Genomic DNA, 72,089 nt, shown 5'->3' on the forward strand with positions numbered 1-72,089 from the left:
TGTGTAACGAAGCCCATGAATGCATCTGCACTCATGAAAGCGGGATCTGGAATCTCGTCTGCCATACTAAAGTCCTGCACAAAGAAAGTAAAATAAAGCGTCACAACACAGTTGTTTAAATTAACTTTAAGCTTAATTTTAAATCAAAGTCTTCACACAAACACTTACAGGCCTAGGCCTCGACGAGTGAGGCATCATCGATAAGATCTTGCACCGTATCATCGTCTATCTCTAATTGCAAATATAACTCTATCCCAACTCGTTCTGGCAGATTGTCTTCATCCATTGCATCTTCATCTACAAGTGTCAATTCTGGCTTGTCTGCGTCATCCCTCGTATATTTGTCAGCTTCCTCTGCCATACCTTCGTCCATCTCATCTAATGTCACAGTAGTATGGACGTCGTCTGACTGACTTTCCTCCAGGAGATCTTGCCCTTCAAATACTTGTTTATTTCTTGGAGCAACCTGAACCACAAACCACCATTGTCGCTCTCGAGGGTCCGGTACAAAGACCACTTACTCGCAATGTTCGGGGAGAGCAAATGTGTCGCTTGCATCTGTCCAAGTCTTTGTAGAATCTATTTGCACAAGTTTGTTTCCATCTCTGCATACCGTTGCATTGCGACCAGAAGTAATCACCTTGAACCACTTCACATCCAACAAAAACATCTCAAACCGCCTGAAGCTTACTTTCAGGATATCTGACATCAGACCACAGTAATCCAGGTTGCTAGTGCTCTCATTCATGTCTCTAGCAGTGGCCCTGCTCTTTTGCATGAAACTAACCATTACCCCATTGTCAAACGTGTTTCTTCTACTGTCAATTTGTTGTGTTCTGAAATGCTTTCCATGTGACCACAATGCCATGTATGTATGATACTTCCAGTCACATCCAATAGCCAGCTCTTCCTCTTCTAGAGATATGGGTTCTCCGATCTGTCGAGCTACTCTCACTGTCTTGTCCAACCATGCCATTGTAGGGAATTCAGGTAGAGGAGCGAGATAGTCTGGCAAGGGTAAGCCTCTAGTCGTTCGACTTCGCTTGAAATCCTGTCGCTCTAGATTGCGTCTCTCTTTCTCTTCTTCGTACCTTTCAAGCCATTTTTGCATCGGCGCTGAATTTAGTATACAGAACTTCATGATCTTTTCTCGCATGGCCAGGTTCATTTTCTTCGGCACCCCTTGCCCTTGCGGCTCCTCTCCCACCATTCTTGCATCCTCCTCATCGCTCCACAGTCGAGGCATTTCTGGGTCAGAAACGGATAGAAATTCGGTCATCAATACAAGAGACTCTTGCACCAGCCATCCTTCTGCCATGCTCCCCTCTAGACGCGCTTTTTGGCGAACAAAACCCTTAAGTGTTTTCATGAACCGCTCTAGAAAGAACATCCAACGGCTGTGGACTGTACCTGCCACTGCAACCTCATCTACTACATGGACGAGCAAGTGCATTTGGATAGTTAGGCAGCTCGTGGGTAGATACTTCTCAATCATGCAAACTTCCTCAATGGAGTTAGCCCTTGCGACTGCAATAGATTCCTTCCGTATCTCCTTGGAAGAGATCCACCGCACTAGCTCTGAAATCTTGTATATGCACGTCCACACTTCCTCCGTTAAACACCCCTTGATCGCAATTGGAAGAATGAATTGCAAGAACTTATGCCAGTTGTGCGATTTCAACCCTGACAGTTGATCGTCATGGGTGAATGCTGTCTTGAGACATCGCATATATCCTGTTGGCGTCATGAACTCTGAAATCACCCTCTTCACTTGTCGCTCTTCGTTTTTTAGCAATACACATGGCGCTCTTGGAAGTTTTGTTTGACTAGTTGCATTGGTGAAAGGCCACAGCTCTGGCATCTTTCCAACCGACTGCAAATCATCTCGTGAAGCTCGATTGTCTTTCATTCCCATGATTGTCTTCCAGAGGAGCTCTCCCACATTCTTGAATATATGCATTGGATCCAGCAAATGGTTAATTAGTAGATCACCCCAGTACGGCAACGTATGGAGAATGGACAAACGTTTCATTCCTGGAACAGGTTGCCCCTCATGTTGCTCCCATCGGCGATGCCACTCTTGTACATGCATAGGACGACATTCGACGTGACCAAGCTGGCCTTCGCGCAAGTGATGGACATCTGGAAGATAACGGTGGTGGCCTTGATAAATTGTCTTTCGAAGAGAGGTAGAATAGCGCACATCCAAAGACTGCCCGCAAATTGGACATGCATTGTATCCCGAAGTTGTTAGTCCTGCATATATCAAAGCATGAATCAGGCCAAGGTAAAGGTCTTGCGAATAGCGAGAATTTTGTAAATCAATAACCATTACCAGAAGCTTCTCCGTATCCTGGCCAATCATGCATAGTCCACATAAGAAGTCCATGGATCCTTGTATGCTGTTGTCCTACTGGTTCAACCGCATCTGCTATGTCGATTCCATGCCATAACTCCTGGAGCTCGTCAACTAGTGGAGCTAGATAAACATCCATGTTTTTTGCCTTGAACTTACCAGGTACAATCAAGCTTAAAATCAAATGACCCTTCTTGATAGCAAGGCACGGCGGGAGGTTGTAATTGATAAGGCACACATGCCAAGTGCTCCATGACGAGCTTCTCAAGCCAAATGGATTGACTCCATCCATTGCCATGCCCAAACGCAAATTGCGTGGTTCACTCTTAAAATGTGGCCAGGTATCTTCAATGTGCCTCCAAGCCTTCGAATCAGTGGGCACCCTAAATGTTGCGTCAATGGATCTATTCGTAGAATGCCACCGCATCAACTTTGCAATGGAACCACAACAAAACATGCTTTTTACCCTAGGAATAATAGGGAAATGCCGCAACACTTTAGCTGGCACTGTCTCGCCAACTGCATCTTGTTTGTAGCGCACTCCGCACTTAGGACACGACAGACAATCTGCGAATTCATTACGAAAAAGAATGCAATCATTTGGACATGCATGAATCTTGTTGTAGTCCAAGCCAACTGAGGTCAGAAGTTGCTTTGCGTCTGGCCTGGAGGGGGGCATTTCATTGCCAGCCGGGAGAAGTTTCTCCCGCAATAACCTGTTTAAGCCACATTAAATTGAAAAGCTCTCCGAGCACATCACCGTTGCAATCGAAAAATCTCTTTTGTAAATTACGTACCTAAACAAAGCAGTGACGCTTGCATCTGACCACCCGTACACTGACTGAAGATTCAAAAACGCCAGACAAGTACGAAGCATAGATATTTTGGCGCCTTCATAGATTGGTTGACGTGCCAACTTCCTCAACACGTCTTCAAGAGATAGGCGCACAGCTTCTGGTGCTGCTTCGTTCGCGTTCTCCTCGCTTGTCTGGAAGAAGGCATCCAGCATCTCCTCCATGCCATCGTCTTCTGTCTGTAAGCCCTTTTCTGCTTCCATCTGTAGCTCTATATTGGTCGGACCTTCACGCATAATCTTTTTTCTCTCTCTCTCAGATGTAGGTGCTATGTCGCGGAAATCAATGCCCGTTCAGTAGGAGTCGTATCGCAGATTCTGTACGGTTTCTCTAGCAAACTCTCTGTACTTGTGCACATGCTCATTACATATCCTACACTTGTGCATGATTTGATACTTGCAGAGTGTGCACGAGCATGCAATCTTTTCCTCCATGTTAGTTGATGACGTTGCCATCTACAATGATTATGAATGTTGTTTTAATATATATATATATATATATATATATATACTCCTCACAATGTAAACTACCTCGCATTCTCTAGTCTTGCCCAATCTCCGTACACCTCGGTCCAGAGGTGTACAGAGATCAGGACCACCGGGTCAAAATCTCGTCTTTATTGGTCAAATCCTATATGGGTAGACACATACGTGCACTCCCAGGTGTACATGGCAATGCATGTAGCAGACAAAACCCCTTTGCCTCTTTTAGTTCAATAGTTTCTTCTCTGTCTACGAACCCACCTGCCTCCATTCTGAGGTAGCCTGTCAGAGAAAGCTTTCCAATGCCGCACTTGATGAATCATATATTAAAGCATGACCATTTTTGTCATTTTTGTAATGTTCCGTCTGTTTGCAATTTTTTGCACAGGTTTTTCCAAGGATATTATGCCCATCCTGGTGTTTTTTTCACCACATGCACAAGCCATGGAAGTTCTCAGCCCAATGAAAGTTTTCTACCTGATTGTAAACCGGACGGGGCCTCCATGTCCAAGCCAAAAGATAATGTGGAGATGGATGAGCAACTTGAGAAAGATTCAGAAGCCTTGCATGGTTCTTGCTCAAAAAAGCGATCTCGATCTCACTCTCGCTATCTCTCTCTCTCTCTCTCTCTCTCTCTCTCTCTCTCTCTCTCTCTCTCTCGCTCTCGTTATCTCTCTTTCTCTCTCTATTTCCTTATTTTCCTATCTCTCTCTCTGTCTCACTCTTCACTTCCCTACCTTTCTCTCTCTCTCTCTCTCTCTCTCTCTCTCTCTCTCTCTCTCTATATATATATATATATATATATATATATATATATATATATATATATATATATATAACTCTCTTTCTCTATCTCTCTATTTCCTCTCTCTCTCTCTCTCTATCTCTCTCTCTCTCTCTCTCTCTCTCTCTCTATATATATATATATATATATATATATATAACTCTCTTTCTCTATCTCTCTATTTCCTCTCTCTCTCTCTCTCTCTCTCTCTCTCTCTCTCTCTACTTACCTCTCTCTCTCTCTCTCACTCTCTACTTCCCTATCTCTCTACTGATCGAACGAGCGACTGAGCTAGGGAGATCTAGACGTCCACAACTGCGGAGGACTACACAACATCGACAGAGGCTGCATAAGAGGATCTAGCTAGGTCACTTTGGCTCGATATGCATAACGCCCGGTCAGACTACTGACCATGGAGGAGATTGATGAGATCCGCCAGCGAGAGCTGTTGGATCTCCTATGATCTACCTATCCCAGCTAGCTGGTTTAGCCGTTTAGTCCATACCCAGCAGTTTAGGATTCCATAATATTTTATTTTGTCATCTTCTTACTCTGACTTTGTATCAGATCCATCACATTGTAACTTTCTTGTCTCATGTCTCATAGGTCACTTTGGCCTTTCGAAGACGTTAATATAACATTTCATTTCATTTCTCTCTTTAATTATTTTTCTTTAATTTTAATTTCCTAAGCATACATTAATTCTCTCTCTCTCTCTCTCTCTCTCTCTCTCTCTCTCTCTCTCTCTCTTTGATTACTACACACACACACACATTTCTCTCTCTCTCTCTCTCTCTCTCTCTCTCTCTCTCTCTCTCTCTCTCTTTCTCCTACACACACACACACACACCTCTCTCTCTCTCTCTCTCTCTCTCTCTCTCTCTCTCTCTCTCTCTCTCTCTCTCTCTCTCTCTTTCCTACACACACACACCGCTCTCTCTCTCTCTCTCTCTCTCTCTCTCTCTCTCTCTCTCTCTCTCTCTCTCTCTCTCTCTCTCTCTCTCTCCCTCTCCTACACACACACACACGATGTAGAGAGAGAGAGAGAGGGGTTGGGGGGGGCATAATACCTGCGCAGCAGGTGGAGGCCAAGATTTGAGCAGAGCACAGGCGAAAATGGCCCCTGCTGCTCGCGGGTTTCGCTTTTCCCCCAAATTTTTTTGCGTCGCTATACGCGTCGATATAAGCGTGGGAAATAAAGCCTTTCCACGTGTATATCGATGCACAATGCGACGCATATATCGACGCGTATATCGACGCCCGCTAATTTCGTCGATATACGCGCGTCGATATCTCCATGTTGTGTTGTAGTGTCTTTCATGTTTGGATGCGACAAGAAGATATCGTCGACAACGGGCAAGGCAACGCACCTCCAACATAAGACAACAGCGCCATCAACATGACGGACACTTTTGCCCTCTCATAGATGCTCAAAATGAGGAACAAACAGGTCCCGTATGTTCATGACACATCACTTGGAGGAATTGCTTGCATTCTACATCCTATACATGTCTACGAGGTGTCCACCCTTCCATGCTACCATTGATACATGTCTCATTGCTTACAGATCATACAGGAACCATGTCCTCCTTTTGTGAGTTTTGTGATGCACGTCTTTGGCCGTGTGAAATGAAGAAGGAAAATACACCATCAATGGGAAAATATTGTTGCGAAGATGGGAAAGTATCCCTCTTTCCTCTTGCAAGACCGCCAGATGTATTGGAGAGGCTACTCACTAATAGTGATGCTTTGAGTAGGTCTTTCAGAAGAAACATCAGGAGTTACAATAGTGTTATAACTTATGGCATTTGCATCTCTTGGAGCTACCATTGATGAGACATTGATGGGTAGGTTTGCTGCATATTGCTTTCGTGTACATGGCGGTGTATACCATCGAATTGGTTCTTTGCTACAACATGAAGCAAAGGCTCCTAAATTTGCACAGATATATGTATATGATACTGAGCATGAGGTTCGAAATCGTATGAGTGCCTTGGATGGTTTGAATTTGTCCACTCTTGAAGCATTATCAATGATGATGCGATCATGTAGTTCGTATGCGAATGCCTTCTATAATGTTGGTAGAATGTCACGTGACAGTACTGGTGTGGAGATCAAAATGACAATTTGTGAGAATAGAAATACTTCCAGGCAGTACTTGATACCTGTTGGCAATGAGGTTGCTGCGATTATGCCAGGTCAAGGGGATGTACAAACAGTTGGCCATCAAGACATTGCCAGATACATTGTCAAAATGGAAGGCTGCAAAGGATTTCAAATCTACACAGGTCGTACATGCCACTATTGTATGTTCTTCTCTTTCCACGGAGAGAAGATGGATGGCATATCAAGCTTCCTTATGATAATGTGCATGACCCTTCGGATGCCTTGATTGGTCGACAATGTGTCACTCAAAGAGAGTACTATGCATATCGGCTACAGATTCGTGTTGATACAGAGTCATGCTTGCTTCATGGGGGTCGTTTACTTCAATAATTTATGGTTCATGCATTTTGTGCCATTGAGGAATGTCGTCTTGCATTGGTCCGTACAAATCAGCAGAGACGTTGAGGGCATAATTGTATGCAGGCTTGGTTGACATGGTGCATTTGCCTGGGAGTGATGTTGTACTTGGACGGTCTGTAGGTCGAAGAATTGTCTTACCCTCATCTTTTATAGGCAGCCCTCGGCACATGTACCAATTGTATCAAGATGCAATGGCAATTGTGCGTGCAAAGGGAAAGCCAGACCTATTTTCACATTCACGTGTAACCCCAAATGGCCAGAAATAAATGAGGCGTTACTTCCAGGACAGGTTTCTTCTGATTGAACAAACATAACCACCAGGGTTTTCTTCTTGAAACACTCTAGCATGATGAAGTATATCTTAAAGAAAGATATTTTTGGGAAAGTGGTGGCTTACATGTCTGTCATGGAGTTCCAAAAGAGAGGCTTGCCACATTCTCATACATTATTGATTCTAGATCCTCGATGTAAGCCTCAATCAACATTTGACTATGACAAAATGGTTTGTGCAGAGCTGCCAGATAAAAATCGATTTCCAGTGCTACATGATATCATTGTTAGTTGTAACATTCATGGTCCATGCGGTGAGATCAATAGTTCATCTCCTTGCATGGTTGATGGCCGATGTATTAGAAAATATCCACGTTCATTTTGTGAGCAAACAAGCATGGATAATAATGGCTACCCCATTTATGTGCGACGAAACAATGGCTTCACCGCCAAGGTTAGGGGTTCTACTATTGATAATCGATGGGTTGTGCCATATAATCCTGTTTTGTCAACACTATTTAATGCGCATATCAATGTTGATGTATGCTCGACACTTTCAGCCGTCAAGTATGTCTATAAGTACATCTACAAGGGGCATGATAGGGCAACTGTAAGATTCCATACATCGGTACGTGATGCAGAAAGGGAGAACATTGATGAGATAGACATGTACACGGATGGCTGCTATGTATCTGCATCTGAGTCTGCTGGAGAATTTTTGAATATCCTTTGCACAATGACGCACTAGTTGTTTAGAGATTGAGCGTGCATGTTCCGGCTGGTCAAATGGTGACTTTTCGAGGTAATGATAGACTTAATGATGTATTGCAAAGAAGACCACTTTGACAGAGTGGTTCACATGAAACTTGGAGAATCCTGAAGCAAACGATAGTTTGTACATTGATTTTCCTCAAAAGTGGTTGTGGAATTTGGGTTCCAAGAAATGGACAAAGAGACGTCGTGGGGACACTATTGGGCGGATGTATTTTGTGCAGCCCTTTGCAGGTGAACGATATTATGTCCTTTTGCTTTTGACTATTTGTAAAGGATGTAAATCATTTGAGGATCTACGCTCCACAAATGGTGTATTGTTTCCAACATTCAAGGCAGCATGCATTGCAAGGCGTATCTTGGAAGATGATGGGGAATGGTTCGGATGCATGGAGGAAGCTTGCATTACACATACAGGCTTGCAATTGAGACATTTGTTTGTGACCATTCTATTGTTTTGTGAACCCTCCTCCCCTCATCTCCTGTGGGAAAGATTTTGACTTTTTTGTATGAGGACTATCAACACATGTTGGAGATGAGATATGAGTCTTTAGATGGTTGTACACAAGTTGCTGAAGGGTATGCATTGAGAGATTTTCATAACATTCTTGGTACTTTTGGACGAAGTTTAACTGGATTTCCTGGAATTCCAATGCCTGATGAATGCTTTGTGACATGTGATGAAAATAGCTTGCTTTTCCAAGAGCAATGCCTTGACACAATGCAAGAGCTATCCGTGTCATGTGAAATGGAGCAGAGTCTAAATGAAGATCAAAGGATTGCTTTTGAGGCATTGTTGCATGGATTGACTATTGATGGTGGGGCTATTTTTTTCCTAGATGGTCCTGCAGGGACTAGGAAAACTTATCTGTATAATTGTTTGTTGTCACGTGTGCGTGGAGAAGGAGAAGTTGCATTGGCCACATCATCTTCTGGTATTTCAGCATTGCTATTGCGAAATGGACGCACTGCACATTCTAGATTTCCCACATGCATGTTATGTGTCAATCCAAGAATCTTAACACGGTTCCATAAGTGCGATCGACAAAGTGTAGCATCAACAATGTCATCACACGCTCCCTGGAACACCACTGGTAATCTCCCCCAAGAAGCAACACTTTTCCACCAAATGGATTTGTTGAGCACATGATATCTTGCAAAGACCTGTCCAAAGCTTCGAAGGCATATCGATGCATCGTAGGAGCCTCATCCCACACAATCAACTTGCACATTCTAAGCAATTCAACAAGTTGACCTTGAACAGGGATATTGCATGTGCTACAACTATCAAGGTCCAAGGGTATCTGAGGTGGTGATGTTGCAAATTCTGCCTTTAGAGAATGGCTTATGGATGTAGGAGATGGGACTTTGACAATCGGTGATGAACAAATGATAGAAATCCCCCGTCACATGGTGCTTTATTCATCCTCATTGGATGTATTGATAGGTTGCATCTATTTAGAAATTGATAAAGATGTGGTCCATGTAGAATACTTCAAAGAGCGGGCCATCCTTGCTCCAAAAAACTCTGAAGTTGATATTCTCAATGCTAAGGCCCTGTACACAATGAAAGGTGATGTTGTGCAATACTTTAGTGCTGACTCTGTGGCGGAAAACTCGATGCAAAATCCTTTCTTATACTCTGTGGAGTTTTTAAATAGTCTCACCTTGGGTGGTGGATTTCCAACACATTGCTTGGAGTTGAAAATGAATGCCCCAGTAATTCTACTACGGAACATTGATCCAAGTCAAGGTCTATGTAATGGGACACGCTTGGTGTGCAAGGCATTTCATGCAAGAGTTCTGGAGGCAGAAGTTACTACAGGCACACGGGTAGGCACTCGGGTTTTCATCCCTCGAATATGTTTTGTGCATTCTGGTACAAAGTTTCCATTCGTTCTTAGACGGAGGTAGTTCCCAGTTAGATTGGATTTTTGTATGACGATAAATAAGTCACAAGGACAAAGCATTGCCATTTTGGGCCTATACTTGGTGACACCGGTCTTCACTCATGGAAAACTGTATGTTGCATTGTCACGTGCACGTTCAGCCATTGGAGTGAAGATTCTCCTGCGTGACGTTCATGTACACGAAACAACTGCACTAACAACAAACATTGTGTACCATGAGATATTAAACAATGCCATATGAAGGTTCCAATCCTTCTTTCTGTATGACGATAAATAAGTCACATGGCCAAAGCATTACCATGTTGAGCCTATACCTGGTGACACCGGTCTTCACTCGTGGACAATTGTATGTTGCACTGTCACGCGCACGCTCAACTGTTGGAGTCAAAATTCTCCTCCATGACGTTGATGTAATTACAAAACAATTGCACTAACAATAAACATTATGTACCATAAGATATCAATCAATGCCATATGAAGGCTCCAATCCTTCTCATCGTTGTCTTCTTCTTTGTATATGTTTCAAATCATAAAATATTTTGTGAATTAATTTTCTACCTCTCTCCATAACATATACTAAACTATGTCATGTGAAGGTTTTGTTCCTTCCTCACATTGTCTATTTTGTGGTTTCCATTTGGGTATATAGATCATGGATCAAATGACTTACATCTCCGAGGTGTCCTTTCTATAAAATATAGAAGATCATCCACATCTTGGTATGTTTTTGTCCACCATTAAGACATGATGTGGAGACTTATTGTGTTATCTTTGGGACCTTGATTTTTTTTTTTCATTATTTTAAGCAGAGCCACTTTTTTGGTGTACACCTTTGCCGCACAAAAAAATTGTTAGGACCATCCGCAAGCACTACAACACCAGGTGTGTGTGCATGAAATCAGAAATTCACTTGGCATAAAGTAAGATTCATGGTTTTTTTGTTTCCTTATGTGTTACGGACATTAGGAAGTTGCCATCTATCGATATCTTTACATTGCATATTTTGGCATACTCCTCCGACGTTGAGTACGATGTCTGCTCGGTAAGGAAGGAGTGTGTGTCTTCCCAAGATGAAGATGATGCTCAATGGTTTGATAGATATGAAGGATACTCCGTTCCCGATGATTGGGAGTACCTCCAGAGTTCTAGGTTTGCTGAGTTGATCTACCAAATCTACTTGCCTAAACAACTTGCATGTTTGGCAGTACCATACATAGCTGCAATAACTGGTATGTGTAAATTGTTGTGCTTGGTGCTTCAATTGTATTATTTAAAAAAAAGTCTCCCTTTTTTACTACTATTGTTTGTTAATCCAAGAGATAATCAACCTTGGGATGGAAAAACGATCCTTAATTTAGGAATGGAGAAACTCCAAGCCGATTGCCAATTGCATGATGAATACGCTGATATTACCTCTTAGATCATTTGTGGCATGATAATGTCCTTGATTGTGTTTGCTTTTGTGACAAACATATCAATAGCTTTGCCATGCTTGTGATCCATTTTAGGCAATGTTCTTTGAAAATCTGGATACATTTCTAAATGTCTTGGTGTTTATTATGACTTTGTAATTCTATGCAATAGAGTTTTCCACTTGCTATTTGAGTTTGAGGGATCCAAGATATTAGGTTCATATCTTAGAGATCTTTGTTTAAGCACAACAATTCTATGCATTGATCTTCACGTTTGCGAGAGGATAGGTTGCTATGTTGAGAGAGAGAGAGAGATGTGCAATAAGGAAGAGAGAAAATCATGCATGTTGCTTGAGGAAAACATTAAAGTCTCTCTGTGTCTTTTCCTGAACTTGCACCTCTTATGCTTTGTGTAGATTATGTTTTTTTGTATGATAAGATGTTATGTTCGTAATATTGTGCAAGGGATTGCTTCCTTTGTGGTAGTTGACACATAGTTCAACTTTATATGCATTGTGATGTACTTTTTAATGGTACAACTATGGAAAACATGAATAACAATGCCATCATTGAGACCGAGTCAGATGGTATTGAGTCCACTCCTCCAAGGTTTGCCAATGTTCGAGCGGCAAAGAGAAGTGCTCGATGCGTGGGATCCTTTTCTATTAATCTTGTGGAAAATGGTGGGAATCATGAACTCATGGCTGCATTATGGGACTTCTTTGTCCGTAGTGAGTCTAGACAATTGGACTTTGAATGACACTTGGAAGCACTTTTGGACGTGGCTCAGCAAGTGAATGGCCAACAAATTGTAGACCTTCGCAATGAGGTGCGTTTATGTGCACAATGCTTCAATGGAGGAATGACCCAGGTTGAGGAGAACCAATTCAACATGCTGGTGCGCATGGAGAAACAATTTGAATCAATGCAAAGCTCACACATGCCCAATAGGGATCCAGGTCCAAATTGATGCGCTTAAGGACCAGGTCCTTGCTTTAGAAGGAGAGGTAACCCGGCTCAAGGTCCATCTGAATTGATTGAATGCATTGATGACAAAGATGGCTCGAGCTTCTGATGGTCGTGCTATATAGCAATGTTCAACCTTGGCTACTAGAAATAGTTGAAGCACGTACTTTTGTGTGTTAATTTGATTCACTATGTTGATGTACTAAAGCATACCTTGATTTGAACGTTGGTAGGATAAATTAGTGAACATGTTGTTTTTTTTTGTTTTATAATTGTGTTGTTTGATCTACATGGCATGAAGCCATAGAGTATACTTACATTAAGTTTTGAGACTTTGGTTGAGATGATATTTTTGGTCAAAACAATATGAGGAACTACCTTTGTGGCTTGGGGACATAAGGTAGCATGTTTTTAGAAAAGCGGCTTCCATCGTTACAACTATGCTTAGCTATGTGAGCTTCAAGGATGTTGCAATGAAATACTTGGAAGCTTGATAGATTCCATGATATTTTTCCACTATCTACATTTCATTCTAAAAGTTATCTTTAGGTTTACAAGTAGAAATTGTCTTACTCCTTTAGATTTGGTTCACTTTCTGCACTCTCAAATAATTGGGTAGCACTTTCCAGACCCCATTATTAATTCGTAATGACCATTGTAGACAACTTCAGATTGGGGCCATGCACATCAAAACACTTCAATGGGATATTTTATTGTATTGATGCATATGCACGTGCCTAAATTTTGTTTTCTCTTTGCAAACAACAAAATTCCTCCTATGAAACCCTTTGCTTTTGGAAATTAGGGACCATTGAGACCCTGTTATGATGTGTATCCACAAAGTATGTATAATATATCCTAATTGTGGAAGGTTCAAACAAGACCATAGAGTTTGTGGGATTATTTTTACAAAAGAATCATCGATGTATGATAGTGTAGGAAATTTGAATGTTATTATAGTTATTAAATATTACCAATTGAAACTCCACCAAAGCATCCTTTGCCAGTAACTATTTTGTTTGATTGTTTCCTAAGAGTTTTGACATTTTGCATGGAGTGGAAATGTAAATCGTAAATAAGAGCTGTTGGTGTTTGAAGGTTTATTGGTATTGCATTTGAAGTTATTTTCTTTTCTTAAAATCTCAAAACTATGTGTTGCCTCTGCTTTAAGTTGTTGCATATGCGGGATATTTTTCATGTTTTTCCATCTCATTATGTGAAAATGTTGAAATTTTAATACATAAACGTGTAGATTTGTGTAGCTCTTTATGCATGTCTATGAGTGATCAAGAACTAAGATTTTGTTACAAATTTCAAAAGTTTCAATGGTATCAATAGTGTGCTCTTTTGGATTACACCAACATGTGGATCGCATACTATAGTTTCTATGTTGATTCAATTCTCTATAACTTCGATTGTCATGAAAATATGATGTTATGATGTTTCTTAGATGGGGTTGAAATATTGTATTTATAGATGCCACGTCAAAGAAGGCATTGGACAGTGTCTATGTTTAGCTGGATGCTTCATTATCTGCCGTTTATTATCTATGGTAGGATCTAAGTATATCCTTTGAAAATTTTCCAGCTTGGTGTTCAAACTAACAATTTTCTCATTTAGATCCACCTGGTTGGAGAGGCCCACTTAGTACGCATGATGTAGTACACATTATTGAAAGCTTTGAAGTTGTTAGGTAAGGAACACCAATGGAGCACAATGCTTTTTTTAATATTTTTTGGTTATTGAACTTATTGTAATTAATCAATTGGCTTGTAGAATCACTATTATCGTGATAACATTTTAATGGAAGTGCATAAGTTTTTTGGAGGACTCCAAGGGTACTTTCATATCAGTGTGGCTTTGAATCATATCAGCTCGCATACGGGTTCGTGAGCTTGGAGATCGCTTGCCGGCCAATGCAAAATACTCTTATAGGGATAAATATGAGAATTGGAGGATTGTATTATACACCGTGTGTGAGGGACGTTGTCATTTTGGTAGGAGCGTTCATTGTGTGGGTTCATGGATTCTACGAGCACCAAATGCAACATCCCGAAGGTTGTCGTTTTAAAGTTGTAGCTGTTTTGTTAGTTAAGATTTAGTGGCTTGCAAAAAACTTTTTCTTTAGAGACGAATATTAGGGTTTACAAAAACTACTTATAGTAATGGAAGTGGATTGTTGTTTTTCTTTTAGTTTCCCTTTTCCTGTCTCTCTCTCTCTCTCTAAAGTTAAAAAAAACCATGTTCTTATTCTACTCTCTCTCTCTCTCTCTCTTCATCCCCCCCCAAACCTCATGTGTAGTCTTTTAAGTTTATGTTATGTAGTTGTTATGTTCATTCAATTCTCTATGCACTTTCTATTGTCTCACAAAGCTAGTGTGATTTAAGTTGATACCATAATGCATTATTGCACATAATAAAGCATTTAAGATATGGTTGTCACTACCTTCAATTGGATGCATAAAAAATACTTACACATGTTATCTATACTATATATTAAGGAGACTGGTCAAAGTTTGCTGCATCCGGTGAGTTCCGATTTATATGAGTGAGGGGGAGAGGAGGAGAGAGAGAGGCCGCCGAAGGCGGCCGACCGTACTAGTCCTTTTAAAGAAGGCGGGAGGGGGGGTTACACAAAATTTAATGATACTCCTTTTTGGCTGCAACAACACACGAGTCACATACTAGTTACCATAAGTCCAATCATCCATGCAACAGCCAATGCACGTTCTCTTCAAACTTTCTTTTCATTTCCTAAACTCACCCTTCATTTTCGCACTTAACATGTTTTGGAAGACTTTTTATTTTTTTTTGGAGATTGAATCATTGTAAAAATAAACCTTGATATTTCGCAGTTAATATGTTTGGAAGACTTTTTATTTTTTTTTGGAGATTGAATCATTGTAAAAGTAAACCTTTGTAGGTATTTAGAGTACATAAACTTCATATGTGGATTGGGCCATGGATGACGGCCACAAAAAAGCTTGAAATTCAAACCACAAGTCAAGTGCTAGCAAGCAAGCTCCAACAGGAGTGTAGTAGGCCTAGCAGAAGAAAGGAGGAAGCGAGGAGACAGGCTCGGGCCACGTCAAGCAGAGAGCAAGCTTCAATGGCGATGGGGTCGTCCTGTGTAAGCTCGCCGTGTGCGGCGGCAAGGCAAGCAAATGGCGCCGCGTCTGTTGTCTGGGGCTCCTCCAGCATTCATGGCATGACGAAGGCTGTCAGTCTTAGAGAGGCCTGCGCTCTTGTAAGCAAACGAGTGCCTGTCAATGGCGTCCGCGCTACCCTCACCATCGAACCCTCCAAGGCGAACACCAAAAGGAGCCAGTACGAAATACAGACCCTCACTGGTTGGCTTCTCAAGCAAGAACAGGCTGGCACCATCGATGCCGAGCTCACCATTGTTCTGTCTAGCATCTCTCTCGCTTGCAAGCAGATCGCTTCTCTTGTTCAACGCGCTGGCATTTCCAACCTCACTGGTGTGCAAGGCGCCACCAATGTCCAGGGCGAGGACCAGAAGAAGCTCGATGTCGTCTCCAATGAGGTTCGTGCAAGAAGTGCGTGTTTTTGTGTGAGCAAGAATGCTAGGCGTGCGTGCGTGCGTGAGAGAGAGAGAGAGAGAGAGAGAGAGAGAGAGAGAGAGTGAGTTTTAACGTCGTAGGAAACTATCCCAAGAGACCTTAAAGATCTAGCCGACAAGGAGAGTTGAACTCAAGACCTCTAGAATAAGAGGGAAATGGTATAACCAATCTACCACACTTGGGTGATAGAAAGGTTATACCATTTTCCTCTTTTTATTAGCGTGCGCACACACACATCCACACTCCCAAGAAGAAGAGAGTTTTAACGTCGTAGGAAACTATCCCAAGAGACCTTAAAGATCTAGCCGACGAGGAGAGAGAAGAAGAAGAAGAGAGTTTTAACGTCGTAGGAAACTATCCCAAGAGACCTTCAAGATCTAGCCGACGAGGAGAGTTGAACTCAAGACCTGTTATTCAAGAGGAAAATGGCATAACCAATCTACCACACTTGGGTGATAGAAAGGTTATACCATTTTCCTCTTTTTATTAGCACACACACTCACACTCACACCCACACACACACCGGAGAAGAAGGAAGAGAGAGAGAGAGAGAGAGAGAGAGAGAGAGAGATGGAGAGATGGGATGTGATACTATATGTGGCAATGCGATGCAGTTGAAATATGGGCTTGAGAGTGAGTGCAGGTGTTCTCAAGCTGCTTGAGGAGCAGCGGTCGAACGGGTATCATAGCATCAGAGGAGGAGGACACTCCAGTTGCGGTAGAAGAGAGCTACTCTGGAAACTATGTAGTTGTATTTGATCCTTTGGATGGCTCCTCCAATATCGATGCTGCTGTCTCAACTGGCTCCATTTTCGGCATCTATCGCCCAAATGATGAGGAATGCCTTACCAATCTCGACGAAGAGTCGACGGTGAGTTTTCTGCATTGTTTTGCTTTTGAATGTTCCAATGTCTAGATACAAGGCTATACTTCTGTTTTGCACTCCAGTCTCATCTTTCATGAAGGAGAAAAGTTAGATGTTTACTGACTTTCAGCTATGGCTGAAAAACAGCAAAATTTTGATATTTATTTGCCTTTCTTGCACCCTTCATTCAAACGTCTGTATCTTTTTTCTATGTTGCAGCTTGACCAGCAAGCGCAGAGATGCATCGTCAACGTCTGCCAGCCAGGTAGCAACCTTCTTTCAGCAGGCTACTGCATGTATTCAAGCTCCGTAATCATGGTGCTATCTGTCGGAAAAGGCGTCTACGGCTTTACTCTCGACCCCCTTTATGGCGAGTTCGTCCTTACGCATTCTGAAATCAAAATCCCAAGCAAAGGCAAGATCTACTCCTTCAATGAGGGCAACTATCAGCTGTGGGATGACAAGCTCAAGAAGTACATGGATGCATTGAAGGACCCAGGATCTTCAGGGAAACCTTATTCTGCCCGCTACATTGGAAGTTTAGTGGGTGACTTTCACAGAACAATGCTGTACGGGGGTATTTACGGTTATCCTCAGGACAAGAAGAGTAAGAACGGTAAGCTCCGCCTGCTCTATGAGTGTGCGCCAATGAGCTTTTTGGCAGAACAAGCTGGTGGGAAAGGCTCTGATGGGCACAAAAGGATTCTTGATATCCATCCTGAACAGGTTAGTGCTATCTCATGTACATTCCATTGTGCTTGTTTCTATGTATGGGTAGCTATGTGGGTGTTGTAGTTCTATGCTCTCATATGTGATGCGCACATCAAGGTTGCATTCCAAATGTGCATTCGCTAGTCTTCCCATAGTGTTACACATACACATACACATACATCTGTGTATGTATGCATGCATGTAAGGTTGTGTACATACGATGTATACATGCATTTACATTTATGCAAGCATGCATAAGTAGACATGTACGTCTATTTGTATTCAATACCTAACAAATTTTCATACTAGTAGTGATTACCCAAAACTTTTTCTTCATACTGTATTTATTGCACCTATCCACCTTGGCTCACATTGAAGAAGCATAGGATGACTCACATTTGCTGGGTATTTGCATCTTTCCACATAATCTAGAAACTTTTTTATGAGTATCAGTATTCGAACTTTCACGTCGTAACATGCATCAATTTGATTTTTCAATCAAGCTTTTATTGGCTCTATCAGGATGCCTGTGCCAGAATACTGTTCACATTTATTGAGATGTTGGCATCAAAATGCTATAATGAGGGCTTACTTGTTTGTGTGTGTGGATTGTTTTGATATAAGCAGGTTCATCAAAGGGTTCCCCTCTTCATCGGAAGCACCGAAGAAGTCGAGAAACTCGAAAAATACCTTGCCTGACTGGCAAATTGTAAAGTGAGTTGGAGTTGAATATAATTGTAATATCCATGTAAGCAGAGTTTTGTGCAGTTTTAGAGCATTCTGGCTGTGTCCGGTGTTTGGAGTTTGTCCTATTGTCAATCTGGAATTTGGAGTTTGTAGCTATTGTTCATTTTTTAACTCCATCCAATGCCAAAGGCCCACATCTGTGGACAGTCTTGAATAGCCTCACATTGTGATATGCACTTACAACTTTGGCCACCAACTTAAAGGAAAAGTACACCTCCGCATGATCGCCTGCTAAACCAATGGACATGTCGAGGTATGTATGTAGATTTAATTTCCACCAGTGCGAAGTCCTTGAAGGAGAAAAAAAGGCAGTTTCTATCATTGTCTGTATATAGGGCCTGAGCTGAAAGAAATTGAAGTTGCGACATCCAATAAAACTTAAGAAATCACACAAATATGCTCTCCTTATTTGCAGTGGATTACCATTAGACATGGATTTTTATCAGATGGAAGGAGCCTTAAAATCAACAACCAATGTATATTAAGGCTATTTGCAGATGACATTATTAAATAAACCTAAGTCTTTTTCCAATGCATCTATTGTTACTGACATTCTTGAAGTCACAAAGATGGAAAGAGATAGGCATGCAATACGTGATTGCTACAACTTATTCAAATGTTTTCTAACAATCCAATCAACCACAGAAAAGAAAATTACGCCAAAAATCGCACCACTCACAAGAAGTATCCCCTACCCCCAATCGTACATAGCTATGTATGCGGTGCCTCCCTCAGAGAAGCTCATGATGTTGAAGTAAGCCACAATGTGGGAGTTATTGTGAGAATTTGTCCAGAACTTCTTGTGAGTGGAGGTCTTAAAAGAAGTTCCCGCCATGGGATCGATAGTGGACGACGGAAGGTGGGGATCTCTAGGCGGTCGGACAACGAAAAAGAACAACAACAACGAGTCATTCCCATGGATTCGAGCTCAGACGGGTGCAATGGCAGCCCAATGAGCGAACCGGACGCGCGTTTTTATTTCGTTGAAACTTAAGCTTGTCTGAGTTTACACCTCGGATGTCCGAGTTTGCTTTTTAAACATTGAACGACTTTGCGTGTCTCTGCTTTTGTGCGTAGAGTTCTCCTCGATGGATCCCACGACGGGTCTTCATTCAAGCCACCTGCTCTCTCTCTCTCTCTCTCTCTCTCTCTCTCTCTTTGTGCCTTGTGATACATGGCATTACACTATCTAGTGTCCCTTCCATGGAGCACGTCCCTTGTAATTTATGGGTCTATCCTAGGCCTTCCATGGAGTATGTCCCCTTACGATTCAATTGCTATGGTTTTCTTATTAGGATACAAAATCAATCAATCAATCTCTCTCTCTCTCTCTCTCTCTCTCTCTCTCCACTCTAAGCATATGTACAAATATCTTCACAAAAGGAAAAGTCCAGCTAGAAACACAGGCACATGGAAACGTGGCAACTTTACATCTTTTGGTTTCAAAAAACTTACAATGTCTGATGGAACAAAACACAACACAAAAAGATATCTTTAGATAGAAGCACAAAGTTAAACTTGGGCATTTTTTGTAAAAGTAAAATGTGATGCCTTGATGCCCAAATATTCTCAGTGCCCTATCCAGTATTTACATAGTGCACACCCCGAGAGCATGCTCTTAGTCCTCATATGAGCCGCACAACATTGATGGGACAAGGCATTCATGAAAGCTGGAGGCCTCATACAAGATTACTCTCCCACCGATCAAAGGATCAACTGTATCTCGTGATCCTTGTCGTGAAGTGAGTGGCAATATTGATTGACAACACTGGCATGCTCCATGATCCACCAACAAGGTCTTGGTGCAACAATGGTGGTAGTAAACTTGATTTTGCTTTGTAAAGTGCACTCACTTATGGCGCCTTTGATGCTTCTTCCTAAGCATGCCTATTTATCTTGAGGGTTGAGTAGGCACCGTTGTGATTGCATCTTCATTTGTAACTCTTCATTGTCCATGGTCGAGTCCGGTGGCTATCACTTGTCCCTATGATTCAATGTCCTTGTGCACCCTTTCATCCGAAATACAAGAATAAGCCAATCATACTTGTCTTATCAATGTTGTAGGTTGAGGATATGCGATTCATTAAAAGCTCAACGGGAGCTTCAAGTATGGAGCTAATTCTCTTTTGTTGGTTTTCCATGCCATCTCCTTAGCAGTGTCAACAATTGGGAGATTATGACGAAGATGAGGAAAGAAGTCTCTCATTATTAGTCACATGCCATATATGTGCTTGCCCAATTTGCACAATCACAATAGGAGTGTTGCAATGTGACAGGGTACCATATTTGTGGCATGACATAATGAACACCTTGAATAGGAGGGCCGCTTTCTCAAGCACTTCAACCATTGATGGGTCACTTGCATATCTGCAAAGCATTTGTTCTTCACGTGACAAGCATGTTGCGACTTGTCATTCCTGTACATGTTGTGTTTACTTGAATCAACTACAAAAGGAAAAGTAGTATAAAGACACACTCATACACAATATAAACCCAAGCAAGGACATAAACCAAACCCCATCAAGGTTTCCACAATATTACTAGTTGCTCTTCTTTAATCAGGATCATCATCATCATTGTCATTATCTTCTTCTTCTTTCTTGTAGAATGAATGTGGTTTTGGATCAATAGTGTCATCCCCTTTGTCATCTTTGTCTTCCTTGTCATCTTTATCCTCTTCCTCATCTAACTAATTGTCAATTTCTTGTTCTGCTTGAAGGTGATGACGGATGATCACTTGATTATCTAGCATAGTGGTGTACCTTGAAGTAGCAGCCTATCTCTTTTGAATCACTGATGTCTACCAATGATTGATATATATATTTATCAGTTAAACCCCGTTTCAACACATTGTTCATAGTCATTAAGTTGTCTATGCTTGCTTGTTGTTAGCTCAGAAGTAGGTCAAATTTAGATGTTTTGCTGAAGTTCTTTGGCTAGAGTTTTGTTATGTGCTACCACATTGTTGTCTCATTTACCAATTCTTTAGATTCTTGTCGCAGCTCTTTGATCTCTTTTTGTGATAATATCCTACTTCATGTTTTTCCTTTAGCAAGCCTTCTAGTTGGCGAACTTACCATTTCCATTGCTAGTTACTACTGATTTCTTTTGCAAGCTGTTTTTGCATACGACTAATTTTCTTAGACTCCTTGTTAGCTTGTGCCTCGATTGACTTGGCCTCAACATTGACTACAATGTTCCACCATGTCTAGATGGAGGCAGTGTAGCCAAGTGTTACTGACTCAACATCATTCTAGTCATTGTTAAATTGTATAACAAGAGAATCATAGGGTAAATGGTGAAGATCAACCAGGTTGTCAATGTGAAACTACCCTTGAGGTGGCTTCTTTTGTAGAGCTTGTAACGTATTATGCAATCTTTTGAAAAGAATGGTGGGAGTGCTAGTTGTTCCTTGCATTTTTTTTGCCTACATTGTGTCTTTAGGCTAAAGATTTGTTTTGGGGTCCTTATATATTTCTATGGCAATTTTCAATGTTAGCAACATTCAGACCGGTCAAGGGGACGATGGCATTGCATTTTCATTATTCCCCCACAAGCTTTGCTAACCCTTGAATCACTTGTCCTTTAGGTTGAATCACTTTTCCTTCAGGTTGAATCACTTGTCCTTCAGGTTTCTCTGCAAACCCTTGAATCACTTGTCCTTCAGGTTGATCTAGTGTGCCCTTCCCTTTACCCTTGATCAATTCCAAAAGATCTTTCTGGTTAGTCATGGTACATTGCTTCTTTGCTACTGGTTCAAATAAACCCTCATGATCTTCTTTCCTTTTTAGGGGTAATGTCAGAACCTCGGTGTGAGTTGGTTCAAAATTTTGCTAGTATGCAAACTACTAGTAAACATACCAAGATTTGAACACCAACTGATGTTTTAATTTTCCATGTTTGTGCTAGAACACTCTAAAATATGATAGTTCTTAAATCACACAGGTAGGCTTCATCCATAGCCCATGCCATAATGCACCGAACGCTTTGTAATGGAAATGGCCTATGAACTTAGAGAATAGCGGAATTAAGAGAATTAGAGTGAGCAACTTTGAGAGCATATATGGTGAACTTAATTGGTAATAGTAACTTAATCATAACACTTAATTAACTAGGCATGAGCAATACCTTTGCGAGAGAGAGAGAGAGAGAGAGAGAGAGAGAGAGAGAGAGAGAGAGATTTTAGAGAATATGACAACAGTTGAGGACCGGATTTATGTGGAGCCGGTCCCCCCTCCAAAAGGCATTTGTATTATAGATTCTCTCATTAAGAGAGACTTGGTACAATACAATCTTTGTGTTCCTTGAGACCTCTTTGGCAGTATGGAGATGGAAATTTCATACACCAAGCTTTTGTATAATATCAACAATCAATCTTAGCTTGAAACAATCAAGAACTCGTGAACATCATTAGTCTTTGTGTTCCCTAAATCATTTGAGTACATGAGGATGTATACTTTTATGCATCAACTTGTGCCTAAAGAAACAATTAATCTTCCTTGCAATACAATCAATCTACTTGCATTAAGTAACTAATCTACTTGCAATAAACCATTAGCCTTCTTGCAATAAGCATAACATGCACTTTGTGGAAAGCATTAACTATCCCAAGCCTTAGTCCCAAGACCTCAAACACCTTCGAAGGTGGAGAGAGCTAGCAGGGAATGAGGGTAGGGAAGAGGAAGAAGAAGTATTCCATAGGAGAAAGAAATAATTCCTCACTTATCATCACTCTTCTTGCTTAGCATACATAATAGCATAGTAATGAAGATGGAAAGATTAAGCATTGAAGCATAGCTCTTGGTTGGATTTGCATTCCATAGCCAAGAGTGTTGGTGTAGGCTCTCAACTTCTCAAAGAGCTTGGAGAAGGAGATGGAGCTCTTGCACCTTGTCTAGCACACAATGAGAGTGTTTGTGAGTGTGTGTGGGTGAGTATACCCCCTAAGCAACCCCCTAGCTTGCTTGGGTCGACCCCCCCTTGTAGCTCATGCTTGAAGCTCATTGGACCCCTCGAGGCCTAGCCAATCATAAGCAGGAGGCATTACAAGCAGCAAGGGTAGCCTTGAGACAAGTGTCCCCCTTTCCCCTTTGAGAGAGAGGACTTGATAAATGCAAAATCAATTAATTAAATCCCCTAAATTATCATTGGACCCCTTGGGTGGCCAACCAATAGGCTTCAGGCACACAATGAGAGCAACATGAGGAGGAACTTGACAAGTGTCCCTTTTGCTTTCTTTGTACCATGCATGCCTTGTATGAGTGTGTGGGTGTTCTCTCTCATCCCCCCTCATGTAGGGCTCACCCCCTCCTTGTAGGGATTGAATATTTTTTGACACCTCAACCCCTCATGCATAGGCCCAATTCCCACCACAAGCTTGGCCCTTAAGCACTTTAAGCTTGGGCTGGGTTCTCACCTCAAGTGCAACCCTAACATCTCAAGCATGTCAAGCACCTCAAGCATCTCAATCATTAAGCACCTCAATCAACAAGCACCTCAAGCACCTTAGTCATCAAGCATGACAAGCAGGAGAAGCACCTCGAGCTGGGTCGGGTTCCCGCGCCTCAAGCTCAGCCCTAGCTTACCTAAGGTCAAAGGACTTTTACACATATTATTGGAGGTCTTCAATGAAGCTAACTCTAAGGTCTTATGCTCCATTGGTTAGCCTTGCTCTTTGATAGACCATCTCTCATTTGGGCCTTTTTACCAATGGCCCCGTGTTGAGATAGATCTAAAAGCACATGTCTATATCTTAACCCTTGTTCTCGTTTATTCTTCCACATTAAGTGATCAGTTTAATATGAGAAAATCATTTGGGTTGGTTAGATATTAGTTTTTATGACATTACCTCTCTCTTGAAATCATAGTCGTCTTCGACTATGAGGTAGATATGGTAAAGTCTCACCCATTAGTCCATTGGTCTTAGCGGGTAGAGGATCCATTTTTACCCTACGACATCATTCCAGAGTGGATGACTAATCCACTTGGTGCTTGAGAGACATTGTCTGCCGCAAGCATGTCTACTCTTTTTAGTCATATCATACTTCCAAAGTAGAGTGACAAGTTCTACTTGGTGTTTGGGAGACGTAGTCACCACAAACATGATCCTAAGTATGCATACTTCTTAAAATTTGTGCACAAAACATAAAAAGAGAGTCTTATAAGACAAAAACATGGATCATTTAAAATGAATTTCTTTTAAATTTGCTTACTCTTTTGTGTCATTGTAAGAATCATTAACAAGGTTCATATTATCCTTAAGTTATATTCTTTTCATGCATTTAGCATCTTTGAAAGGATAATTCTTAACTTAAATAAGATACTGTCCGTAGTCTTACCATTTCTTAATACCTTGTGCTCGTGTCAAAGGATGAACTTGGGTTGGAGCTCATTTGCTTCATCCTCGATCTTTGGTGGGTCTTCATTTATAACTTCTTTTGGTGGCTCTTCCTTAATAAGGCTCGAATATGCTCTCATGAAAAATGATATATATGAGCCAGTAGTTGGGCAACTTAAGTTGATAAGCCATTTAATGAATGGGCTTGAAATTTTAGAAGGGGCCATAGTATCTTTGTGCTGACCTAGCATAATACCTTTAATGGCCATATATATGAGCCAGTAGTTGGGCAACTTTAATTGATAAGCCATTTAATGAATGGGCTTGAAATTTTAGAAGGGGCCATAGTATCTTTGTGCTAACCTAGCATAATACCTTTAATGGCCCGGAGGATTCTTGTGTATAATTTGCCTTAGATGAGCCTTGGGGAAGTTTAGTAAGACCCAACTTTTTTTTCTTTTTCTTTAAAGGATAAGGCTCTTTTGTGCCTAATGGCAGGAGCCTTTTTTTGCCTAGCTAATAGATGGATATAGCCTGTTTAATCTTCTAAAAAGATTCGTTTTGATCTCGGCTATACTCCTTTGCAATGAAGATCTTCCCAGGTACCTTAAGCTACAAGGGACTTTTGGATCTTCCGTCTTTAGCCTCGAAAGGTACTTTCCCCTTAGAAGTATGTTCATGTTATTAGAGACATACTGTTGTTAGGGTAAGTACTTCTCCCATTTTGAGCATTGATCTACCTCGAATCACAAGCTTTTAGTAGACCAAGGATCATTAGTTTTCTAATTTTCCTTTTGGCCATCCGTTGGAATAGTAGGCCAACATAAGAGGGTTACTCTAGTTCTGATAGAGACTCTATCAGAAATTAGTGGTCATGGTAGGATTTCTATCCGACACAATTAGATGTTGGCAAGTCATGGTCCTTCTATCATACTTCATATTTTGGTATACCATACATTTTGAAACATACTCTTGTATGTTATCGTTTCTTGGTAAGCCAATACAAGTATGCTTTTACTCCTAGCAGAGTAAATTTGAATTCCTCTTTGCCCCGCATATGGGAGGAGCATGGGAAGTGAGGAAGATATAGCCTATTGAGGTATGGAAGATAACCATCCTCTAACGTGAGTGGTTATTTTTCTTCCATTTGTAAAGGATATTATCATATCCCTAAAGCCTGGGTTAGAAGCATTTTTAACTATCATAAAACATAGTTCATTGTAAGTTGCTATTGATACCCTATCTACCCTTGGCCATCGGGAAAGTGCATCGGCTACATGTCGTGCTTGCCAGTAATGTGAGCAATGTAAAATTTAAATTGCAAAAAGAAATTTGCCCACCTCATTTGATTGTCGAAGAGCTTGGTTCGTATCATGGATGGAGTCCGCAAGAAGTACTTCCATGTGTCAACGGCATGTAAAAAAGCTCATAGTTTCTTTTGTATATGTCCAAAATTCACTCATTGGATTTGAGTCTTTGAATCTTGTATTCTATGGTATTCCCTTCTTAAAGCAAATTTTTGCTTGAAGGCATGCATCCAGGCATTACATTGGACCTCAAATAGCTTTGAGAGATCCCCGTAGTGTAAGCATAAGTTAAGAGATAAGTTTCTCTTTGAACTTTTCAAAAATATTTCTCTCTCTTTGTAGTCCATGTACACTTAATGTTCTTTTTTGTTAAGTCATTTATTAGACCTGCTATAAGCATGAATTTTTCCTATGAAGCATCTCTAGTATGCACTCATACCTTTAGAGTTTCACAACTCATGTAGACTCCTCGGATTAGGCCATCTTTTTATTACCTCTACCTTTTGTGGATCTATACAAATACCACCTTTTGTGGATCCTCTACCTTTTGTGGATCCATACAAATACCACCTTTAGAGATAATGTGACCTAATTATTGAATCTCTTTTTAAAAAATATCCACTTTTCTTTTGGTTAGAGGAAAGCGTAACCTCTCTCAAAACTTACCAGTTCATGTTATTGCCTTTTGAACTCCTCTTGTGGAGCTTATAAAGCTCAATAAGGAGGCTTATTAGGCAGTGAGCTTCGTGGTAAAAGCTCCATTGCATGGTCATTGTCCCCTCATTGTGGAGATATCTCACGGGGGTATCATCAATAAAAACATTTTGGAATCCATTTAGGAATGTAGACAATTCTAATTCCTCTTGATTCCCGTCTTTTTTTATTGTTATTGGTTGAAACATTGAATTCATTTACATACTTTCTAACAAAAATCATGTATATGAATATATAGATTTTCATTAACTTGTGAAAAGCATGCATATTTACAAGGGATACGATACTACCCGACTCATAAACATGTATGTACATATCTCCTTGCTTAGGAAAAACAAAAGCCTTTTGCTATGAGCATCCTCTTTTGGAGTTTCCAACATAGAAACTCAAGGCGAGTTGTTGCGTGCATTTCTTTGGGGACAAGCACGATAGACATGCCCTTGCTGTCCACACTTGTAGAATTTGTTATCCTTACGATAACACTCTAGCTCTGTTGGAGAGAGTCTATTCTTACCTTTGTAGACTCCTTTCTCCTTAGCTTTGTTATTGGTGTTGCTAGAGTTGCCTTTGGAGGAAGTTTGAGCATTATTCCTCCCTCTAGGCTCATTTTGATCCTTCACTTCCATGGGCTTAGAGTTTTTCTTAACCCCTTGTTGGAAATTGATTTGAGATGCGACCATAGTATGGTGTATGACTGCCAATATGGCATTAGGCCTTTGTGAGTTAATATACTCGGCCATCTCTTCAAAAAGTCCCGCACAAAATTGTTGCTTTTGCTCCTCAAAGCCTATCTTTTTGTAGACACTCGCTTTGAGAAGTAAATCCCAAAACTTATCTACATACTTCTGGATAGACTCGTAGGGAGAGAGTTTCAAGCTTTTCCATTCTGTAAGGACATTGTCTTTAGTGTTGTTTGCCAGAAATTGTTTCATGATGGAGGCGCTTAAAGACTTCCATGTCCTTGGAGCTTTCCTTTGGGCTCGTAGGCTAGCCGACCATTCACGAGCGGAGCTCTGAAAATGCATAGATACCTGACGCAGTTTAGAGGACTCCATGAAGTCCTTATCACCAAAGGCCATATCAAACTGTTGGATGAAGGCCAAGATCTTGTCCGTAGCACCAAAGGTGCCATCATAGGTAAGAAAAGTGGTGTCCTTTCCTCCCTCCTTGAACTTCTTCAGCTTCTTGGACCTTCTCCATACCGGATAGGACTTGCGATGGCCTTTCCTTTTGGGCTCTTTGAGAGAAGAGCCGCTACCTTCATTGGAATATGAGGAAGGTGATGAAGACGGAGAAGAGGGTGACGTCTTTCTCTCCTTTTGCTTCTTTTGGTACCTCTCTTCCTTTTTGTGATAACGAGGAGGAGGACTTTTCGGCAATCTTTCTCTCTTGGGGGGAGTTGGAGATCGTTGAGGCTGCCGTCTTCTTGGAGCCACATCTTCAGAAATATTGGGAGACTCGCTTCTTTCTCCTTCTCTTGGGGAAGGCTCTATAGTAGAGACTTCACCTTTCTTCTTGGATGGAGGTAAGCCCGTTAGTAATTGTTTAAGCGCTTCATATGGGTTCTCCTCTTCTCTCACCGTAGAGAGCCCTCTCTTAGAAATCTCTTGAAGAGACTTCTCAGGTGCTCTCTCTTTTGGGGGAGTTTGGAGAATCCCATAACTATGAACTTGTTGGAAAACTTCACCTTGTAGGGCTGGGTTTCCCATAGCTTGTTGCAGCTTAGAAACAAGACACTTGATAAACATGGGAGCATCATCATTAGCACCTTCATGTGCAAAATCAAATTTATCAATGCTCGTTCTACTCTCTTGATTATTGTCAGCCATGTTAACAAAATTTATGTATGTACTTAGTGTATGATTAGGCAATTCAAACCTTAGTTGCCACTCCTCTTAGCCTTTGAAAATCGGCTCTTAAGTATCTACACCCATGGCTCAAAGTGGTTAATCATAGAGAGTAGAGGAGTAGGTCTAACATAGCAGGGTTGCCGAGGGTTAGCTCCTTTCGGACTTCTTATGGCTCAATAATGGTAAAGCCGTAGGCAAGTCTAAAAAGACTCCATTATTAAGTCCAAAGCTCTCGAGGTGTGCACCATATCCCACATAGTGGGCTCAACAAAACCGATAATAAATCCCAGTTCCACTTACCCTAATATAATTAACAACATCAACCATTTATAGGCTACTTAAGGACATCTCTTCTTAAGCAAGAAAAGAGAAACCAAATGCTCTGATACCAATGTAATAGAAATGGCCTATGAACTTAGAGAATAGCGGAATTAAGAGAATTAGAGCAAGCAACTTTGAGAGCATAGATGGTGAACTTAATTGGTAGTAGCAACTTAATCATAACACTTAATTAACTAGGCATGAGCAATACCTTTGCGAGAAAGAGAGAGAGAGAGAGAGAGAGAGAGAGAGAGAGAGAGAGAGAGAGAGAGAGATTTTAGAGAATATGACAACAGTTGAGGACCGGATTTATGTGGAGCCGGTCCCCCCTCCAAAAGGCATTTGTATTATAGATTCTCTCATTAAGAGAGACTTGGTACAATACAATCTTTGTGTTCCTTGAGACCTCTTTGGCAGTATGGAGATGGAAGCTTCATACACCAAGCTTTTGTATAATATCAACAATCAATCTTAGCTTGAAAACAATCAAGAACTCATGAACATCATTAGTCTTTGTGTTCCCTAAATCATTTGAGTACATGAGGATGTATACTTTTATGCATCAACTTGTGCCTAAAGAAACAATTAATCTTCCTTGCAATACAATCAATCTACTTGCATTAAGTAACTAATCTACTTGCAATAAACCATTAGCCTTCTTGCAATAAGCATAACATGCACTTTGTGGAAAGCATTAACTATCCCAAGCCTCAGTCCCAAGACCTCAAACACCTTCGAAGGTGGAGAGAGCTAGCAGGGAATGAGGGTAGGGAAGAGGAAGAAGAAGTATTCCAAAGGAGAAAGAAATAATTCCTCACTTATCATCACTCTTCTTGCTTAGCATACATAATAGCATAGTAATGAAGATGGAAAGATTAAGCATTGAAGCATAGCTCTTGGTTGGATTTGCATTCCATAGCCAAGAGTGTTGGTGTAGGCTCTCAACTTCTCAAGGAGCTTGGAGAAGGAGATGGAGCTCTTGCACCTTGTCTAGCACACAATGAGAGTGTTTGTGAGTGTGTGTGGGTGAGTATACCCCCTAAGAAACCCCCTAGCGTGCTTGGGTCGACCCCCCCTTGTAGCTCATGCTTGAAGCTCATTGGACCCCTCCAGGCCTAGCCAATCATAAGCAGGAGGCATTACAAGCAGCAAGGGTAGCCTTGAGACAAGTGTCCCCCTTTCCCCTTTGAGAGAGAGGACTTGATAAATGCAAAATCAATTAATTAAATCCCCTAAATTATCATTGGACCCCTTGGGTGGCCAACCAATAGGCTTCAGGCACACAATGAGAGCAACATGAGGAGGAACTTGACAAGTGTCCCTTTTGCTTTCTTTGTACCATGCATGCCTTGTGTGAGTGTGTGGGTGTTCTCTCTCATCCCCCCTCATGTAGGGCTCACCCCGTCCTTGTAGGGATTGAATCTTTGACTTTTTGACACCTCAACCCCTCATGCATAGGCCCAGTTCCCACCACAAGCTTGGCCCTTAAGCACTTTAAGCTTGGGCTGGGTTCTCACCTCAAGTGCAACCCTAACATCTCAAGCATGTCAAGCACCTCAAGCATCTCAATCATTAAGCACCTCAAGCACCTCAATCAGCAAGCACCTCAAGCACCTTAGTCATCAAGCATGACAAGCACCTTGAGCTGGGTCGGGTTCCCGCGCCTCAAGCTCAGCCCTAGCTTACCTAAGGTCAAAGGACTTTTACACATATTATTGGAGGTCTTCAATGAAGCTAACCCTAAGGTCTTATGCTCCATTGGTTAGCCTTGCTCTTTGATAGACCATCTCTCATTTGGGCCCTTTTACCAATGGCCCCGTGTTGAGATAGATCTAAAAGCACATGTCTATATCTTAACCCTTGTTCCCGTTTATTCTTCCACATTAAGTGATTAGTTTAATATGAGAAAATCATTTGGGTTGGTTAGATATTAGTTTTTATGACACGCTTTCTTAGAGACATAGATGGGATTGTTCTTTAGAGTGAGGGATTTTGCAATTGGAAAGTGCTCACTTCTTGAGGGGTTGAGATCTTAGGGTTTTAATGATAGAATAGTTTAAAAATAGTAGCAATCAATTCAGTGGTCATTTGTAGCTAATGATTGTTGATGGTGAGAGTTGTTGTTTTTACGTTGAATGTGTCTACCACCTATTGGATGATAGGCATATCAATCGGTACTTTAGAAACCTCCATGCGCTTAATCATTCCCCATCTTGTGAGTAAATATTTCTCCTATTTTTTAAACACGTATTTATCAATGGGTTGATATGATCTTTTAGGCCCTTCTTCCTCTGTGGATAGGATTTATAGCCTTTGAAGCTTTTTCGTTAGCCATAGATGGATTTTGGTGTGTATCTTGATCAAAAAACGATGAAATAACTGGATTTCTTGTGGTTGAAAGTATGATAGTGATGTGAGCTAGTGTGTTGTTATTTAAGAAGGTAGTAGCTCTTGAGCGGATAATATAGAGTGGAAAGACTACATGGTTGCACAAGTGTTTGAAGATAGTGAGTTAGGGTCATAAAAACATCGCATAATGGTTCTAATTCTAGCCATCTAGACACACTTTGTTATCGCCTCCAAAAAAGTATTCATTACTAACATGGTAGGCATGTATTGGTTGATTGCACTAATGATGATAGATTTTTCCCCTCAATAAATTTTGCATTTATTTCACCATTACTTATAATTAGTATGGGTTTGTTTGATCAATACATATGTGTTTGAACACATGATTGAGGTTCCAAATTATTTGAGGTCTTGAAATTGTGTCTAACATTTTCTAGCTTATTTGAAGTCTGAGAACTCTGGTTGATCTTGTTTGGATCAATACCTACTAGGAATAATTCAGCTGGTTGAGTCTCATATTCAAACTGATCATTTAATTTTCCTAGAAGTTTGTATGGAGCCAAATAATATATTTTGATTTTTAAACCATTGTACACTCCAGGTAATATTAAACTAGATAAGAATGACTCCTACTGGCAGCTTCGATATTATATTGCAGGCGAATCTCCCCGGATGTCTTTCCTAGCTTTCTCTGGCGCACACAGAGAAGCAAAACTCAAGCCATTCCTAAAGATTTGAACTCTGATAGACTCAACATCCAATCGCTGTGCTAATCACCAGAGCAAGGCACAATTGTTGCTTCAAGCTTGGAACCGGTAATAAAAAAAATACATTCAACCCCCTCCCAGCCCCTTCTCCATCTCAAGCGTTGCCGCCTCTTGCTGAGGGTGATGTCGTAGCCTTGCTGCTTAGGCCTATGGGATGACCTTACCCACCACGTCTGCATCTGCGTCTGGTTGCTCGAGGCATCCACGCAAGATTCCATCCGTAATTTATTTTCCAAAATGGGTAGCACATACTTGTGCCATTGGAAAATACACAATCAACCTCATATGGTTCCTACCAAGAAATTTTAAGGTTTGGCTATTTAGGTCCAAGTTTGGATTGATAAAGTAAGACTAAATCTTCCTTTTGAAATTCTCAAACCTTTAGCTTACTATCATGCCAATGATTTCTTCTTTGCTACACCACCTCTTATTCCAACATTGCTCTTTGTTTGATTTTATCCAACTTGAGTAAATCAGCTAGTCTTTCATTCAGATTGGTGTTATAATCTAGACCATGCTCAATAGCTAGCCTTAAATTGGAAACTATGAGTTTTAATAGAACCATTTCCTTTGTTCATTAAATAATCCTAAATGGTTGCATTCGAGCAATGTTTTTGTAAGCTATTCTCTATGTCCATAGAGCCGTCTAAAGCTTGAGATTCCAGTTATGAGGTTCCTTCTAGAAAACTTTCATTGGAATTTTCTTGATGGTATTTGTGCTGCTTTTGACCTAAACATTACATCTGAAAAAAACTTAAGTTGTTGAATTTTGATGCTTTATGGAAAATATTTTTGTCAAAATGTGAATGTTTCATAGATGAAGTGACTACCCTAATATGAAACTATCTCTAGCGAACATCTAGTGATAGATGATGTATTCATAAATGAACCAAGCTATGGATTTTGCTAAGTTATTTGGAAGTGCTTTGTCTTTGACCCACTTGCTCACATAGCATGTTTCCATGACTATTGACTTATTTGGAAGTGCATCTAGCAAGAGATGATGTTTTCTGGATTTTGTTCTGCTATTTGGAAGTGCTTTGTCTTTGACCCACTTGCTCACATAACATGTTTCCACCATGACTATGTTCTTGTTCTTTCAAGATGTTACCTTCTTGAAGGGTTCCATGGAGTCTAGTCCCCTAGTCCCCACTTAATAAATACTCCTAACAGCTTGATGGTGGTTAAGGGTGTCATATCTAATGCAATTGGTATGCCACCCTTTGGCAAATATCACATGTTTGCAAGAAGTCCGAACATCTGCCATTATGCTTGGCCGGCATAGTCCAACTTGTAACTTTTTTTTATGAGTAATCAGAGAGGAAAAATGTCCTCCACATATCCCAACTTGAGCTTCACCAATAATGTGCATTCTATCTTGAATTGATACACATCTCCTTAAGACATCATTTATCCCCAATTTGTAGAGACATCCTGGACAATTAGTGTGAATTTTAAATAAAGCCTTTGAATACAAATGCCTTTTTACTGGCTAGAGACCAATCTTTTGGTAGACTCTCTTGTTGCAAGAAATCATAATTTTTTTGCCATTCAGGAATTGATTATTTTGTTGTTGTTGACCAAAATAATTCAACGTCCACCATCGGCTCATCCCTTCGTGATGTTGATGAGATTCCTTCAGTGCTTCTCGAATTTTTTTTAGCCCCACAATGTGTTTTTCCAGTCTTATGAAATATTTTAAATCCAAACTCCAATAAAAAAATCATCCATTTGATTAGCCTTCCTTGGATGACTACTTTGTTGACTAGATATAACAAGGGTCGACATAAAAATGAAATAATTTGCAGAGCAGATAATGTCTAAACTTGGTTGCATTTGAAAACCATTCCCAAGGCTTCCCTCTCTATGGTAGAGTACCCCTACTTTGCCTTGCTAAATCTTCTACTTGACAAATACATTGGATAATCTAATTTTCCTTTAGGTTGTGCTAATATGGCACCCATTTCCATTCTAGATGCATCAACATGTACATGAAAAACCACTTCTCAGTTGGGTTGGCGAAGTACTGGTTTTGTGCTTATTGTTGTTTTCTCTAACTAGAAGGTTGCTCCACATTCCACAGACCAAACAAACTTGACATCTTTTTGCGTTAATGCATATAAAGATTATGATTTTTCCACAAACCTATGGACAAATATCCTGTAGAAATCAATATATCCTAAAAAAGAACTCAATTCATACGCGTTGGAAGCTGATTTGGCTTGGTGGATACTTTTGATTTTGTGATTTTGTCTTTAACCATCCGAATACCATTCTTGAAAAACACATAACCTAATAGCTATGCCTTCCATACGATGCATATAGCCTTAAAAGGGTTTAGACATATTCTCTTCTCTCTGTATCTTTGAAAAACCATTTCAAGAAATAGTAGTTGTATTTCCTCTATTGAGTAGATAGTAAAGTCGTCCACAAATAGAGTCAAGAACTTATGCAAGAATTCACTAAAATTTTTCATCACAGACCTTTGAAATGTTCTTGGAGCATTGCATAATCTGAATGGCATTAGTAAATACATAAAAGCTCTTTATTTAGTAGTGAAAATTGTCTTTGCTCCATCTTATGGAGCTATTTTCAACTGATTATAATCAACTGATTACATCTCATGACCAATAATTTCATTAGGCATCATCAATGAATGGTAAAGAAAATGGATCCTTGGTTGTTTGTGCATTTAACTTGCTATATCCACATATATTTTGATCTCACCATTCTTCTTTGGTACTACAACAATAGGGAATAACTAGTCACTTCTTTCTACTTCTGAGATAAATCTAGCTTTCAAGAGGTTATCAATTTCTTCTTTTACCTTCTTTGCACAATTGGGATTCATCATGTATCTTTACAGTATGAATAATCTAGCATCAGATTTCAGTGGTATCCAATGTTGACATACCTCTAGATTGATTCCTTATAGATCAATGTATTCCGATGCAAAAACATCTTTGTATTTCAAAACAATTTGTTTAGCTTTCTCCTTGATAGATAGCTTCAGATGTTTGTTGAATTTATTGATCTTGGGTCCTACGTTAGTCCCCAAATTCTATTCTTCAACTTCTTGGTTATCAAGAAGTAGCCAATTACGAGTTTTTAATGATCTTGGGTCCTACGTTAGTCCCCAAATTCTATTCTTCAACTTCTTGGTTATCAAGTAGTAGCCAATTACGAGTTTTTACTCCCTTCCTTTTGATCAATGACTCTGCCTCTTTTTTTGTCCTTGTGCCAATTTCATATTCATTGTGCAAATAATTTGAACTTGCATGTACATAATTTCCTTATGATGCTAAATGACCATCTCCCTCCGATGATTGTGCATTATGGCTTTTGGATTCCATGTTAGCATTGTTGAACTAGACCCTAGTGATTAATTCTTTATTTATTCTAAAGCTCTACCATCCATGGATAATGATTTCTTCCCTTCGCTCATTTCTATAAAACTTTCAAGATATTTTTGTTGATGTTCTTGAACAATTTTTTAATTCAAAGGACATAATGCGTAGCTTTTTTTTCTATTTGAAAGATCTTCATAGAAGGATGCATTCTCTCTATTTTCTTTGTTCCATATTTTCTTCACAACTCTTCTAGTCTCATTGCCTTTTTCCAATTTGTACTGTTGTTGGTTTGGATCTAAATTCTTTGAGGTGGTCCCTATAGTGGAAGTGTCTCGCTTGCATAGTCATGAATGATTCCAACATTCCTTAACCAAGCTCTTCCTAACAAGATGATATAGGTTCCTTGTGCATCCATGATAAAAAAAATGGTTTTAAACTTTTCAGATCCTAACCATATCTGAACATTTTCTACCAATCCAATGGCTTGCATGATTCTCTGATCAGCAATTTGGATTCAAAATGGAGTTGTCTTCATTTCATGAATTCCCAGATTTTGCCTAGTGTGTTCTTCCATAGTACATCCAAGCTCTTCCTAACAAGATGATATAGGTTCCTTGTACATCCATGACAAAAAAAAATGGTTTTAAACTTTTCAGATCCTAACCATATCTGAACATTTTCTACCAATCCAATGGCTTGCATGATTCTCTAATCAGCAATTTGGATTCAAAATGGAGTTGTCTTCATTTCATGAATTCCCAGATTTTGCCTAGTGTGTTCTTTCATAGTATTCACACCAGCTCCCCCATTCAATATGACTCCAATTGTTTCCATACCTTGTAATCGATTTGTATGATTTGCACCTCATCATCTTTGATGTTTGACTTGTCCATTGTCATTGCTTCAAATTCCTTTTGCCTATGCATTCTGATAACTTTCTTTGCTTTAGGCAAGGTCTTCATAATATGATCCAATTCTATTTTTCTTAATTCTCTCACAAACCTACACATATATCTCGTCTTGTTCATTCCTAGAGCTTGTATCAATAGTCAAAGATCTCCCTTCTAGATAACTATCTTCATAATGCCATGTTTGTGGTCCCCTTCTTTATCTCTTTGTTGATGGATCCTTGAATGAAAAATCACTTTGTTCTTTTTAAAATTGTTCTATTTCCACATCCAGTATTTTTATTAAGTATGGAGCCTGATTCACCCCTTAAGCACACATTTGTAAGGCCCCAGTTATGAGGGGAAGCCAATGGCCATCATGCATGAGAAAAATCTCGTAAAAAAACCAAACCTTCAAAGGTCAAAAGATTCCCATTTTTACGAAATATTATGGCCGGCGGACTATGGCCGAAAAGCGGCTAAAAAATGGTCGATTGATGGATGGTAGTCAATGGCTAGTTGGTCCGTGGCCCGAAGGCAATGGCCGGTTGGCCGGTGGTCAGAAGTCTATCACTGGGCGCCAAATTCAATGGCTGATGGTGGTCGGTGTTCAATGGGCATTGGCCAAGTTTTAGATTGATGAGAGAGGGTAGCGCATAGAGGCTCCTTTTAGCATATAAAAGGAGGCCTCTTCTACACACAAAACAATTGTAAGGTGTGATAGAGTGTGTGTAAAGTGGTGAACGAGAGTGAAGCAAGTCAGGAGGTCCATTAAGGGTTGCTAATCCCTTTGTAATTACTTCAAGTTAGAAGTGAAAAGCCATTGAGGGACTACTTTCTCGTGAACGTAGCCCACACTTGGGCAAAACATATATTGTGCGCTCTCTCTCTCTCTCTCTTCTCTATTATCTCTCTTGTGTGTAAAGATTATCTCTCTCTAATAAGTAAACTGCTCTAATATCTACTTAGCTACTCCTTAATCCCTAACAATTTCAACATTGACCAAGTTGGCTTGGAACACTTCTTTCTCACCATTTTAAATACCATGACTAGTTTTTGAGAGTTGTGTTGTCTGGGCTGCTAAAGTCATGGGTGAAATATTTTAAATGGTTTGGCCTCTGAGCATTTGGTTTTTTAGACTTCCTTCTCTCCAGATCGTGAGTGATCTAAGCAACCAAAACCCTATGCTCCTGCCATGTATCCACTTCTTTGGCTTTCCCCTTGGCTTTCCAAATAGTCCTTTACTTCTCCCCATTTCGAATTTCTTCACTCTACTTTGGTTTACTAAGTGTTTTCTCTGGTGTTTCCTTGATGAAAACACCATAGCTCCGATCAATGATCACTCTCACTAGTACTGGTTTGACTATGTTCGACTATCTTCACTTAGCCACCTCAACCTTTACACTTTTTGGATTGTGCTAAGAAATATTCATTTATGCCATAGGTGTAGCAATTGAAGTCTCATTTGTTGAAGTCCCTTCTCCCTATGCCTCTACCAGAGAAGTTCTAATATCTTTCCCTTCCAACAATTCCCCTAATAGGATCTCCATTCTCTTGGCTCTCAATAAACACTTCTTTGTTAATAGGCTCTGGATTGGTTACTGCCATTAATGATACATTTTCACGTTATTTAAAATGACGTATTCTAATTTTTCAATTATTCTGGATGTGAAAATAGGTTGCATAGTACGTTGAACACACTCATCAATGCGGTGCGATTAGACTACACACTAGGTTTCCACTTTCCTTTATGACAGCCTTCTCTTTGAATTTAAAAAATTGCCTGGACAATTCCTCAATCTTCCTAGTCCATGCCCCTTTCTTCCTTGTTTTGAAAGTTTTGGCTTTTTGCTTGCTTTGAAAGTTGAAAAAGTAGTTTTAAGATTAATGGTCTTCTCTCTTCTTCTTGGTTTGACAAAATAGTTAGTGTGTGTTTCTCAAGGTGTTTCCCGTTCCTTTGCTCGTTGAGGATTTGAAATTGATTCAAAATAATTTAATTTATGGTTTACTGATTCACTAGTATCAACTGCTACCTTTGGGTTGGCTTCCCTGGTAGTATGTCTGGTGCTATGTGAATGGTGGTGTTGTTGATATATTATTGAATGTGCGCTTCTAGAATACTTAATTTTTTTTGGAATCTCTCTATGGTTTATCTTCCTTGTTGTCTTGGTCTAGTTAAATTTCTTCACCCTGAGAGAAATTATAAATTCTATCAGATTCTTGCTCCAACCCTTCAATAGCAGTACATATATGATTTCCCTCCTTGGCAAATGCTATGGTGGTTCTTTGACCTCTTGTTGGACGTTGTACTTGCATAGTGTTTGGATGAATAACTCAAAGTCATAACTGGGAGATTGGATTTGTCAAGAGCTATAAGCTCACCACCATGATCACCAAAATGGAAAGTGTTGGAGCTTAACAACTCTTCCAAAGATAGACTCGGAGTTCTTTATTAATAGCAAATATGAATACCATTTGAATTAGTAAGATGATCTACTAGTGATTTAGAGTCTCAACTATTATATGGCTAGATTATATGGCTACATACCTTCCTCTCCCAACCACGATGTGGACTCTCTATTGCGACGCTCATTTCAGCCATTTTTGAGCATCGAGAGTCGCTTATGAACTCCACTCACACCACGTGACATGTTCATTTGGTCCCATAGGTCATATTTGACCTCCCAGGACAATAATAGAACTATCTCTCTCTCTCTCTCTCTCTCTCTCTCTCTCTCTCTCTCTCACACACACACACACACACACACACACACACACACACACACACACACACACACACACACACATCCCTGTCCACATAGAGTAAAACTGTAAAATCTTGGATAGATTCCGAGCTTGCCTTGAAAAAATATATGCATTGTCATGCAGTCCTCTCTCTCTCTCTCTCTCTCTCTCTCTCTCTCTCTCTCTCACACACACACACACACACACACACACACACACACACACACACACACACACTAGCACACACACATTCAATCACACCTCTCTCTCTCTCTCTCTCTCTCTCTTTACCAATATCTTTTGCACTTTGCCCCCTCCCACCTTATATTCCTCTTGCCACCCCCCCCCGACCACTGCTGACTCTCTCTCTCTCTCTCTCTCTCTCTCTCTCTCTCTCTCTCTCTCTCTCTCTCTCTCTCTCTCTCTCTCTCTCTCTCTCTCTCTCTCTCTCTCTCTCTCTCTCTCTGTGGCCCCCTTCCACCCCATATCCCTCGCGGCTCTCCCTTCATCGGATTTCCCCATTAGTGATATGACTTGTGGGAAGGTGGTGGCGAATATCCACACATACAAATATGCACACACATGTATATGTATACATATGTATGTATACATATCAATACATACATAATATATAAATAGGTGTGTCTATACATATGTATATACATACATACATATATACATACACACACATATGTATGTATGTATGTATATCTATAAGTGTGTGTGTGTATATAAGGAATGGTATAGGAGAGGGATGCAATTAAGCAAGGTGATGGTAGAGAGAGAGAGAGAGAGAGAGAGAGAGAGAGAGAGAGAGAGAGAGAGAGAGAGAGAGAGAGAGAGAGAGAGAGAGAGAAGTACACAAGAGAGAGAGAGAGACAGAAGTACACAAGGGAGGGAGGGAGAGAGAGGGAATGGGTGAGAGAGAGAGAGAGAGAGAGAGAGAGAGAGAGAGAGAGAGAGAGAGAGAGAGAGAGAGAGGAAATAAGTAGGTTAAAATGACATGTGGAGGCCAAGAGCGGGAGAGAGGGAATGGGTGAGAGAGGAAAGAGGACACGACAATGAGAGAGGGAATAGGTGAGAGAGAGGAAAGAAGTAGGTTAAAATGACATGTGGAGGCCAAGAGAGGGAGAGAGGGAGAGAGGGACTGAGTGAGAGTGAGGAAAGAAGTAGGTTAAAAAATGACATGTAGAGGTCAAGAGAGGGAGAGAGGGAATGGGTGAGAGAGAGAGAGAGAGAGAGAGAGAGAGAGAGAGAGAGAGAGAGAGAGAGACCAAAGACAAGCCAACGAAACGGCTAGACAAGAACAAAGTTATGGATCTCCTCGATCAACCTCACCGCATACAGAGCAACAAGACCTTCCCATGCCTAGCCCACCACCATCATCGATGGGCAAAGACACCAATGAAGAAGCGGAGCCTGAGAAAGACAAAGATTCTGAGTCCACCCAACAAGCAGAATCTACACAAGAGGCTGACCAACCCGACGGACAGAAAGAAAAAGAGACAGAGCCGGAACCGTAACCGGAACTGGAGAAGGCAACAGAAGATACTCAAAAGCCAGAAGAGGAAAAGGCAAGTAGATCTAAACAAGAGACTGATAAGGAAGCAGATGAGGAAAAAGAGTCTACCGTTGCACATGCTGCAGAACTTGAGCCAGAGAAAGAAGAAAGGACGGCACCTGAAGAGACAGCAAGGTCTGATCCAACACCATCTACTTCCACTCAACCAGAAACTTCCGAGGCATCAAAGTCTCAGGATACCCAAGAAGAAGACCGACCATCTACCTCTACACAAGAACCACCAACAGTTATGATGCAGCAAGAAGCTACACATGATGCTGCAGGCACATCCCAGCTGACAAGACAGGAGGAGTGGCAGTCAAACGACGAGGTAATCGTCCAAGTCAATGAATATGCACGGCAGATGTAGGAAATCACGGAGAGACTGCGTTCAGCAGCATTAAACCGCAGCACAAAGGCCAAGGAACTTGAGATGGTGATCGACACTCTCCAAGGAGAGTTAAAAGACAGGATGACTGTCATCATTGATCTTCAAAGGCAGGTGCAAGAGCTGAAGGCAGAAGCAGAACAGCATCAGTTAGCCAGAAATAGGCAACAAAAAGAAATGGAGGAGTTAGGTGATCTACTCACCAAACTATCTGATGCCTGCAAAGCAAAAGACAAGCAGCTGACAGAATTTATGAATGAACTTCTTACAACATCTTTGTCAGCTCAGAAAATTCAGGTGCAATTAGATGTTGCCAATGCTTCTCTGTAGTATTCTGAACAGAGGATCAATGATCAAGCCATTTTCTTATGGCAAATCAGAGAAAATCCAGTGTGGCCTTGATCAAAGGAATTGACGAAGTGTATAAGGCACTTGAAAAGAAAAACAAAGACCTAGAATTGGAATTAACGCTAGAACAATCACAGCGCAGGGACCTGGCACTAATGCGGGTTCAGAGAGAGGAGGAGCTCCTAAAGGAGATAGCAGAACTCAAGTGGATTAATCAACTTCTCAGAGATGGGAAACCAGACATGCAGGAAAAGGCAGGCACCTCAGAGCCGCCACAGATAGACTTACCCTCGGTCTCATTTGCTGAGTTTGAGACACAGTCCACAGCAGAGCCGAGTGGTGATGAAGATTTTCATATTAACATCACGGATGAAGACACAGTGCCAATGGTCCAGCTATCAAAAGCTCAAGAAGGCGCACTAAAGGAGAAGATCACCCTAGAGGTGGATGAGCAGTGGAAAGCCGCAATGGATTTGGAGGTGAGAGTTTTACACTCTTTCAACGTCACTCGGCTCACTCCCAATCAAATCAACGCTCAACGGCACCAACAATCCCTTCCGTACACTCTCATCAAAGTGGAACTATTATAGGTGAAAGAAAGGTTGTACAAAGATATGCAAGAAGATGGCACAGATAAAGACCACCCAAAGTGGAGGTTAAGCTGGCTGAACAAGAATCGAAGATACCTGATTCTGTTCACAAGAGCATCTGCAGCCCTTCATAGAGATCCAACCTTCTGTCATGTACCCAGAGTAAGGACATGGCAAGCGCATGAAGCACTGCAAAAGAAGAGGCCAACTTGACTTAACTTCCCCAGGCTGCCAGCTCTAGAGAGAGGACAGCAACAACAGAGGAATACATGGTGAAAACCCTAACGGGCGCCATGTCTTTCTTCAAGAGTCTGCCAGGTCTCTCATGTGCCATGTTATGTAAGATCTGCAGAATGTTGCTAACATGTATACAAGTTTTTAATGAGCTTGAGCAAACAGGAGCCCCATGGCTATCATTCTTGGAAGGAAACAAAGGCTTATGCTACGATCTAAGTGTGCAGTCTTCAGAAGAAGTCCTTTACGCATTCTATGCCAGATGTATGTTCTTTCCATCGAATAATATGATGGCCTTTGAAGAAGCAATCTACACTGGATTCTTCACCTGGCGAACGAAGATATTTGCACAGGTGATCAGCAACTTAACATCTAGGTTTGTAGGCTACTCAACGGGAAGCTGAAGAATAAAGTAACAATGCAATTTTTGCAAGTACCCGACAAAGAAAGAAGAATCAGATACCAGAAGGCATTGGACGTGATTAAAGACCGCCTCGCCAGCCGTCAAACCGAAGACTAGTTCAGCCCATAAAGCTGTGTCAAGGGACGACACAGCCGAGGAGGGGGGGAATGTTAGCAGCAAGTTAATACGGACATCATTTTTCGGAGTTCTCTTTGTAAAACATTTATTCTTTTGATAAATCGGGAATATTGTAACTCCTATTTCTCGGATAAACTCTATAATTAATGAGTCGGGGCTACAAGCTTCCAGATTGTATCAGCCAGTCATTTCCCAGCTTTGGTAGAACTCTAGATTATTAGTTTTGACCACCCAAAAACCTTGGCTGAGGTATAAAAGCCAATTTTTGTAAGTTTTTGGATAAGAAATACACAGCGTGAGCTAACGGCGCTCACTTCTCTCCTTCTTGCGCTTCCTACTCCCTCTCCGGTTGTCACATTGCGATTACGTTTGTTGCATTGCAACCGCAGGTAAGAGCTCTACGCATTGACGTAAGCAGCGCACAGTATTTCGTAGCTTTTGGCGTCGCCGACCCGCGGCCTAATTTCATCATAACTAGGAATTTACACTTTTAAATTGCAAACTAAGCATAGGCGGGGTATTGGGGCATTATTGCTAAGCATTTAGATGCATTTTGGGTCGAAAAAGACTAGATCAAAAATCCACTGCTGTTAATAATCGCGATTTTGGAACTTGACCTAAAGTGGGGTTTGAGACCATAAGCATGTGTGCTTATGTCTTATAAACTTGTCCTAGAAGTTTCGTTACGTTTGGATGTCATTTGATGCTATAACGGATGTGATTTGCTTGCCAATGAGCGATTGGCTTTTGGTGATTTCAGTCACTTGAGTGTAGCTTGAGTTAGATGCGAGTTGTTAGTTTTTTTCTAAGAGATTGAAAACCTCTTGTACCTTCTATGCACTAGTCGAGTCAACTTCGTCCCATGGTTTGACAAATTAATCGTGGTTCTCGCTAATACTCCAATAAGATAGGATGGTGAGGTTAGACATGCGTCCCATATCCTCTTTGTCCACATAGCTTTGGACCTGGAGCCTCAATTTCCCGATTAAGGGAGTGACTGAAGCTTCTTGCCCCTTGCAAGCACCGTCTGCGCGGGTAGGACATCTCCCATCTTGTAAGCTTGTATGCCTAGCTTGGTGGCCAACTCTGCGGATATGAAATTGTGATTAGAACCACAGTCAAAGAGAATAAAAGCATCATGTTATCTTACCTTTCCCCAAGCATGACATAGAGCAGATCCTTTGTGGTGAGTTTCCTCCTCTTGGATTTCAACCAAGGTAGCTCTAGGAGGCTCATGGCGGGTGTTCTTTTGGGGACAAGCGCGGTACCCATGCCCTTGTTTGTCGCACTTCAAATAGCAGTTATCCTTGCGATAACACTCAATCTCTTCAAGACAGAGTTTGTTTTTACCTTTGTAAACTCCCTTATCCTTAACTTTGTTGGAATTTCCCTTAGGAGACTTTTGAACATTTTCCTTCCCCTTAGGTTCATTGGAACCCTTGTTTTCCATGGGCTTAGAATTTCTCTTAGCCCTTGTTTGGAAATTGATTCGAGAAGCCACCATAGTATGGTGTATAACCGCCGATATGGTGCGTGGCCTTTGGGAGTTGACATACTCTGCCATTTCTTCAGCTAAGCCCGCACAAAATGGTTGCTTTTGCTCTCCAAAATCCAGCTTTTTGAAGACAGTGGCTTTGAGTTGTAAGTTCCAAAATGTGTCTACATATTTGTGAATCGATTTGTAGGGAGAGAGCTTCAAGCTTCGCCATTCGGTGAGTACTTTGTCTTTGGCTTCGGTGGCCAAAAACTGCTTCATAATGGAAGCTCTTAAAACTTTCCATGTTTGTGGAGCTTTACCATTGGCCCGTAGGCTAGACCACCATTGCCTGGAAGACTTTTGAAAGTTCATTGCTACATGGTGTATCTTAGAGGACTCCGTGAAGCCCTCATCTCCAAACGCCACATTGAACTGTGGGATAAAGACCAAGAATTTGTTTGTAGCACCAAAGGTGCCATCATAGGTAAGGAAAGAGATGCTCTTTCCTCCTTCTTTGAACTTCTTGAGCTTGGACAACCTCTTCCACGTAGCATAGGATTTCCTATATCCTCTTCTTTTTTATGGTTCAAAAGTTGCACCATCACTTTCTTCAGAAGATCAAAATTTGAGGAAGATGGAGAAGAGGGTGACCTCTTTGTCGCCTTTTCTTGGCTTGATCTTCTTTGTATGCACTATCATTTTCATAAGAGGAAGAGGATGAAGAAGATGGAGAAGAGGGTGTCCTCTTTTGCGCCTTTTTCTTCTCTTGCTTTTTGTCATTCCTCTTTGAAATATGGTGTGGAGGAGTGTGTGATGGTCTTCTCCGTTTTGGAGGTGATGGAGAGCGTTTAGGCCGCCATCTTCATGGAGCCATCTCCGTCGAGGTGGCAAGAGACTCACTTCTTTCTCGTTCCTTCGGTGGAGGCTCTTGAATTCTCTTTTGGGAAGGAGACGCATCATCAAGAAGCAAATTTTTGAGCCCTTCGTATGGATCCTCTTCTTCTTCCCGAATCGGAGAGAGGCCTCTTTTGGAAGTCTCACAAGGAGGCTTCCTAGGTACTCTCTCGTCATGGTGGGGAGCTTGGAGAATTCCATGAGCACAAAGCTACCGTTGCACTTCACTTTGGAGGGATGGATTGCCCATAGCTTGTTGAAGCCTAGAAACAAGGTAGTTAACAAGCATAGGGGCATCATTAGTAGCCTCCTCATTAGCAAAATGAAAGTTATCAACATTAATTTCACTCTCTTTACTATTGTTAGCCACTCTAACAACTTTTAGGTGTAATTTGGCACTTCAAGCCCTAGTTGCTACTCCTCTTTACCCCTTTAGAAAAAGCACTCAAGCTACTGTACCCGTGGCTCGAATACCATTAATTGCAAGCAATAGAAGAGAGGGTCGTTCAGCACCAAAACAGCACCGGCTCCTGTCAAGCTTCTAATAGCTCAATAGTGGTTAAGACGAAGGCAAACCCCGTAGGACTCCACTATTAAGACCATAGCTCTCGACGGTGATGGCCCGTTATGTGCACAAAGGCAGGCGCACTGCAAGGCTAAAAAATCCCTATTCTACTTGCTCACATGCAATTATTAATACCAACCATTTATAGCTAGCTTGAGGACCTCCCTCCTTGAGCAAGGAAAGAAAAACCTTGTGCTCTGATACCAATGTAACATTTAATGGCCTAGTAACTTGTGTGTTGCGGAAAATAGCATGAACATAGTGAGCATTTCATTAGAATAGATTCCTAATGAGAATAACAAGAGTGCTTGGGTGGAAAAGCAACAAAAACTATAACACCTAGTTAGATAGCATGAACAATACTTCAAAAGAGAGAGAAATTAAGCTATTGACAAGAGTTGAGGACCGGATTTACATGGAGCCGTGCCCCCCCCAAAAGGCTTTGTATTATGGTTTCTCCCATCGAGAGAGACATTTTACAATACAATTCTTTGTTTTCCTTCAATACTAGCTAGTGCAATGAAGATGGAAACTTCAAGCACTAAGCAAAACACTTATCAAACACAACATCAATTCCCTCACGGTCTTAGACCCAAGACCTCACACACCTTCAAAGATGGTGAGAGCTAGCGGGGTATGAGAGTAGATTGAGATGAAGAAGGAGTAGTCTTACGAGAAAGATGTACATCTCACTCACATTAGCATAGCTTCGCTTAGTAATTAGCATGGTAGAGGAGATGAGCATGCATTGAATCTTGGCTCTTGGTTGGATTTGCGTCACAAAGCCAAGAGTTGTTGGTGTAGGCCTCCCTTCTCACAAGCTTGGAGTAGGTGATAAGCTTTCCATTAAAACTTGAGAAGGAGAGAGAGAGAGTCTTCTTGCTTCACACATGAGTTTGTGTGAGTGTGTGTGCATAATACCTTGAGAAAATCAGTCCCCTCTCTTTCTATTGGTCGACCCCTCTTGCTATTTGCTCATGTTGCAACCCTATTGACCCTTTCCAGGCTTAGCCAATGAGTACTAAGAAGCATAAGTGATAGCCTTCTGACATTTGTCTCCCTTTCCCCTTTTGTGAGAGCTTTAGGTAATTAATAAATGCAACTAAACCCTCATTGGACCCCTTTGCCTCGTGGCCAATAGGAATTAGGCAAGCCATTGGGCTACTAAATGCTCATTGGACCCCTTGGGAGACTGTCCAATAGTCTTCTAGAGAGCTTAATTCTTATTGGTTCTTTTATTAAGTGTTTTTAAATTAATTAAACTAGATTTACTCTAGTCCAATTCTCATTGGTCCACCTCCATGGCCATCCAATAGGATCTGAGTACACCTTGTGGGCATCTGGGCTAGGGAGCTGACATGTGTCCCTCTTTCCCCTTGTGTAAAGGAAGCTTGTGAGAAGTGTGTGTGTGTGTATGTTTCTCTCTCATTCCCTACTTCCAGGGCTCGCCCCCTCCTATGTAGGACTCATGAAGACTTTTTGAGACACACACAAAGCATCCAATTTCCCTATTGTTTGACCTTTGGACACAACCTTTGAATTTTGGAACCTTAGCATTTTGGAAGTCTTAATGGGTTGAACCTTAGGGTCTTTTAAGCCCATTGTTGCACATTGCTCTTTTGCAGATGGCCCCCCCTTTGGATCCATATTTTCCCTCCTTTGGATCCCTACTGTGGCCGGTCTGCCAGCTTAACCAATATTCTAGCTTTTTCTCCCTTGGTACTTCCCCATATTAAATGATCAGTTTAACATGAGAAAATCATGTAGGACAATTAAATATTAGTTATTATGACAACTAGACTGAACCTGTAGTAGCTGGGAGTCAAAACTGGAAGCTCCAAATGGTCGAGCACTCACAGCTCAAGACCAAAATTGTAGAGCGAAACACGCTCGCGTGATGCACCACCCAAAAGGGAAAACACTGCACGCAAATCCTGAGTGCTTCAAGCAATCGCAATCTCGATCGCACCAACGATGCGCATAAAACTGTTTGGAAAATTTCACCAGAGTTTCATCAGCAAAACGGCTACAAAACTAGTAACCAAAGTGACTGCATGCTCAAAACCATGAGCAATCAAAGCACATCAAACTTCACACTAAATGCATGCACCAATCTCCACACTTTGCATACATCATTGCAAACACCTGCAAATCTAGTACACAAATACTTGCTCTACCTGTGACTGCCAAAAAACATGCTCGAGGCATACATTACCGAGCTCAAACTACAATCACATGAGTCTCCTTGAGCATCAAACCACATAAGGCATACATCGTATCCTCCCACCTGTGAGGAAACTTGCAGCAAATACTACTCTCACATCCGAGAGCAAAATATGTGTGGAATCCTCGATACACAATAAACAATTGTTGCTGCAAAAAATTCAGCACTCAAAATTTTAAAATTTTGATACAACCAGTGCATCTAGAACGTGCCAAAACCCCAAGGTAAACTTCTGGATCACATGTATCCGAGTCCGAGTGTGAAAGATATGCCAAAAACCTTCGTTTTCGGCCCAAAAACGTAGCATAAACTATCAAAAGAGAGCTGAAAAATGCAGCTTCTGAACCGTAGCTCGAATGAGGTTTCTGATTGCACGAATGGCTCTGAAAGGGGGGTAAAACCCTATCACACCTGATAGAAACTCTCTCAAAAAGCTGAATTTGCCGATGCCGAAGTCGAAACTCTGTTTGCCCTCTCAAGAGTGCGTGCGCACGGAAGCGATCTCGGGAATGAAACACGTCGCTCTGATACCAGTTGTGAGTGCGCGGATGCAGTGTGCGTGCGGAGAGTGCTAAGGGGAGAGAGAGAGAGAGAGAGAGAGAGAGAGAGAGAGAGAGAGAGAGAGAGAGAGAGCACGACACAGGATGTGGGGTGGAGCTCCCAAATCTCAATGTGTGAGGACTATGTGAGAATGTGAGTGAGAGCTCCTTATTCTTTGTATGTATAAAGAATAAGGAGATGAATGTGGGCGGTCGGACACTGGCCGACGAACACGGGCAAAGCACGGTGAGGTACACCGCCTTTACCTAACATATACTATTTTTCCTTTTGTAGTTGATTCAAGTAAACACAACATGTACATAAATGACAAGTCGCAACATGCTTGTCACGTGAACAAATGCTTTGCAAATATGCAAGGGACCCATCAATGGTTCAAATGATTGAGAAAGCAGCCCTCCTATTCAAGGTGTTCAGTATGTATGCCACAAATCTGGTACCCTGTCAAATTGCAACACTCCTATTGTGATTGTGCAAATTGGGCAAGCTGTACAAGCACACATATGGCATGCGACAAATATTGAGAGACTTCTTTCCTCATCTTCGTCATATTCTCCCAATTGTTGACATGGCTAAGGACATGGCAATGGAAAACAAACAAAAGGGAATTAGCTCCGTACTTGAAGCTCCCGTTGAGCCTTTTAATGACATGGCCATGCAACGCACCCTTTCATCACATATCCTCGATCAATGTATGAAGACTTGAAGAGTATGCTACATGGATTGGGGAACATATCCCAATCTTGTGATGACGCGCATCTACAACATTGATAGGACAAGTATAATTGGCTTATTCATGTCTTTCGGATGAAAGGGTGCACAAGGACATGGAATCATAGGGACAAGTGATAGCCACCTGACTCGACCATGGACAATGGAGAGTTCCAAATGAAGATTCAATCGCCTACTCAACCCTCAAGATAAACAAGCATACTTAGGAAGAAGCATCAAAGGTACCATAAGTGAGTGCACTTTGCAAAGAAAAATCAAGTTTACTATCACCATTTTTGCACCAAGACCTTGTTGGTAGATCAAAGTGTGGAGCATGCCGATGTTGTCAAGCAATATTGCCACTCACTTCACTACAAGGATCACGGGATACAGTTGATGCTTTGATCAGTGGGAGAGTAATCTTGTATGAGGACTCCAACTTTCATGAATTCCTTGTCCCATCAATGTCATGCAGCTCAGATGAGGAGAAAGAGCATGCTCTCGGGGTGTGCACTATGTAATCATGTTAATATACCATGTGAGTTCAGTATTAGGGGTATTAGAATGCAAAGCATTTCCATTTAACAGAGATACACTGAAAAGAGGATTTTTTTATATTCCATTTTGGAAAAAATCCTAAAATAAGGGGTCATTTTATTCATTCAAACATGTTAAAAAGGGGGGTTTTTTAATTACCCCACAAAGTCACATTATATAAAAGGCATCACATTTTACTTTTACAAAAAATGCCGAAGTTTAACTGATGCATGGAGGTATCCTCCCAATGTATTTGTGAGATATTGAGCAATTGACTTCTTAGAGATAGAGAGAGAGAGAGAGAGAGCAAGCAAGTACAGGTGGCTTGAATGAATATCCCGTCGTGGGATCCAACAAGGAGAACTCTACGTAAAAAAGCAGAGGCATGCGACGCCGTTCGATGTTTAAAAAGTAAACTCAGACATCCGAGGTATAAACTTTGACAAGCTTAAGTAAGTCTGAACACACATCTAGTTCAACAAAATGAAAACGCGTGCACAGTTAGCTCATTGGGCTGCCACGACACCGTCTCAGTTCGAATCCATGGGGACGACAGGTCGTTGTTGTTTTTTTTCGCCGTTCGATTGCCTCGAGATCCCCGCCTTCCGCCGTCCATCGTCGATCCCATGGCGGGATCTTCATTCAAGACCTCGTGCCATTTAGTCATGAGGGTGGTCGGTGAGGACTTTCAATAACAGTTTTGAGTTCTAAGGGCCTGTTTACACGCTGCCAAAAATGGTCCATTTCTGTGAAGTTTAGTGGCTTTGAATGGTTGGTGGTGGTCCTCGCTAATGCTGCTCACGTCTCGATAATGGTGGTCACGCTTGGAAAGTTGAAAACCAGCTTGGATATTGTGAAAAACACCGTTTAGGTGTTTAATACCACCTCGAACTTAGGGAATACCATATGAGGGCTCAAAAAGTAGCATAAATGCCACTACTTCACATCAAGGCTTCAAAATGAAGTCCCTGTGTGTGGCCACAAGACTTTGCCACTGCAGGCCAGAAATGGGCCATTTTTGGCAGCGTGTAAACAGGCCCTAAACATTGCGTTAAATGCAAACCATGAGAGAGAGAGAGAGAGAGAGAGAGACTCCAGCTGATTCTAATATATTCACACGTCTCTGAGCGGTGAAGTGGAGGAGGACGTGAGAGAGGACGTGTCCATCGTTGATTTGTGTCTTTTCCGGTAGAATCCAGATTCCAGACGCGTTTAATTATTACTGGGCGGGCGGCGAGCAGTGTGAAAGAGATAATCATGTAGATATTAGAGCCGTGGCACTGTGATGGTTTAGTAGAGGAGGGGAGTGGGTGCAAGGTTGCGTGCATAGCTTTGCTTGCTGCCACAGCAAAGAGCATCAACAGCGCCAGAGCAGAAGCGAGATTGCAACGCATCATCTTCTCCAAGTAGTAGTCTGAGTGCGCGTGAGAGGTGTAGTTGCTTTGACAGCATTTCCTTACCCACCATTTTGGGCCTGCTTTAATAGAGTGGGCGGGCGCCCAGAGCTGGCAGAATAGGCAGAGCCAAGAAGTGCTGTCAAAGCCACATCGCACTCGAATAAAAAGTTGGCCGCATGGAGAAATTTGATGCGCTCTCGCTTGCGCTCCTCTCAGTGCTTGCGGTGGGCGCAGCGGTGGTGAGCGTGCGGGCAGGCGACGCAGAGCCGTTGCAGGACATATGTGTCGCGGATTTGAACTCAACGGTGAAGGTGAACGGGTTTGTGTGCAAGGCGGCCGAGCTGCAGACAGTGGATGACTTCTCCTCCGCAGTCATCAGCAAGCCGGGAAACATCAGTAGCAAGCTGGGCGCGCTGGTGACGCTGGCCAATGTGGCCAAATTCCCAGGACTCAACACCTTCGGAGTGTCCATGGCCAGGATCGACTACGCGGTGAGCGGCCTCAACCCTCCTCACATCCATCCGCGCGCCTCCGAACTGCTCTTCCTGGAGAAGGGCTCTCTATACGTGGGATTTGTCACCACCGAGAACAAGCTCTTCGCGAAGACTATCGTGCAGGGCGACCTCTTCCTCTTCCCCAAGGGCCTCATCCACTTTCAGCTGAATGTGGGTGATGAGGCTGCCGTGGGCATCGCCGCACTCACCAGCCAGAATCCTGGCACATCGCAGGTGGCGCGTGCCACGTTTGCCTCCATGCCTCCTATAGAGTCGGCTGTGCTCTCCAAAGCCTTCCAGATTGGTGATGGCGAAGTGAAGCACCTGATGGAGGTCATTCGCAAGACTTAAATATAGCCAAGCTGCCTGCCGGACCGGACGGAATGTTGTTTTATAACCCTGTTTTTCCTGCTGTCTTTCTCTCATCATTGTGACTACCTATACCTTACATCAAGGATTTAATGAAACAAGTTTTCCAGGTTTTGTTTTTGGTTTTCCCCGGGCCCCCTAACTTTTGAGTCACAACTTTTAATTCTAACGACCCTTTCACGCACAGGCTATGGCGTAAATCTAAAGTGTTTTACACTAATTTTTTCAAAGTTTGTAGGTTTTCTCATCTTAAACTATAAAATTTAGAGGTAAATCTCAGAATTTGTAGGTGGAGTTACACTAAACTTAGGTTCTTTTCGAGCACTGGTCCAAGAAAGTCCCTAAACGGCTACCCTTCCTCTTTGTAAAGAGAAGTACCAAGAGAATTTTGTAAATATGATGCAGCATATGGAAAGAAACTCCTATAGGGATGACCATGTCCGGAATGTGGAGGAACTTCACATGTATTATGTATGCATATTGTTGCACATTAAACCCTCGTAGCATGACCATACGAACAACCTCCCCAATGGGCAAGGATGATACACCCATCGTGGACATGGTTGTGACCTTCAAACCCTATCCACTATCTTCTTGCACAATAAATACTCCTATTTGACAAAAGCAACACGTATGAACTAATTTTGAAAGGCCATGTCCTCGTGTTTGTTTGTTTTTTTTTGCTTTCTAAAAGAAACCTTAGTGTTGTACTCGGTTAGGGAGACTTTCATTGTTTTCAGTGCAAGATAGTGCAAGATAGAGACTTACTTTAAATGTTTATTTCACTTTCATTTCATATCTCGACATGTCTTATTTTCTTTTGCATTCTATTGTTTTAGAATGCTAACTAGTATGTGACCCGTGCGTTGCCGCGGCTACATGTGCGTCAATTCAAGCAACCATTGTTTTACTTCCCTTCAAAGAGAGGGCAAATGTCCATGATTCTCAATAAGATTTTATAGCTCTTTAATACACTTGTGCATCAATCACCACTCAGTAACTACTTCTAGATGACAATGTATAACAACACACAAGGTCTAAGCGCCCTCCACATTCGCATCAATCAAGCACAAAGCTATCTTTTGGATCAACACTATGTCTACCTTTTTAAGTGTAAGATCAAACAACTAATGAAGTGTAGTTACTCTCTACATTCTTGTGGATTGACCAAGGACAAATCTCCTTCTAGTTGGTCATGCCAAGCTCTAACATACTACTCCTACTCATGGCAAGTTTGTCCCTTACCCATATTTTATACCATAGGATCTATTCGGCTTAGCTCCCACTCCCTTAAATGAGAGAGAGAGAGAGCATCGAGGCACTACATGGAGGAGAGTCTCTTTTTGTACGCGAACTATATCTTTTAACAATTTGAGAGTGCGATCATCATAACTTAAATGAGTGCTCAACGTTTGATCACATCAAATTTGCTTTATCCACATTTTGGCCCATACCATGTCCTACATACCTTTCTCTCCTAGCCACCTCATGGATTCAACTTGTCAGTGGCCTCCCTTATATCCATAGTCTTCAAGCATGTTACATGTTGTACTCAGTCCATAGGTCAATTTGATCTTTAAGGATAATCTCTCTCTCTCTCTCTCTCTCTCTCTCTCTCTCTCTCTCTCTCTCTCTCTAACCTTTGAGGTCATTGTGTCCCCCTCTCCTTGTATAAGTATGTGAGCATGCAAGCCCTTGAGTTCAAGAATCAACATTTTAGGTCTCTTACGATCTCCTTCTTCTTCTCTCTCTCTCTCTCTCTCTCTCTCTCTCTCTCTCTCCTTCTCCTAACATGCTATGCAACATGACGACTTGTTGCCAACAACGTTTGGATTGGATAAGGTTTGTTTAAACTTAATAGCTGAGAGTCGAAATTAGTCGGTCTCAAGATTAACAGGTCTCAGACCACGTCAGTAGGAAGAAAACTGTCTCTCTCTCTCTCTCTCTCTCTCTCTCTCTCTCTCTCTCAGGCTGCATGTTTAGTTTGTATTAAAATGAAGCATGTGAGAAAGAGCCTGGTCACGTGTACCAGCGAGCCTGCTTTTTGCCTAGTCACGAGCCGGCTCCTCTCTCTCTACCTATCTAATCGTAGTAGTTAAGAGCCTCGAAAGGGGCACAGCCTTTCACATGGTTGACTTTTGTTTCCCTCTTGGTTAGCAGGAACCTACTCATCACTCAGTCAAATCAAACAGTTATCTTCAAAAAGGCACCGATTTTCTTGACTTGCAAACAAAGCTGGAAGGCTATTTAGCCGTTCCAAAGTGACCAACGCTAAATGTAAACAAAATGGCATGGAGGCAATCCTACATTGGAGGCACATGCATGGAGGTAGCCCTACAATAAGAGACCGGAGTTATCATTTCTAGAGGGAGGCAAAGGGTCCACATTAGGTATGCAACACCAAGGAGGATCCAAATGAGCAAAGGATTGCTAACTCCAAGACCAAGGCCAATACCCTCGACTGGCAATGATCATCCTCCAATGCAATCACATCATTGGGAAAAATCTTTTTTTCAAACATACATAATTGCTTTCCTTTGATTTTTCAAGAAGAAATCTAGAAAATTAGGTTTATTTTGTAATTTTTTAGACTATTTTTATCTATTTTGGGGCGGAATATCTCCTTTTCCCCTTGAAATTGAAAACACCATGATAGTAAGTTGCGACACATTTTTCCCAAACACTGAATGGAAGACCCGCCTTGCACAATCGTTGCGTGAGCACTATAGCAGCAGTCAAGAGTTCGAGATGTGAAAACTTGAGAAAGCTAAAAATCTTGGATGATCACGTTGGAGCTCTAAACATTGTAGCATCCATTGAATAGCAAAAAAAAGACGAAGAAAGAAACACACACACACACACACACACACATACGTACGTTCGAGGCAGACCAACTTATCGACGTGTGGTACAGCTCGCTATTCGTTATTTTTCCAAGCTGCGAAGTAGGGCCATCCTTTACAAAAACAAAAGTAATCACCTTTCAAAATTGAAAGTTGGACTGAAACTCTATGGCCTTGCTAAAGAGTTTAAATAATATAAATATATATGTGATACTAAGTATTGTGACTTTTTGATAGAACTAAGAAGTCAAAATTATGTCTTTTCATTTTCTACCATTATGTACTTACTACTTACCCTTCACTTTCACATTTCAAACCAAATGATTTCTGAGTTACCTTTCACTTTTACATTTCAAACCAAATGTTTCTTAAGTTCTTGAAATGAAGGAGAGAGTGACACATGGATGCCCTCTCCTTCCTTGAAAATTTTAAGCTCAATTATATATAGTATAGAAGTGAAACTTCACTTGCATAATTCTAGTAAATTCTATGGATACACACACACACACATATTAATGAGTTTCTTTAATTTCACATTTCATTCCACAGCCTCACATGGCTTGACTTTTCTTACATTCTATAACTTAATTCTAGTCAAGATTTAGGAAAGTCTCTTTTATTAAGCGGTTGTCGACCGAATTTCCTTCCCACAAAGAAGCAAACCGGAAATACTAGCATAAATTTAAAATTTGTAGGATTTTTGAACTATTTTCTCATATATTTCATCAGTTTTTCTTCCCTCTACCATGGTTTGCAACCAAGAAGTCTCCATTTTCAACCAACTCAAGGCTAAGCTGAGGCAATCCTTTCTTGAACACTGATTCTACTTAAACTCGACCTAATGATTTTATCACGTTCTAATTATTTTAGAAATCCATCGTGATTCTTTCACTTGTTTGTTAATCGAAGGACATGAATTCTAGTCATCTTTACTTAGGTACTTTTGAAAGAAAAAACCAAGGATAATTTTTTTTTCCTTGAAGTCATTGCGACCATGGTCTTTGAGCCATAAATCACATGGTGTATGTGTGTGTGCACGCACGCATACGCGTGTGTGCACATGTACATACCACACACTTATACATCTATGGTGTGTGTGTGTGTGTGTGTGTGTGTGTGTGAGAGAGAGAGAGAGAGAGAGAGAGAGAGAGAGAGAGAGATTTTGTATGCCAACTAGAAGACCATACTAGCTTCTTCAATCTATAATCAATTAGAAGACCACTCAATCACATCATCATCTAGTGTGTCCAATGTCCAATACAAAAGATAATGTAGCAAGGGCGAAAACAGAGTTTGTATCCTACTTATATTTTCTATCCTAATGGAGATACTCCATGGAAGGTCCATTGGCCAATGTAAACCCAAGCATTACAAGGAAAACACACACACACACAAAGAGAGAGAGAGAGAGAGAGAGAGAGAGAGAGAGAGAGAGAGAGAGAGAGAGAGAGAGAGAGAGAGAGAGAGAGAGAGAGAGAGAGAGACTTTTAAGCAAAGACATTCACAAAAAGCTTTGGGAAAAAATGAAATGCAACATTTGGCAAAGACATTAACAAAACCTGCATACTCTTTCTCATAGAAAACATGGCAGCACTCATGTCATCCAAAACTTAGTAACAAGTTAAGAGATCATGTAAACCTAGGCAATAGAGAGAGAGAGAGAGAGAGAGAGAGAGAGAGAGAGAGAGAGAGAGAGAAAGAGATACTTTGATATCGTCCTCGAAGGTCAAATATGACCATGGGACCAAAGTTACATGTGATGTAGTATGTGTGTGACTGATGAGTGATTCTTGATGCTCCAAAATTGTGGTGATGAGAGTCATGTTGGAGAGCCCACACTGTGGCTAGGAGAGGAAAGTGTGTAGGTCTAAGTCATGGCTAAAAATGTGAGGAAAGCAAGTTTGGATGTGACCAAATTCAAAATCTCGAATTTGTAGTGAGCAAAATGTGCACAATCGATTCTCCATTGCCCCAACACCTTATTTCTCATTCGAAGGGAGTGGAAGCTAAGCCGAATGGCTGCGATAGTGCGTATTGTTGACCAGGGGATATTCTTAAGCATGTAAGGGTGAGTACGGTTTTCTCTTTCAGCGAAGAACATGGTTTTGTAGTTGGTGGCAATATGGGTAGTGTAATGTATGAAGCGTGACCCATCGAATTCCTCCCAAGACGTGATATATTGGCATTGTAGAAAAACTTTATTCACTTGGGAGTCTACTAAGGCATCATGTAGAAAGTGTAATGAATCCCATCTTTGAAACCACTTCTTTATGTCTTGCATCCATCCCGTGCTCAAGATCTTGCTTTTATGCATCTATTGAACTTTTTTTCTTGCTTCCCATGCAATTGTAGTAATTCAAGTTGAGGTGGGTTTTGATGAATCTTTATCAAATACCCCACAACCCTTTCCATTCCCATAACCCCAATTGGAAGAGATCTTAACTCAAGAATTAGGAGCATATATGGTGTTTGTGTCTTAACTTGGAGAAAGTTTGTAAGAAAACGCTTTTGGACATTCTCAAACTCTTTCCAAGTAGACTTTGTGATGCTCCCACCCCACACTTCAACTCCATAAAGAAGAACCAAGAAGAACCGGTGTCACCAATGTGTCAAAAAGGTACTTGAGAACCCAACAGTTGATGTTTCCTACATTACACATGTTCTAAAATGCATAGTATGCTCTCTTTCTGCCTTCCAAACGATGCATAGCACATTCATGCCGCTCGTGAATGGTCGCAACCTCAAGGCCAAGGTACTTAAAGCTCTCAACAACTTCAAGTTTCTCATTGTTGTACACAATGCATGGATTCTCCTTATGATTGGTTTTCACAAGCACAAACTTTGTTTTGGATTTATTCACAATCAACCCACTATGCAAGCAAAAGTTCTCAAGGACAACCACAAGCTTTTGTGCATCCTCTAAAGTGTGTGGTAAAAGCACTACATCATCCGGATACAACAAAAGCATGATTAGCGGCATTGCAAATAGTATCCTCTTCAATGCCTTCTTCTTGCATAAATCAAGTACCATTTGTTCCAATTGATCGATGACCTAACACAGTTGGTGATAACGGACATCCTTGTTTAACCCTAATTCCTAAAAGTCCTCTTCCCATGCGCAATTGACACATCACCTTCTCATATATTCAAGAAACCGCAAGCATAAACTCACTTGGCACTTGGAGTTCTTCCGTCCTTCGAATTTCGCATTTTTCATAAGCTTGGCAAGAACCATTGTGGTGTTGATTTCCTATCCAGGAGTATGGATGGTTATTTTGAAGCATCCCTAAAAGATGAGCCAGTGGATGCAGAATTGTTTCAGATGACGGTTGAGGAGACAAAAGATCCAAAGTTGTTTGATGTGTATCAGTTCCTTTCTAAGGGAGGATTCCCAGAAAGTTGGACTCAGAGTCAAAAGAAAGCCTTGATTATTAAAAGTCTGAAGTTCACAATCATTGGTGGAACACTTTACAGATTGGGGGTTGATGGGGTTCTTCGAAGATGTGTGTCATGGAAGGGGGAATGCAAGTTATTTCAGAGGTACATGATGGAGACTTTGGAGGACATTTTGCCACTGATGTTACTTACAAGAGAATTTTACAGGCTGGATTGTGGTGGCAAACTTCAATATCAGATGTCATAAGTTTTTGTAAAACTTGTCATGTATGCCAGCGGATGGGCAGACCCACGGCAGCAGATATGACTCCTCTAACTCCAGTGCAGCCGTTGGGAGTATTTATGAAATGGGGTATGGATTTCATGGGTCCGTTCAAGAAAATTCCTCCAAGGAAGAATAGATATATATTGATGGCCACCTGTTATGTCACCAAATGGGTGGAAGCAAAGGCTCTTCCTAACAATACCACGAAGTCCACTGCTATGTTTCTGGTTGAAAATATTATCTGCCGATATGGATATCCTGTGGAGATTGTGTCTGATCAACGGACCCACTTTATAAATGATACTATGGACATCTTAATGGAAATGTTATCAGTCAAGCATCAAAAATCCACATCATATTATCCTAGATGCAATGGGTAGGCCAAGAGCAGTAATAAGACTGTCAAGACCATTCTCACTAAAATTGTGTAGAAGGAGCCACACCATTGGGATTTGAAGCTCCAAACCGCTCTCTGGGCATATAGAACAACTTATAAGGTCACTACTGGACTAACACCATTTACAATGGTTTATGGCACTGAAGCTGTTGTACCAATGAAATTTGTCATTCCCAGTCTCAGGATGGCGATAGAGTATCGATTGGATTTCCAATCACAATCTTAAACAGAGGCTCGAGGAGTTGACACAGTTGGACGAGTTAAGACAGAGGCTATGTTGAAACAAGAAATTGTTCAGCAAAGAAGGAAACACTGGCATGATCGACGCATAAAAGTCAGGGAGTTTCAGAAAGGAGATTTGGTTCTTCTTTATCAGTCGAGACTGGGTCCTAACTTAAACCAAACTTGAAAATAGCTTGGTCTAGTCCTTATGAAGTTGATTGGGTGTTCTTCAATTGCACAATAAGGCTCAAAGATTTATCTGTATTATTGTTGCCAGGTGTTTATAATGGGGCCAAAGTCAAGCTATATTACTCAAATGACAAAGAAACTTCTAAGGATAATGATACCGGTTTTCAAGGAATTGAAGGCTAGGAGAATTCAGAATCAATTATTTTAAGTCTTTTTCATGTGCAACCAGTACCAGAGCCAGTCAAAGGGACAGAAAAGGCTCGGCACGACAAAACCACGTCAGCAACAGAATCAGTAAAGTGTCAGAGCCAGTATCAGTTCTTATGGGGAAAAGGGTCAGTTGGAGTGTCGGTACTAATCATTTCAAGGAACATGGAGATTATTAACCAATGCATGGTTGCCACGTCAGTAGCGGTGCACAGACCTCTAGGAACAGTAAGTACTGGAGCTTTTATGGTGCAGATGCGTATAATAGTAAGACGAGTAGGCATTTTTCCTCATAAGTCTCTTGCACGACGCTTGCCTGCTCTATTACACATTCGCCATCGCCAAGCTCTGAAGCTTCTTGACTACAACCATAAACTTCTCCATCTGACGCATCGGACGATTGTTGTCCGTATTTACCAAACACACCTGGATACGGATTCGAAAAGGCTCGGCACGACAAAACCACGTCAGCAACAGAATCAGTAAAGTGTCAGAGCCAGTATCAGTTCTTATGGGGAAAAGGGTCAGTTGGAGTGTCGGTACTAATCATTTCAAGGAACATGGAGATTATTAACCAATGCATGGTTGCCACGTCAGTAGCGGTGCACAGACCTCTAGGAACAGTAAGTACTGGAGCTTTTATGGTGCAGATGCGTATAATAGTAAGACGAGTAGGCATTTTTCCTCATAAGTCTCTTGCACGACGCTTGCCTGCTCTATTACACATTCGCCATCGCCAAGCTCTGAAGCTTCTTGACTACAACCATAAACTTCTCCATCTGACGCATCGGACGATTGTTGTCCGTATTTACCAAACACACCTGGATACGGATTCGAATACTCAAGTAAGTCCTCTTCTGCTACACACTCATTGTCTTCACAGTGCATGGGTAGGAAGAAACAGTCAGAAAAGATGTAGGAAAGCCTAAAAGAGACCTCGACACTTGTGGCTGTTGCCAAAGCCTCTTTACCACTTATTCCTTACAGTAAAATATAGAGCTATGTGTTTACTAAGCAAGCAGAGGAGTTGCTACAATTGTGGGATTTACATGTGGTCGTGCAAGCCACAAAATGAGTTCGAGACAGCTATCATTAGAAAGGTTCTTGATTCCTTCAACGTGGATGACGGCAGTGCTGCAGTACATGGCAGGAAGGTGTCAGCAACTCCCAGAAAACATTGCTTTTTCCTTCAGAATGCTGAATGATCCAAAGCCGACTGTTGCAACTGCTGAACAGATAAGTGCAGCTTTGAAGGAAGATGAGGCAACCAAGAAAATACAAGGTCAGTACACAAGGCGTTCCAGTAGCAGGTCTTGATGTCCCTGTGGCTTACAGGTTTGTGACAGAAGCTATAAGTATGAAGAATAACCCCACTTATGTTTCAGAGAAGATGTTCCCTATGCTACTGGCAAAGAATTTAGATGCCAAAGCTTCAATCAACCTATGCCAGATTCTATTGCATAATGTGCTTCAGCAAATAGGAAAGTTGAAGTCTCAGACGGTTTCAAAGCATGGTATGTCTGGTAGTTTTTTTATTGGGCAGCTTCTCCTAATGCTCACGACCAGGTATGGATGGCTTGGAGTCAAAAGCCTATTCCAACCATGAACAATGTTGATTTATCCTCTGATGAAGAAACCCCAGGAAATCAGTTGGCTCTCACAGGTCAGAAGAGAAAAGCCACAAAGGTGGAAGCTGGGAGTTCTACGCGACCAAAAACTACACTGGCCAAGAGCAATGCTTTCTTGAAGCAGCTGGAAAGTCATGCCAAAATTGTCCCTACTGACAAATTTCCAGCTGGCCAAACTTCAGTTGGCCAGTTGGACCAGCTTCCAGTAAAGATTCCTTTTGGAACTAGCTAGCAAGTGCGATAGAGTTCAACCAACCCCAGTGCAGGGACAAACCAGCTAGAAAAGGCCAGTGCTGAGCAGACAGCAACTCATATTGATAAAGGGAAAGGTCCGGCACCTGCCAGTCCAGTTATTCAAGCTCATATTCCTTTCAGTGAACTGGCTTTAGCCTTAACCAAGAAGGACAGATTACAACACTTGCAGGCTCATCCTCTCACAGGACGATTAGTCCTGCATAAACCTGACTTTACCACACTACCATATATGGCTCCTGTCACAATTTATGAGCTAGTTGCTTCTGACCCAGCGACGGTCATGGAAGGTTGTTCAGTACTGATCCAGTCATCCTGGAATACGATTGTCTATGCCTTGGGACAAATGAGTTGAACTAAAGGACAGTGAGCCGCACGTTGAGAAGTTGAAACGGGATATAGGGGATCAATCCCTGAGACATAGTGTTCTTGAAAATCAGTCAGCCATGACAATTCTGACATTGGAAAACAAGCTGTCAAAGCTTGAGTCTGAGAAGAAGAGGATACATGACGAAAGGGCGGAAGCTGAGAGAGCTACTGACAGGTTTGAAACTATGCTGAGAATGAAGAGAGTTGAGTTCAACTCGTTACTGACCAGCCACACTACATTAAAAGCTTCTTTAACAGAGAGATATATATATATATAATAATTTGGTTGAATGTATAGCCATGGCTTTTTCAAGCTTCCAACCAACTTGAGTTCATTGTATCAATTCCCCCACACAACCCCTACTACAGGTATCAGAGCAATCCAATCTCGATCCTCGCTTCTGTCATCGCGCGTGCAGCCCTCCCAAGCGGGAGATGGAAGCTTTGAGAGCTTGAGGCAGTCAAGAGCAATAGAGGAAAATTTTGGCTATGAAAGCAGGCAAATCGGAGCCAACCTTGCAAGAAGAAAATTCAAGGCAAGTGAGCTTGAGGGCTTCCAAGTCATATTGGGTGGCCAGTAACGCGAGCAAAGAGAATCGACAGTGCTGCATAGAACAAAGGGCAATATATGTATTGATCTCAACACACACACGGGCTCGTCATTCTCTGTTTTCCTGCAACTTAAAGCTCTCGAGCTCGCCATCAACCAAAGTCTTCAACTGTCGCGAGTGTGTAGCCCTTCAAAATCGGGACAAATTGCCCCAGCTGATCAACTTTCTGCATCATTATGTACTACCAATCTTGGTGATACTTGTTGACGCTACCTGTACACACAGTCACACTCTGTGTTAAAGCTGCAGCAAAGTAGGGCAATCCGGAAACGAACAAGCTTGGAGGGGAAGCACTTTATGGCAAAATCAAGCAGCTTCTTCTTTTGAGAAGCAAATCGATGCAAGTGGCTGCAGTGCCGTTTTACACACACACACACACACACACACGAGCACTTCAAGCTTTGATCAGCCCCCACAGATTATGCCACAAGGCCAAGGCGATCAGCCCTGCACCTTCACTTCATGCCAAACACTAAGACTTCATCAATTCAACAATCAACGGTTCCTGCTCATTTCGACCACTGAACAGAATGCTGGCAATCCCTCGGTTTTTTATTTCTCCCTTTGTTTTTAGCCTTTACTTTTCATTAAAAGTAAAGTCTTGTTCTCACCCCATTGTTACTCTGACTCATTCTCACCCAAACGGGTTTTCCACAAGCAAAAGGTGCATAAGAGTTTTTTGGCTCAAGCCATTAGGAAAGGCTCTTTTAAAACTCTGCAAGCTCGTGTTACTCAAAAAAGGCAATCCCTAGCTAAGCAAAGCACTGCGTCAAGCTTTTGAGCATTTATTCTTGTACTTCAAGCCATCCTTTTTCCTTCAAGGATTTAGTGAAGAGGTACTTCTCAGGAGAGAAGAGTGACTTCACACAAATCAAAATTGTTAAGCTCGAAACTGCACTATTTTGTAAAAGGGGCAAGACACTGCCATAGAGAGAGTCTCTCTATCGGTAACACCACGTCCCTGGTATCTATCACGAGTACTTGCACCATGGAAGAGAAAGGAATCATAAAATTTAATGGGGAGGGTTTCCATACCAGGCAAACTAAGCTAAGGGGATACTTAATGAAGAAAACATTATGGGCCGTAGTAAAAACATCTCTAAGTGATCACGAAGGCACACAAACCTGAGCTTCTACCACACTCAATCAAGAAAAGGATGAACAAGCACTTGGTATAATAATTACTGCACTCCATGACAATTATGTACATTTTATAGATGAATGCATGCATGCATATGAAGCCAGGCGAGTTCTAGAGGAGAATTTTGGAGCTAAAGCAAAACGTACTAAAGTTAGCTTGAAAAGGCAACTTTACAAACTCACTATGCTCGAGGGGGAAGACATAGCCAGTTTGGTCAATAGGCTTAAAAGAATGATTACACAATTGACCTACATTCAATGCGAAGTAGAAGAAGACGACAAAGCTGCAGTCCTCCTTAGTGCACTTCCTTCCAACTATGACCATATAGTCACAATTCTTAAAGAAAAGGAGCCAACACCAACACTTCAAGATGTGGTAAGCTCACTTCAAGCAGAAGAAAGGAAGCAGAAAAATCCACCTACACTGACAAATGGGGCTTTTATAGCAAGAGAAGGTGAATCATCCATAGATTTCATATCATCTTCCGATGTCCGAAAATACTATGACTATGGTAAAATGGGTCATATAGCTAAAGACTGCTATATCAATAAATTTTGTAGCACTTGTGGAAAGAAGGGGCACCCTACTTCTAGGTGCTATTCAAAAGTTCAAGATAGCAGCGGCAACAGTAACAACAAAGGCAAGAAGCCAGTGAGAGGAGCAACACATATAGTCCAAGAAGAAGAAACTGAGGATGAAGGGGAAATTTCTTTCGTTACACATGTACTTTGAAGATTTGTTTCTACTCTCTCTAGTTCAAGGGGAGGTATTTTTCATCCTGTGTGGATAGATCTTGTCATCCTGTGTGGATAGTGTCATCATGTGTGGATAGTTGGGTCTTCATTATGTATGACATGCCCAAGGGGAGGGTTGAAAGGTGGGCATGGGAACTCCTTCGACACCTAGTTCAATTTTGATGTGACACATATTACATATATGTGTGTAGCCTTTTGAAAAGGCACTTGGAGATATGAGCTGCCAGATACTGGTTGTGAGACCTTTTGTCTATAAACACTTTCTTTTGTATATGAATGTTAATAATATATGTTGTAAATATATTATATGTACACTATGGTCTATTGAGTGTGAGTCTCTCTCTCTCTCTCTCTCTCTCTCTCTCTCTCTCTCTACTGTGTATAGCCATGGCTTTTCAAGCTTCCAACCACCTTGAGTCCATTGTATCAATTCCCCCACACAACCCCTACAGTTACTGCAGTAACTGCTAGAAGGCTATAAATAGGACCCATTACATTCGGGCTTCTTGCTTCTTACTCCTTACCTCCTAGTTCTCTTGGCTTAAGCTTTGAGAGTATTCTCAGCTACAATCTCTTCGTCTGTAACTTCATCCTGTAATCATTTAAGCTTCAATTAGTTATACTATGTGTTGATTGTCTCTATACTATGAATATGAAACACTTTTCAATTGTCCAGTCTGTCTCTCATTCCAGTCTACTATTTCAGTTCAGATAACTATTTCAGTCCGGTCTCTAGTCTCCATTCTAGTTTAACTGACTGAATTGACGACTTACCAATAGCTCTAAATTCCAACACTAGAATCAGCTATCTAAAGAGATCAGCTCCAATTCCAAAGAGCACCTCTCGACCGGAGCTTCCGCCAGTCAAAACATGCACTGTAACCTCTTGTCCAGGCTGGAATAGCTGCTGCAGTTTCTACCACCCAAGAAGCCCAAGTCTTGGGCCACCAAAAATACCTCGTGCCCACTAGGCATGGTGAACCAATATCCCACAGGCATCACTGTTAGGATGGTCTCTTGGAATGTGTTTGGGTCACCTGGTTTGAGCATCTTCTCAGGATCCATGTCCACCTCAATGTCATCATAGTAGCTACTACTATTGGTGTTGTTGAACCGATTTTGAAGAGAAGGAAATGAGCTTAGATGGAGGATTTCAGGTTTGCTACATAGTTTTGAAATATGCCCTCCAATAAGGCCTTTGCAGAGAGGTTTCTTCTCCATCGCACATCCGTCGTAGACATGCTGGGGTGCACTCGCTTCCATGACACGCGCTTACCCATAGCGGCACCGGCCTCGAAGCTGCTCGTTGAAGAAACCACAATGTTGTACTTTGTTAATGGTGAAGGAGTACGAGCGGAAGTGCGATGCGAGAGAGAGTGCAAGAAGAAGAGCACGACGATATGGTGAACTCGCTCTGTTGTAATGTGTAGAGCATAGTGAGTTCTTATTAGGTTTTAACAAAAGAATATGTGTACATACCTGGCGGCCCGCCCACTTACCTGGGCGACCACATTGGGATTTATACCCCAAAAACCTCCCACTTAAAGTCCAATGTGGTACTTGAAGGTTGAGAGAAGCTACTATACAAGCTAATATACAAGAGATGTAGAGAAGTGATGTACTACCCTACACCTAACTGCTAGCGAAAATGCGCAAATCTCTCTGAGGGAAGTCCTTTGTAAGTAGATCAGCAGGATTTTCTGTGGTGTGAACTTTGACAAGATGAAGTTGCTTATCCTCGAGCATTTCCCTGATGAAATGATACTTCACATCCACATGCTTTGTCTTTGAGTGATAAACTGGATTGCGAGCCAATTGTATAGCACTTTGACTATCAGAATATAACACAGGCATCTCTTCTTTGATTCCCAAATCTGTTACTAGTCGATCAATCCAAATTGATTCTTTGCATGCCTCTGATGCTGCAACATATTCAGCCTCTATAGTAGACTGAGTAACACAATCTTGTAATCTAGAACGCCATGATACTGCTCCACCAGCCAATGTAAAGACATTACCCTGACGTAGAACTTCGGTTGTCTAAGTCACCTGCATAATCTGAGTCTGTAAAACCCTTTACACTTAGCTCCTGACTCCCGTAGCATATACGCATACTCTTTGTAGCTTTCAGGTATCTCAATATTCCTTTCACTGCCTCCCAATGTTTCTTGCATGGGTTTGACATGTATCGACTTACTACTCCCACTGCAAATGCACTGTCTGGGCGAGTAGCAATCATTGCATACATCAAACTACCCACTACAGACGCATATGGAATATTATCCATTTCAGCCTGTTCTTCCTCAGACATAGGACAATCTTGTTTGCTAAGTTTCACATATGGTGGCAATGGAACACTCAATGCCTTTCCCTTCTCCATATTGAAACGTTGCAAAACCTTGTCAATATACTCTGTTTGAGATAACCAAATCAACTTCTTTGATCTGTCTCTCTCAATGCGTATACCAAGTATATGACTTGCCTCACCCATGTCTTTCATGTCAAACGATTTTTCCATCTTTGACTTCAAAGCTGAAATTTCTTCCAAGTGCTTGCCAGCAATCAACATGTCATCCACATACAAAATAAGAATCATCCAACTGCCATCCTTAGCCTTCTTTGTATATAGACAGTGATCGAACTCACTACGTTTGTAGCCTTGAGAAAGCATAAACTTGTGGAACTTATGGTACCATGCCCTCGGTGATTGTTGTAAGCCATAAATTAAGACTCTTTAACAACTGGCATACCAAATCTTCCTTGCCTTTCTCAACAAACCCTTCTTGCTGCTGCATGTAAATTTCCACATCTAAATCACCATGCAAGAACGCTGTCTTGACATCCATTTGGTGCAACACTAAATCTAATATGGCAACCAATGCAAGAAAGCATCTCAATGTAGTCATCTTGACCACCGGAGAGAAGACTTCATCAAATTCAATTCCTTGTTCTTGCTTAAAGCCCTTGGCAACAAGCCTTGATTTGTGCTTTGGCTGACTATCATGAGCGGTGATTTTATACCTGTAAACCCATTTACAAGGTAGAGCCTTTTTGCCCTGTGGTAATTTAACTAGCTTCCATGTCTGGTTTTTATGCAGATCTCTCATCTCTGACTGCATGGCCAATTGCCAATTCCCGGAGTCCTTCATGTGCACTGCTTCCTTGCAATATGAAGGCTCATTGCAATCAGTCAACATGACATAGTTCATAGATGGAAAAAACCGATCAGGAGGTCGTGAGATCCGTCCCGATTTACGCAAAATAGGTGGCTAAGGCTCAGCCACAACCTGTGGTTCCACTCTATCCTGTCATTGCTCCTCTTGAGCCCTAACATTTTGTCTTGCATGTGTAGGTCCATCTTCTTGGAAGAAAACTCTTCTAATCTCCTCAACCCTCTCTGGTTTAGAATGATATTTAGCTTCATTAAAGTGAACATCATGCCATGGATAACCTTTCTGGATTCAGGATCCCAAAGTCTGTACCCCATCTCACCAGAATTACCATAGCCTAGAAAGATGCACTTTCTACTCTTTGGCTCAAGTTTGTTCCTAAATTCCTTTGGAACATGAGTATATGCCTCACAGCCAAAGACTCTGAGATGCTTGTATGAGGGCATTTTGCCTGACCATACCATCTCTGCCACTGAATCCTTCTGCAAAACCTTGCTAGGAGATCTATTTATAAGATGAACAACTGTTGATACAGCTTCAGCCCAAAACCCATTTGGCAGTTGTGCATTAGACAACATACTTCTGACCTCCTCTTGTATGGTCCTATTCATCCTCTCAGCAACACCATTTTGAGGAGGATTGTAAGGAGCAGTAAGTTCATGTTTTATGCCTTTTGACTCACAAAAGTCCTGAAAGGCCTTTGAAACATACTCTCCACCATTGTCAGTGCGTAAGCATTTAAGCTTCTTGCCACTCTGATTCTCCACAAGTGTCACAAACGTTTTGAAAACACTAAACGCTTCATCCTTGTGCTTGAGAAAGTAAACCCATACTTTCCTCGAGTAATCATCTATAAATGTCATAAAGTAAGAAGCTCCCCCTAGAGTAGGTTAGGCATAGGTCCACACAAATCACTATGAACAAGTGCCAACTGTGTATCTCTTCCACTGCTTATATGCTTATGTGGCTGTTGTGTTTGCTTACCATACAGACAATTTTCACAGAATTCAAAATCATTAAATGACAAGCCAGGCAAATAACCAGAACGAGACAAGATTTCCATTCCCTTCTTGGACATATGTCCTAACCGGCTATGCCACAAAGAAACGTTCGGCTACTCGGTTACATTGATTACATTTTTAGAGACATTTGATACATAAATCATGTAAATTCCTCCAGACTTTACTCCATGTGCTACTGTCATAGAACCCTTGGATATCTTCCACATGTTCTGTCCAAAAGTGGTGACGTAGCCAGCATCATCAAGTAAACCTGTGCTGATCAAGCTCTTTGTAATTGCGGGAACATGTCTCATGTTCTTCAACGTGAAAGAAGAGCCATTCTGAAACTTCAATTGAACATCTCCAACACCTAAGATCTCATATGTCTGCCCATTGCCTAGCCGAACATGATCTTTAGTAGTCACATAAGAGGTAAACCACTCCTTGTTTGGAGACACATGAAGTGATTCCCCTGAGTCTATAATCCAGTCACTCAGTGCATTTCCATCAGATGCTTTAAGAAGAGCTGAGTCCATTGTATTCTTCAAGAAGTAGATGTCTCCTGACACTAGACTGTCATCCTCTGCAACAGTGTTTGTCACATTTATTTCTTGAATCTTCACTGAGGACTTGTTCTTCTCACCATGGTCTTCAGCTTTCTCTTTTCCTTTTTCTGCTTTCCATTCTCTGCAGTCTCTTTTCATGTGAACCTTCTTGCCACAATGGTAGCATTCTATGTCACTCTTGCCTTTAGCACTGCGGGACTTGCTACGAGACTGATTCCTCTTTCCACCTTTGTCCTTTTCTTTGGTCCTTCCCCTGACAACTAAGGTTGTTCCTTTGCCTTTGTCCATTGTCTTTCTATTGGTTTCTTCAGTAAGCAGACTGCCGTCTACACCTGCTATGGTCAAACCATCTGGAGGTGCAGAATTACTCAAAGCTGTGCGAAAAGTGTCCCAACTTTCCGATAATGTGATCAACAGGAACATAGCTCTAACAGGTTCATCGAACTTGACACCTTGAGCTGACAAATGACTGTAGATGGTGTTGAATTCATTCAGATGATTGGACATAGGTGTCCCTTCTTTCATCTTCAAGTCAACAAGCTTCTTAAGCCAGTATACCTGTGAAGCTGCACTCTGCTTCTCATAAAGATCACTCAGCTTTGTCCATGCTTCATAAGCCGACATCTCGTCTGATACATTGAAGTAAACGCTTTCTCCAAAAGTCAGCATAATGGTAGAAAGTGCCAATTCATCCATTTCGCTCCATTCATCTTCGTCCATATCTTCTGGTTTTATCCCCTTGAGCTTTATAGGTTTTATCTGCTTCTTTTGTACCAACACGTGCCAAATCTGCTTCTTCCACAATGGGAAATTGGTTCCATCCAGCTTCTTGATATTGTAAAGAGCAGTGTCATGTGATCCAGCCATAACTACGCTTCACAGTAGTTTACTTTACTGGGAAAAATTCGGCAAAGTTTACCCTGTAAACTGACCTCTGAACCAATATCAACCTGTAAATGAACCAAGAAAGCTTCAGATTCTCCAGAAATTTCGGCAGAGTCTCCTTTGTAAAATGGCTCTGGTGTACTAAGAAACAGCTCAAAAAACCACTGTCTCTCTAACATTGTAAGCTATGGGTAAACCTGTCCTGCACTTGTACTGTCTCTCACTGTCCTGTCACTGTCCTATAAGCATAGACTGCAACAATGCCTCAACGACAGTAAAGCAAAGATGCAATCCCAATTGTCTAACTCACAGTCATTACATCATAGCTTCCTATCTAAGGGTGCTCAAGGGATCGCTCCAAGACCTGTATCACCGAAAGGATCTCAACATTCGAGAATCCCCCAGCTCAATAAAACCTCACTCGACCCTCAACAAAGGCTGTAGTAAATCTGACAGTGCATAGACTTCCCACAAAGTCATACATCCACAAATTTCCCACTGTATGTTGTAACCATTGCAGCGGTTGTTTGTTGCGTGACTCACAGCCAGCAAACCCTCAACAGACATACATCATCTTTGACAATACATCACATGTGGAAGTACCTGCAATGTCAAGATGAAATCTGGAATATCAAGCAGCAAACACAAGATACCTGATGAACTAGTGGATGTCGCCTACAATCTGTGTGTAGGTGCGCCCGTGTCGTATGTTACACGCCTCCAAGAACTATGAGCTGTCCTTCGATGTGTAGACAGCCACAAATCAGCACTTCGGGAGTGCCGATATCCTCAGCACCTGCAGTCCTAGGCCGAAACCCCAAATTTGCAGAGTCAGATCTGCACCCGCCGAGACCACATAGTCGAAAATGGCATGCGCAGAACTTTGTTGAAGCCAAACGGTGGCCGAGATGACCTCAGAATGAAATTCTGAGAACACCAAACCCTACGGGCTCTCCCACTGGATTTGGGGCCGTGTCTTCGCGTGTCGAATCTCACTCCAATCTGAGCAAGTGACTCTAGCTTCCTGCAATGCTGTCCCGAGCCTCGATCTGAGCTCTGATACCAGTTGAAGGAGTACGAGCGGAAGTGCGACGCGAGAGAGAGTGCGAGAATAAGAGCACGACGATATGGTGGACTCGCTCTGTTGTAATGTGTAGAGCATAGTGAGTTCTTATTAGGTTTTAACAAAAGAATATGTGTACATACCTGGCGGCCCGCCCACTTACCTGGGCGACCACATTGGGCTTTATACCCCAACAAATGGGGCACCCAAGCTCTTCTCAAAAAGTTTAGCACATCCTTTTGTAGATGAAATAAGCAAGCGTGTTGCGTATGCACTAGCAGGACAAACTTGCTGCTCAGCATCAAGAAGCACTCGAATGCCACCGCAATACCCAAAGCCTTTCCTGCTTTTGGCTTTGATTAAATATCAGGGAGCTCACCATCGTAGCAGCCAGCTCGCGGTCTCCAGTCACCACAACCGCTTGACCAAAAAGACTGTCAATGCATTTTGCATGCGGAGTTATACCCTCCACCATTGCTGCAATAGGCTGCATCTCTACCATTGTGTTGCACGGACATATGTGCTTGCAAAAGTGCAAGCAACGTATGATAGCTTTAGACCACATGATGGAGCCCCCAAAACCTGCATGATTTGCTGTGCTAGTTAGTTCTACCAACACGAGGGCAACCACCCCGATGCTTAACCACTGCCCATGCTTTTTGCACATTATAGTTGTGAAACCCTAGCAGCCCTGATGCCTACTAATCACAGAAACTCTCTCTCTCTCTCTCTCTCTCTCTCTCTCTCTCTCTCTCTCTCTCTGTGTGTGTGTGTGTGTGTGTGTGTGTGTGTGTGTGTGTGCACTGAGGGTGGCACGGTCTACAGCGTTCATCTGAGGGTGGCACAACCTGCAGCATTCGCCTCTCTGCATGAGACACCTCCTTAATCTGTGCCTCTGCTTCTCACATACCTCACTTATGCAACAGACAACTTTCACAACAAACTTACCCGCATGAGCCTCCCCCCCCCCCCTGGTTTGTTGCTGCAACCTGTCCGCACCAGCGCGGACTGGTTGCAGCAGCAAACCAGGGCTGGGTAGGGTCATGTGGGCAGGGTCCTTTTTAAAAAAAAAAAGCTTCAAGCAAACCAACTCGGCACCACATGCAAAGAAACCATCACAAGAGATACTTTTCATTAGGAGATCATTCAACTCTATTGGGCAACGATTTCAAAGCACCATGATGTAGGGCGGACCACAATACAATGACTTCAATGTGATGCAAGCATTGCAAGGGATTTTTTTTTTCATCAAGGAAGGGGTTAGGGCATTGGATTGCAACCAGAGAGAGGTTGGCATGTAGAAGAAACAGCTCTGCTTCGATGATGGTTGGTCTTGTTTACGTGCTACTGCAAAAGATTCGACACGCTTTTGAAGTTTT

The 72,089-nt window shown here is 41.6% G+C and overlaps 4 protein-coding genes across 4 annotated transcripts; all 4 read left to right on the forward strand.

The window, feature by feature from the left end:
• The first annotated feature begins 7,408 nt into the window (after positions 1 to 7,408).
• On the forward strand, positions 7,409 to 8,020 carry LOC147447953 (uncharacterized). Its single transcript, XM_086523710.1, has one exon. It carries the CDS (start codon positions 7,409 to 7,411, stop codon positions 8,018 to 8,020), a length of 612 nt encoding a protein of 203 aa, XP_086379836.1.
• Positions 8,021 to 8,578: 558 nt separating this feature from the next.
• On the forward strand, positions 8,579 to 9,957 carry LOC147447954 (uncharacterized). Its single transcript, XM_086523712.1, has 2 exons — positions 8,579 to 8,978; positions 9,401 to 9,957. Exons 1-2 carry the CDS (start codon positions 8,579 to 8,581, stop codon positions 9,955 to 9,957), a joined length of 957 nt encoding a protein of 318 aa, XP_086379838.1.
• A 5,354-nt stretch (positions 9,958 to 15,311) lies between these two features.
• Positions 15,312 to 18,293, forward strand: HCEF1 (high cyclic electron flow 1). The gene is made up of 4 exons (XM_086523854.1): positions 15,312 to 15,875; positions 16,556 to 16,783; positions 16,997 to 17,503; positions 18,116 to 18,293. The coding sequence occupies exons 1-4, from the start codon at positions 15,441 to 15,443 to the stop codon at positions 18,185 to 18,187; spliced, it is 1,242 nt and encodes a 413-aa protein (XP_086379980.1). The 5' UTR covers positions 15,312 to 15,440; the 3' UTR covers positions 18,188 to 18,293.
• Positions 18,294 to 50,780: 32,487 nt separating this feature from the next.
• LOC147447956 (germin-like protein 5-1) lies at positions 50,781 to 51,876 on the forward strand. Its single transcript, XM_086523855.1, has one exon. The coding sequence runs from the start codon at positions 51,064 to 51,066 to the stop codon at positions 51,730 to 51,732; it is 669 nt and encodes a 222-aa protein (XP_086379981.1). The 5' UTR covers positions 50,781 to 51,063; the 3' UTR covers positions 51,733 to 51,876.
• Positions 51,877 to 72,089: the final 20,213 nt, after the last annotated feature.

The sequence above is a fragment of the Adiantum capillus-veneris genome, chromosome 11 (assembly GCF_014529385.1).
Source record: "Adiantum capillus-veneris isolate H3 chromosome 11, ASM1452938v2, whole genome shotgun sequence".
Classification (NCBI taxonomy): domain Eukaryota; kingdom Viridiplantae; phylum Streptophyta; class Polypodiopsida; order Polypodiales; family Pteridaceae; genus Adiantum; species Adiantum capillus-veneris.

What these genes read in the sequence shown, in the direction of transcription:
- LOC147447953 (XM_086523710.1), top strand. Translation starts at nt 7,409, where the DNA reads ATGGAGTTCCAAAAGAGAGGCTTGCCACATTCTCATACATTATTGATT.
- LOC147447954 (XM_086523712.1), top strand. Translation starts at nt 8,579, where the DNA reads ATGAGATATGAGTCTTTAGATGGTTGTACACAAGTTGCTGAAGGGTAT. An exon ending in ATTGGCCACATCATCTTCTG is followed by an intron (nt 8,979 to 9,400) that starts GTATTTCAGCAT and finishes TTATGGATGTAG; the next exon opens with GAGATGGGACTTTGACAATC.
- HCEF1 (XM_086523854.1), top strand. Translation starts at nt 15,441, where the DNA reads ATGGCGATGGGGTCGTCCTGTGTAAGCTCGCCGTGTGCGGCGGCAAGG. An exon ending in TCGATGTCGTCTCCAATGAG is followed by an intron (nt 15,876 to 16,555) that starts GTTCGTGCAAGA and finishes GAGTGAGTGCAG; the next exon opens with GTGTTCTCAAGCTGCTTGAG. An exon ending in TTGATATCCATCCTGAACAG is followed by an intron (nt 17,504 to 18,115) that starts GTTAGTGCTATC and finishes TGATATAAGCAG; the next exon opens with GTTCATCAAAGGGTTCCCCT.
- LOC147447956 (XM_086523855.1), top strand. Translation starts at nt 51,064, where the DNA reads ATGGAGAAATTTGATGCGCTCTCGCTTGCGCTCCTCTCAGTGCTTGCG.